This window comes from Ascaphus truei, chromosome 6 (assembly GCF_040206685.1).
Source record: "Ascaphus truei isolate aAscTru1 chromosome 6, aAscTru1.hap1, whole genome shotgun sequence".
Lineage (NCBI taxonomy): Eukaryota > Metazoa > Chordata > Amphibia > Anura > Ascaphidae > Ascaphus > Ascaphus truei.
In genome coordinates, this window is record NC_134488.1 from 61,338,912 (window position 1) to 61,411,000 (window position 72,089).

Consider the following 72,089-nt stretch of genomic DNA (forward strand, 5'->3'; position numbering starts at 1 on the left):
TGTGACGCCCCTAGGAATGCCCCCCACGGCCGTCGACCATGGCCAGGGAAAGCACCCGCTTTCCCACAGCCTCCGCACGCGAGAAGGCACCATGGCCCGGGCCTAACTGTGATTAGGCAAATTGCCCAGGTTCTGACTAAGAGCACATATGATTGCTAAGAAACGGTTACAGTCCCTGAGGCGGGTATACCCCGCAGTGTTAGCTGGCTCAAAAGCCCACAGTTGCTAGTATAGAGGATGATGATTTTAGCAGTTCTAATGTGGATGGGCTAAATAAATTGCTTACGAGATAACATGGATAAAGCTAATCTGAGCAGTGCTGTACAGTAACTGCCTAATGTGAGGCTACACCGATGGAGGAACCGGGGAGTGACAATGAGTAGCTCTTCTCCACAATGTTGCCTGATTTGTAACTGATACTGTAGTAGTTGGAGTAAGAATTACCGCCTATCAGCTAACTGATACTGATGAACTCAACGTAATATATAGAATTACCCCTATGTGTTTGTTACTGTGTGTTATTTAGGGCTTGATTCACTACATGTGCGAAATTTTATAGTTCAGGTGAGTCATTAGATTCCTCAATGCGTGCGTGCGTGCGTGCGTGCGTGCGTGTGTCTTTGGGGTAAATAAGTACTTAGGATGGTGAATGTTTTATGTTCCACAAAATCATCCTAGCAGATTCCGTACGGTAACAGATACATTTGTACAAATGAGGCTGTCCCCTCTGTTTTGGGGCGGGTAAGATATATAGTTACAGCAGATACGGAAATAATTGGATACTGATACAAGTTTTGTTATTTCGGCTGTGTACCAAAATTAATTCAAGTTACAGTTAAATAATGAATATTATCTTAAAGTGCAGTCTATCAGCTTTAATTTGAGGGTATTCACGTCCAAATTGGAGGAAGGGTTTAGGAATTACATCTCTTTAATATGTAGCCCTCTCTTTTTCAAGGGACCAAAAGAAAATAGACAATTGACTCAAAAGCTGTTTCATGGACAGGTGTGGGCTATTCCTTCATTATTTCATCATCAATTCAGCAGGTAAAAGGTCTGAAGTTGATTCCAGGTGTGGCATTCGCATTTGGAAGCTGGTGCTGTGAACCCACAACATGCGGTCAAATGAGCTCTCAATGCAAGTGAAACAGGGCATCCTTAGGCTGCAAAAAAAGAAAATCTATCAGAGAGAGAGCAGGAACATTAGGAGTGGCCAAATCAACAGTTTGGTACATTCTGAGGAAAAAAGAACGCACTGGTGAGCTCTGCAACACAAAAGGCCTGGACGTCCACGGAAGACAACAGTGGTGGATGATCGTAGGATCCTTTCCATGGTAAAGAAAAACCCCTTCACAACATCCAGCCAAGTGAAGAACACTCTCCAGGATGTAGGCATATCATTATCCAAGTCTACCTTAAAGAGAAGACTTCACGAGAGCAAATACAGAGGGTTCACCACAAGGTGCAAACCATTCATAAGCCTCAAGAATAGAAAGGCCAGATTAGACTTTGCCAAACAATATCTAAAAAAGCCAGCCCAGTTCTGGAACAGCATTACAGGCATACCCCGCATTAACGTACGCAATGGGACCGGAGCATGTATGTAAAGCGAAAATGTACTTAAAGTGAAGCACTACCTTTTCCCACTTATTGATGCATGTACTGTACTGCAATCGTTATATACGTGCATAACTGATGTAAATAACGCATTTGTAACAGGCTCTATAGTCTCTCCGCTTGCGCACAGCTTCGGTACAGGTAGGGAGCCGGTATTGCTGTTCAGGACTTGATGACAGGCGCATGCGTGAGCTGCCGTTTGCCTATTGGGTGATATGTACTTACTCGCGAGTGTACTTAAAGTGAGTGTACTTAAAGCGGGGTATGCCTGTATTTGAACAGATGAAACTAAGATCAACCTGTACCAGAATGATGGGAAGAAAAAAGTATGGAGAAGGCTTGGAACGACTCATGATCCGAAGCATACCACATCATCTGTAAAACACGGTGGAGGCACTGTGATGGCATGGGCATGCATGGCTTACAATGGTCACTAGTGTTTATTGATGATGTGACAGAAGACAGAAGCAGCCGGATGAATTCTGAAGTGTATAGGGATATATTGTCTGCTCAGATTCAACCAAATTCAGCAAAGTTGATTGGACGGCGCTTCACTTTACAGATGGACAATGACCCAAAACATACTGCGAAAGCAATCCAGGAGTTTTTTAAAGCAAAGAAGTGGAATATTCTGCAATGGCCGAGTCAATCACCTGATCTCAACCCCATCGAGCATGCATTTCACTTGCTGAAGACAAAACTTAAGGCGGAAAGACCCACGAACAAACAACAACTGAAGACAGCTGCAGTAAAGGCCTGGTAAAGCATCACAAAGGAGGAAACCCAGCGTTTGGGGATGTCCATGCGTTCCAGACTTCAAGCAGTCATTACCTGCAAAGGATTCTCGACAAAGTATTAAAAATTAACAGTTTATTTATGATTCTGTTAATTTGTCCATTTACATTTGAGCCCCTGAAATAAGGGGACTGTGTATGAAAATGGTTGCAATTCCTAAACGTTTCATATGATATTTTTGTTCAACCCCTTGAATTAAAGCTGAAAGTCTGCACTTCTATTGCATCTCGGTTGTTTCATTTCAAATCCATTGTGGTGGCGTACAGAGCCAAAATTATGAAAATTGTGTCCGTGTCCAATTATTTTCGGACCTAACTGTATTTAACATAGCTTGTGTTCTGCAGAGGGGAAATAAGGAACGTGACAGTAAACCTGTGCTAAGTACTTGTTCTTTAGCACAATAAATCAGAATACAGGCAGGTGTTCTTACATGGAGGCACAGCACCTGTACCTTTAGAAAATCACCATTGTCTATGGCACCTAATTCCTCTATCTCCTGCACTGATTGGTCAACTCTCAGAACCTTTAGCTAATTAGAGCAGCTGGAAACGCATGACAGAATGACTGCATTGTGTGTATATATACAAATTAATATTGCACACAAGTTATATTTTACATTGCCTCCATATGAGGGTTTTATTCTGCTGATAGAGGCATGAACATGTCAATATTTCCAGGTGCCTTATTGTCCTGGAACAGGATTACACATTTTCTGTCTCCCTTTGCAGTTTTGACTATTCCTGTCTCACTTGTTCAGCTGCCTGTTTTTCTCCTGTTGCAGCAGCTAGCTGCATGTGTAAAGGCAACATTATTGCTACATATGTCACTTACACAGCCTTAGTTGGTTGCCCTGGCAACCTTCCAATCCTCATATATAGAAGAATGGTTCAATCCAACTCCCCTGTCTTCCTAGCAGTTACTTTGGTCCTTAGACCCTTCCTGCTTGTCACAGGAACATGTGCTTTAGATCTAACTAGCTGGCTCAGTGAGTACATGCTTCCTCCATTACACCCCCTGCAAGGCCATCCTTTTTTACCGTCCCCCCATAACAGAGCACCTTCACATAGAGAAGCCCTCTCTCACCGCACATCACCATCTGCAAGTACCCTTTATATTTGTTTTTGACTCCCCCATTAAAGTTGAAGAACATAAAAGGACTCTGTGTGCTCTCAAAAGGGGACTCACATCCCACATGTGATCCTGGTTCCAGAAGACTTATTATCTTTTATTTGTTGGGTGCCCACATATGATGTAGAATTGTCCTTCCTTCGTTTCCCTGTGCGAGACTAGTAACAGTAAGAGTACCCGCAGCACTATCGTTTCCCTGTGCGAGACTAGTAACAGTAAGAGAATACCCGCAGCACTATCGTTTCCCTGTGCGAGAGTAGTAACAGTAAGAGAGTACCCGCAGCGCTATCGTTTCCCTGTGCGTGAGTAGTAACAGTAAGAGAGTACCCGCAGCGCTATCGTTTCCCTGTGCGAGAGTAGTAACAGTAAGAGAGTACCCGCAGCACTATCGTTTCCCTGTGCGAGAGTAGTAACAGTAAGAGAATACCCGCAGCACTATCGTTTCCCTGTGCGAGAGTAGTAACAGTAAGAGAGTACCCGCAGCGCTATCGTTTCCCTGTGCGTGAATAGTAACAGTAAGAGAGTACCCGCAGCGCTATCGTTTCCCTGTGCGAGAGTAGTAACAGTAAGAGAGTACCCGCAGCACTATCGTTTCCCTGTGCGAGAGTAGTAACAGTAAGAGAGTACCCGCAGCACTATCGTTTCCTTGTGCGAGAGTAGTAACAGTAAGAGAGTACCCGCAGCACTATCGTTTCCCTGTGCGAGACTAGTAACAGTAAGAGAGTACCCGCAGCACTATCGTTTCCCTGTGCGAGACTAGTAACAGTAAGAGAGTACCCGCAGCACTATCGTTTCCCTGTGCGAGAGTAGTAACAGTAAGAGAGTACCGCAGCACTATCGTTTCCTTGTGCGAGACTAGTAACAGTAAGAGAGTACCCGCAGCACTATCGTTTCCCTGTGCGAGAGTAGTAACAGTAAGAGAGTACCCGCAGCGCTATCGTTTCCCTGTGCGAGAGTAGTAACAGTAAGAGAGTACCCGCAGCACTATCGTTTCCCTGTGCGAGAGTAGTAACAGTAAGAGAGTACCCGCAGCACTATCGTTTCCCTGTGCGAGAGTAGTAACAGTAAGAGAGTACCCGCAGCACTATCGTTTCCCTGTGCGAGAGTTGTAACAGTAAGAGAGTACCCGCAGCACTATCGTTTCCCTGTGCGAGAGTAGTAACAGTAAGAGAGTACCCGCAGCACTATCGTTTCCCTGTGCGAGAGTAGTAACAGTAAGAGAGTACCCGCAGCACTATCGTTTCCCTGTGCGAGAGTAATAACAGTAAGAGAGTACCCGCAGCACTATCGTTTCCCTGTGCGAGAGTAGTAACAGTAAGAGAGTACCCGCAGCACTATCGTTTCCCTGTGCGAGAGTAGTAACAGTAAGAGAGTACCCGCAGCGCTATCGTTTCCCTGTGCGAGAGTAGTAACAGTAAGAGAGTACCCGCAGCGCTATCGTTTCCCTGTGCGAGAGTAGTAACAGTAAGAGAGTACCCGCAGCACTATCGTTTCCCTGTGCGAGAGTAGTAACAGTAAGAGAGTACCCGCAGCACTATCGTTTCCCTGTGCGAGACTAGTAACAGTAAGAGAGTACCCGCAGCACTATCGTTTCCCTGTGCGAGAGTAGTAACAGTAAGAGAGTACCGCAGCACTATCGTTTCCTTGTGCGAGACTAGTAACAGTAAGAGAGTACCCGCAGCACTATCGTTTCCCTGTGCGAGAGTAGTAACAGTAAGAGAGTACCCGCAGCGCTATCGTTTCCCTGTGCGAGAGTAGTAACAGTAAGAGAGTACCCGCAGCACTATCGTTTCCCTGTGCGAGAGTAGTAACAGTAAGAGAGTACCCGCAGCACTATCGTTTCCCTGTGCGAGAGTAGTAACAGTAAGAGAGTACCCGCAGCACTATCGTTTCCCTGTGCGAGAGTTGTAACAGTAAGAGAGTACCCGCAGCACTATCGTTTCCCTGTGCGAGAGTAGTAACAGTAAGAGAGTACCCGCAGCACTATCGTTTCCCTGTGCGAGAGTAGTAACAGTAAGAGAGTACCCGCAGCACTATCGTTTCCCTGTGCGAGAGTAATAACAGTAAGAGAGTACCCGCAGCACTATCGTTTCCCTGTGCGAGAGTAGTAACAGTAAGAGAGTACCCGCAGCACTATCGTTTCCCTGTGCGAGAGTAGTAACAGTAAGAGAGTACCCGCAGCGCTATCGTTTCCCTGTGCGAGAGTAGTAACAGTAAGAGAGTACCCGCAGCGCTATCGTTTCCCTGTGCGAGAGTAGTAACAGTAAGAGAGTACCCGCAGCATTATCGTTTCCCTGTGCGAGAGTAGTAACAGTAAGAGAGTACCCGCAGCACTATCGTTTCCCTGTGCGAGAGTAGTAACAGTAAGAGAGTACCCGCAGCACTATCGTTTCCCTGTGCGAGAGTAGTAACAGTAAGAGAGTACCCGCAGCACTATCGTTTCCCTGTGCGAGAGTTGTAACAGTAAGAGAGTACCCGCAGCACTATCGTTTCCCTGTGCGAGAGTAGTAACAGTAAGAGAGTACCCGCAGCACTATCGTTTCCCTGTGCGAGAGTAGTAACAGTAAGAGTACCCGCAGCGCTATCGTTTCCCTGTGCGAGAGTAGTAACAGTAAGAGAGTACCCGCAGCGCTATCGTTTCCCTGTGCGAGAGTAGTAACAGTAAGAGAGTACCCGCAGCACTATCGTTTCCCTGTGCGAGAGTAATAACAGTAAGAGAGTACCCGCAGCACTATCGTTTCCCTGTGCGAGAGTAGTAACAGTAAGAGAGTACCCGCAGCGCTATCGTTTCCCTGTGCGAGAGTAGTAACAGTAAGAGAGTACCCGCAGCACTATCGTTTCCCTGTGCGAGAGTAGTAACAGTAAGAGAGTACCCGCAGCGCTATCGTTTCCCTGTGCGAGAGTAGTAACAGTAAGAGTACCCGCAGCGCTATCGTTTCCCTGTGCGAGAGTAGTAACAGTAAGAGAGTACCCGCAGCGCTATCGTTTCCCTGTGCGAGAGTAGTAACAGTAAGAGAGTACCCGCAGCGCTATCGTTTCCCTGTGCGAGAGTAGTAACAGTAAGAGAGTACCCGCAGCACTATCGTTTCCCTGTGCGAGACTAGTAACAGTAAGAGAGTACCCGCAGCGCTATCGTTTCCCTGTGCGAGAGTAGTAACAGTAAGAGAGTACCCGCAGCACTATCGTTTCCCTGTGCGAGACTAGTAACAGTAAGAGAGTACCCGCAGCACTATCGTTTCCCTGTGCGAGACTAGTAACAGTAAGAGAGTACCCGCAGCACTATCGTTTCCCTGTGCGAGACTAGTAACAGTAAGAGAGTACCCGCAGCGCTATCGTTTCCCTGTGCGAGAGTAGTAACAGTAAGAGAGTACCCGCAGCGCTATCGTTTCCCTGTGCGAGAGTAGTAACAGTAAGAGAGTACCCGCAGCACTATCGTTTCCCTGTGCGAGACTAGTAACAGTAAGAGAGTACCCGCAGCGCTATCGTTTCCCTGTGCGAGAGTAGTAACAGTAAGAGAGTACCCGCAGCACTATCGTTTCCCTGTGCGAGAGTAGTAACAGTAAGAGAGTACCCGCAGCACTATCGTTTCCCTGTGCGAGAGTAGTAACAGTAAGAGAGTACCCGCAGCGCTATCGTTTCCCTGTGCGAGAGTAGTAACAGTAAGAGAGTACCCGCAGCGCTATCGTTTCCCTGTGCGAGACTAGTAACAGTAAGAGAGTACCCGCAGCGCTATCGTTTCCCTGTGCGAGAGTAATAACAGTAAGAGAGTACCCGCAGCACTATCGTTTCCCTGTGCGAGAGTAGTAACAGTAAGAGAGTACCCGCAGCACTATCGTTTCCCTGTGCGAGACTAGTAACAGTAAGAGAGTACCCGCAGCGCTATCGTTTCCCTGTGCGAGAGTAATAACAGTAAGAGAGTACCCGCAGCACTATCGTTTCCCTGTGCGAGAGTAGTAACAGTAAGAGAGTACCCGCAGCACTATCGTTTCCCTGTGCGAGAGTAGTAACAGTAAGAGTACCCGCAGCACTATCGTTTCCCTGTGCGAGAGTAGTAACAGTAAGAGAGTACCCGCAGCACTATCGTTTCCCTGTGCGAGAGTAGTAACAGTAAGAGAGTACCCGCAGCACTATCGTTTCCCTGTGCGAGAGTAGTAACAGTAAGAGAGTACCCGCAGCGCTATCGTTTCCTTGTGCGAGAGTAGTAACAGTAAGAGAGTACCCGCAGCACTATCGTTTCCCTGTGCGAGAGTAGTAACAGTAAGAGAGTACCCGCAGCGCTATCGTTTCCCTGTGCGAGAGTAGTAACAGTAAGAGAGTACCCGCAGCACTATCGTTTCCCTGTGCGAGAGTAGTAACAGTAAGAGAGTACCCGCAGCGCTATCGTTTCCCTGTGCGTGAATAGTAACAGTAAGAGAGTACCCGCAGCACTATCGTTTCCCTGTGCGAGAGTAGTAACAGTAAGAGAGTACCCGCAGCACTATCGTTTCCCTGTGCGAGAGTAGTAACAGTAAGAGAGTACCCGCAGCGCTATCGTTTCCCTGTGCGAGAGTAGTAACAGTAAGAGAGTACCCGCAGCACTATCGTTTCCCTGTGCGAGAGTAGTAACAGTAAGAGAGTACCCGCAGCGCTATCGTTTCCCTGTGCGAGAGTAGTAACAGTAAGAGAGTACCCGCAGCGCTATTGTTTCCTTGTGCGAGAGTAGTAACAGTAAGAGAGTACCCGCAGCGCTATCGTTTCCCTGTGCGAGACTAGTAACAGTAAGAGAGTACCCGCAGCACTATCGTTTCCCTGTGCGAGAGTAGTAACAGTAAGAGAGTACCCGCAGCACTATCGTTTTCCTGTGCGAGAGTAGTAACAGTAAGAGAGTACCAGCAGCACTATCGTTTCCCTGTGCGAGACTAGTAACAGTAAGAGAGTACCCGCAGCACTATCGTTTTCCTGTGCGAGAGTAGTAACAGTAAGAGAGTACCCGCAGCGCTATCGTTTCCCTGTGCGAGAGTAGTAACAGTAAGAGAGTACCCGCAGCACTATCGTTTCCTTGTGCGAGAGTAGTAACAGTAAGAGAGTACCCGCAGCACTATCGTTTCCCTGTGCGAGAGTAGTAACAGTAAGAGAGTACCCGCAGCACTATCGTTTCCCTGTGCGAGACTAGTAACAGTAAGAGAGTACCCGCAGCGCTATCGTTTCCCTGTGCGAGAGTAGTAACAGTAAGAGAGTACCCGCAGCACTATCGTTTCCCTGTGCGAGAGTAGTAACAGTAAGAGAGTACCCGCAGCACTATCGTTTCCCTGTGCGAGAGTAGTAACAGTAAGAGAGTACCCGCAGCACTATCGTTTCCCTGTGCGAGAGTAGTAACAGTAAGAGAGTACCCGCAGCGCTATCGTTTCCCTGTGCGAGAGTAGTAACAGTAAGAGAGTACCCGCAGCGCTATCGTTTCCCTGTGCGAGAGTAGTAACAGTAAGAGAGTACCAGCAGCGCTATCGTTTCCCTGTGCGAGAGTAATAACAGTAAGAGAGTACCCGCAGCACTATCGTTTCCCTGTGCGAGAGTAGTAACAGTAAGAGAGTACCCGCAGCGCTATCGTTTCCCTGTGCGAGAGTAGTAACAGTAAGAGAGTACCCGCAGCGCTATCGTTTCCCTGTGCGAGAGTAGTAACAGTAAGAGAGTACCCGCAGCACTATCGTTTCCCTGTGCGAGAGTAGTAACAGTAAGAGAGTACCCGCAGCGCTATCGTTTCCCTGTGCGAGAGTAGTAACAGTAAGAGAGTACCCGCAGCACTATCGTTTCCCTGTGCGAGAGTAGTAACAGTAAGAGAGTACCCGCAGCGCTATCGTTTCCCTGTGCGAGAGTAGTAACAGTAAGAGAGTACCAGCAGCACTATCGTTTCCCTGTGCGAGAGTTGTAACAGTAAGAGAGTACCCGCAGCACTATCGTTTCCCTGTGCGAGAGTAGTAACAGTAAGAGAGTACCCGCAGCACTATCGTTTCCCTGTGCGAGAGTAGTAACAGTAAGAGAGTACCCGCAGCGCTATCGTTTCCCTGTGCGAGAGTAGTAACAGTAAGAGAGTACCCGCAGCACTATCGTTTCCCTGTGCGAGAGTAGTAACAGTAAGAGAGTACCCGCAGCACTATCGTTTCCCTGTGCGAGAGTAGTAACAGTAAGAGAGTACCCGCAGCACTATCGTTTCCCTGTGCGAGAGTAGTAACAGTAAGAGAGTACCCGCAGCACTATCGTTTCCCTGTGCGAGAGTAGTAACAGTAAGAGAGTACCCGCAGCACTATCGTTTCCCTGTGCGAGAGTAGTAACAGTAAGAGAGTACCCGCAGCACTATCGTTTCCCTGTGCGAGAGTAGTAACAGTAAGAGAGTACCCGCAGCGCTATCGTTTCCCTGTGCGAGAGTAGTAACAGTAAGAGAGTACCCGCAGCACTATCGTTTCCCTGTGCGAGAGTAGTAACAGTAAGAGAGTACCCGCAGCGCTATCGTTTCCCTGTGCGAGAGTAGTAACAGTAAGAGAGTACCCGCAGCACTATCGTTTCCCTGTGCGAGAGTAGTAACAGTAAGAGAGTACCCGCAGCACTATCGTTTCCCTGTGCGAGAGTAGTAACAGTAAGAGAGTACCCGCAGCGCTATCGTTTCCCTGTGCGAGAGTAGTAACAGTAAGAGAGTACCCGCAGCGCTATCGTTTCCTTGTGCGAGAGTAGTAACAGTAAGAGAGTACCCGCAGCGCTATCGTTTCCCTGTGCGAGAGTAGTAACAGTAAGAGAGTACCCGCAGCACTATCGTTTCCCTGTGCGAGAGTAGTAACAGTAAGAGAGTACCCGCAGCGCTATCGTTTCCCTGTGCGTGAATAGTAACAGTAAGAGAGTACCCGCAGCACTATCGTTTCCCTGTGCGAGAGTAGTAACAGTAAGAGAGTACCCGCAGCACTATCGTTTCCCTGTGCGAGAGTAGTAACAGTAAGAGAGTACCCGCAGCGCTATCGTTTCCCTGTGCGAGAGTAGTAACAGTAAGAGAGTACCCGCAGCGCTATCGTTTCCCTGTGCGAGAGTAGTAACAGTAAGAGAGTACCAGCAGCACTATCGTTTCCCTGTGCGAGAGTAGTAACAGTAAGAGAGTACCCGCAGCACTATCGTTTCCCTGTGCGAGAGTAGTAACAGTAAGAGAGTACCCGCAGCGCTATCGTTTCCCTGTGCGAGAGTAGTAACAGTAAGAGAGTACCAGCAGCGCTATCGTTTCCCTGTGCGAGAGTAGTAACAGTAAGAGAGTACCCGCAGCACTATCGTTTCCCTGTGCGAGAGTAGTAACAGTAAGAGAGTACCCGCAGCGCTATCGTTTCCCTGTGCGAGAGTAGTAACAGTAAGAGAGTACCCGCAGCACTATCGTTTCCCTGTGCGAGAGTAGTAACAGTAAGAGAGTACCCGCAGCACTATCGTTTCCCTGTGCGAGACTAGTAACAGTAAGAGAGTACCCGCAGCTCTATCGTTTCCCTGTGCGAGAGTAGTAACAGTAAGAGAGTACCCGCAGCACTATCGTTTCCCTGTGCGAGAGTAGTAACAGTAAGAGAGTACCCGCAGCGCTATCGTTTCCCTGTGCGAGAGTAGTAACAGTAAGAGAGTACCCGCAGCACTATCGTTTCCCTGTGCGAGAGTAGTAACAGTAAGAGAGTACCCGCAGCACTATCGTTTCCCTGTGCGAGAGTAGTAACAGTAAGAGAGTACCCGCAGCGCTATCGTTTCCCTGTGCGTGAATAGTAACAGTAAGAGAGTACCCGCAGCACTATCGTTTCCCTGTGCGAGAGTAGTAACAGTAAGAGAGTACCCGCAGCACTATCGTTTCCCTGTGCGAGAGTAGTAACAGTAAGAGAGTACCCGCAGCGCTATCGTTTCCCTGTGCGAGAGTAGTAACAGTAAGAGAGTACCCGCAGCACTATCGTTTCCCTGTGCGAGAGTAGTAACAGTAAGAGAGTACCCGCAGCACTATCGTTTCCCTGTGCGAGAGTAGTAACAGTAAGAGAGTACCCGCAGCACTATCGTTTCCCTGTGCGAGAGTAGTAACAGTAAGAGAGTACCCGCAGCGCTATCGTTTCCCTGTGCGAGAGTAGTAACAGTAAGAGAGTACCAGCAGCACTATCGTTTCCCTGTGCGAGAGTAGTAACAGTAAGAGAGTACCCGCAGCACTATCGTTTCCCTGTGCGAGAGTAGTAACAGTAAGAGAGTACCCGCAGCGCTATCGTTTCCCTGTGCGAGAGTAGTAACAGTAAGAGAGTACCAGCAGCGCTATCGTTTCCCTGTGCGAGAGTAGTAACAGTAAGAGAGTACCCGCAGCACTATCGTTTCCCTGTGCGAGAGTAGTAACAGTAAGAGAGTACCCGCAGCGCTATCGTTTCCCTGTGCGAGAGTAGTAACAGTAAGAGAGTACCCGCAGCACTATCGTTTCCCTGTGCGAGAGTAGTAACAGTAAGAGAGTACCCGCAGCACTATCGTTTCCCTGTGCGAGACTAGTAACAGTAAGAGAGTACCCGCAGCACTATCGTTTCCCTGTGCGAGAGTAGTAACAGTAAGAGAGTACCCGCAGCACTATCGTTTCCCTGTGCGAGAGTAGTAACAGTAAGAGAGTACCCGCAGCACTATCGTTTCCCTGTGCGAGAGTAGTAACAGTAAGAGAGTACCCGCAGCGCTATCGTTTCCCTGTGCGAGAGTAGTAACAGTAAGAGAGTACCCGCAGCACTATCGTTTCCCTGTGCGAGAGTAGTAACAGTAAGAGAGTACCCGCAGCACTATCGTTTCCCTGTGCGAGAGTAGTAACAGTAAGAGAGTACCCGCAGCGCTATCGTTTCCCTGTGCGAGAGTAGTAACAGTAAGAGAGTACCCGCAGCACTATCGTTTCCCTGTGCGAGACTAGTAACAGTAAGAGAGTACCGCAGCACTATCGTTTCCCTGTGCGAGACTAGTAACAGTAAGAGAGTACCCGCAGCGCTATCGTTTCCCTGTGCGAGAGTAGTAACAGTAAGAGAGTACCCGCAGCACTATCGTTTCCCTGTGCGAGAGTAGTAACAGTAAGAGAGTACCCGCAGCGCTATCGTTTCCCTGTGCGAGAGTAGTAACAGTAAGAGAGTACCCGCAGCGCTATCGTTTCCCTGTGCGAGAGTAGTAACAGTAAGAGAGTACCCGCAGCACTATCGTTTCCTTGTGCGAGAGTAGTAACAGTAAGAGAGTACCCGCAGCGCTATCGTTTCCCTGTGCGAGAGTAGTAACAGTAAGAGAGTACCCGCAGCACTATCGTTTCCCTGTGCGAGAGTAGTAACAGTAAGAGAGTACCCGCAGCATTATCGTTTCCCTGTGCGAGAGTAGTAACAGTAAGAGAGTACCCGCAGCACTATCGTTTCCCTGTGCGAGAGTAGTAACAGTAAGAGAGTACCCGCAGCGCTATCGTTTCCCTGTGCGAGAGTAGTAACAGTAAGAGAGTACCCGCAGCATTATCGTTTCCCTGTGCGAGAGTAGTAACAGTAAGAGAGTACCCGCAGCGCTATCGTTTCCCTGTGCGAGAGTAGTAACAGTAAGAGAGTACCCGCAGCGCTATCGTTTCCCTGTGCGAGAGTAGTAACAGTAAGAGTACCCGCAGCGCTATCGTTTCCCTGTGCGAGAGTAGTAACAGTAAGAGAGTACCCGCAGCGCTATCGTTTCCCTGTGCGAGAGTAGTAACAGTAAGAGAGTACCCGCAGCACTATCGTTTCCCTGTGCGAGAGTAGTAACAGTAAGAGAGTACCCGCAGCACTATCGTTTCCCTGTGCGAGAGTAGTAACAGTAAGAGAGTACCCGCAGCACTATCGTTTCCCTGTGCGAGAGTAGTAACAGTAAGAGAGTACCCGCAGCACTATCGTTTCCCTGTGCGAGAGTAGTAACAGTAAGAGAGTACCCGCAGCACTATCGTTTCCCTGTGCGAGAGTAGTAACAGTAAGAGAATACCCGCAGCACTATCGTTTCCCTGTGCGAGAGTAGTAACAGTAAGAGAGTACCCGCAGCACTATCGTTTCCCTGTGCGAGAGTAGTAACAGTAAGAGAGTACCCGCAGCACTATCGTTTCCCTGTGCGAGAGTAGTAACAGTAAGAGAGTACCCGCAGCACTATCGTTTCCCTGTGCGAGAGTAGTAACAGTAAGAGAGTACCCGCAGCGCTATCGTTTCCCTGTGCGAGAGTAGTAACAGTAAGAGAGTACCCGCAGCACTATCGTTTCCCTGTGCGAGAGTAGTAACAGTAAGAGAGTACCCGCAGCACTATCGTTTCCCTGTGCGAGAGTAGTAACAGTAAGAGAGTACCCGCAGCACTATCGTTTCCCTGTGCGAGAGTAGTAACAGTAAGAGAGTACCCGCAGCACTATCGTTTCCTTGTGCGAGAGTAGTAACAGTAAGAGAGTACCCGCAGCGCTATCGTTTCCCTGTGCGAGAGTAGTAACAGTAAGAGAGTACCAGCAGCACTATCGTTTCCCTGTGCGAGAGTTGTAACAGTAAGAGAGTACCCGCAGCACTATCGTTTCCCTGTGCGAGAGTAGTAACAGTAAGAGAGTACCCGCAGCACTATCGTTTCCCTGTGCGAGAGTAGTAACAGTAAGAGAGTACCCGCAGCACTATCGTTTCCTTGTGCGAGAGTAGTAACAGTAAGAGAGTACCCGCAGCACTATCGTTTCCCTGTGCGAGACTAGTAACAGTAAGAGAGTACCCGCAGCACTATCGTTTCCCTGTGCGAGAGTAGTAACAGTAAGAGAGTACCCGCAGCGCTATCGTTTCCCTGTGCGAGAGTAGTAACAGTAAGAGAGTACCCGCAGCGCTATCGTTTCACTGTGCGAGAGTAGTAACAGTAAGAGAGTACCCGCAGCGCTATCGTTTCACTGTGCGAGAGTAGTAACAGTAAGAGAGTACCCGCAGCACTATCGTTTCCCTGTGCGAGAGTAATAACAGTAAGAGAGTACCCGCAGCGCTATCGTTTCCCTGTGCGAGAGTAGTAACAGTAAGAGAGTACCCGCAGCGCTATCGTTTCCCTGTGCGAGAGTAGTAACAGTAAGAGAGTACCCGCAGCACTATCGTTTCCCTGTGCGAGAGTAGTAACAGTAAGAGAGTACCCGCAGCGCTATCGTTTCCCTGTGCGAGAGTAATAACAGTAAGAGAGTACCCGCAGCACTATCGTTTCCCTGTGCGAGAGTAGTAACAGTAAGAGAGTACCCGCAGCGCTATCGTTTCCCTGTGCGAGAGTAGTAACAGTAAGAGAGTACCCGCAGCGCTATCGTTTCCCTGTGCGAGAGTAGTAACAGTAAGAGAGTACCCGCAGCACTATCGTTTCCCTGTGCGAGAGTAGTAACAGTAAGAGAGTACCCGCAGCACTATCGTTTCCCTGTGCGAGAGTAGTAACAGTAAGAGAGTACCCGCAGCACTATCGTTTCCCTGTGCGAGAGTAGTAACAGTAAGAGAGTACCCGCAGCACTATCGTTTCCCTGTGCGAGAGTAGTAACAGTAAGAGAGTACCCGCAGCGCTATCGTTTCCCTGTGCGAGAGTAGTAACAGTAAGAGAGTACCCGCAGCGCTATCGTTTCCCTGTGCGAGAGTAGTAACAGTAAGAGAGTACCCGCAGCGCTATCGTTTCCCTGTGCGAGAGTAGTAACAGTAAGAGAGTACCCGCAGCATTATCGTTTCCCTGTGCGAGAGTAGTAACAGTAAGAGAGTACCCGCAGCACTATCGTTTCCCTGTGCGAGAGTAGTAACAGTAAGAGAGTACCCGCAGAACTACCGTTTCCCTGTGCGAGAGTAGTAACAGTAAGAGAGTACCCGCAGCGCTATCGTTTCCCTGTGCGAGAGTAGTAACAGTAAGAGAGTACCCGCAGCACTATCGTTTCCCTGTGCGAGAGTAGTAACAGTAAGAGAGTACCCGCAGCACTATCGTTTCCCTGTGCGAGAGTAGTAACAGTAAGAGAGTACCCGCAGCACTATCGTTTCCCTGTGCGAGAGTAGTAACAGTAAGAGAGTACCCGCAGCACTATCGTTTCCCTGTGCGAGAGTAGTAACAGTAAGAGAGTACCCGCAGCACTATCGTTTCCCTGTGCGAGAATAGTAACAGTAAGAGAGTACCCGCAGCACTATCGTTTCCCTGTGCGAGAGTAGTAACAGTAAGAGAGTACCCGCAGCGCTATCGTTTCCCTGTGCGAGAGTAGTAACAGTAAGAGAGTACCCGCAGCACTATCGTTTCCCTGTGCGAGAGTAGTAACAGTAAGAGAGTACCCGCAGCATTATCGTTTCCCTGTGCGAGACTAGTAACAGTAAGAGAGTACCCGCAGCACTATCGTTTCCCTGTGCGAGAGTAGTATAAGTAAGAGAGTACCCGCAGCGCTATCGTTTCTCTGTGCGAGACTAGTAACAGTAAGAGAGTACCAGCAGCGCTATCGTTTCCCTGTGCGAGAGTAGTAACAGTAAGAGAGTACCCGCAGCGCTATCGTTTCCCTGTGCGAGAGTAGTAACAGTAAGAGAGTACCCGCAGCGCTATCGTTTCCCTGTGCGAGAGTAGTAACAGTAAGAGAGTACCCGCAGCACTATCGTTTCCCTGTGCGAGAGTAGTAACAGTAAGAGAGTATCCGCAGCACTATCGTTTCCCTGTGCGAGAGTAGTAACAGTAAGAGAGTACCCGCAGCACTATCGTTTCCCTGTGCGAGAGTAGTAACAGTAAGAGAGTACCCGCAGCACTATCGTTTCCCTGTGCGAGAGTAGTAACAGTAAGAGAGTACCCGCAGCATTATCGTTTCCCTGTGCGAGAGTAGTAACAGTAAGAGAGTACCCGCAGCGCTATCGTTTCCCTGTGCGAGAGTAGTAACAGTAAGAGAGTACCCGCAGCACTATCGTTTCCCTGTGCGAGACTAGTAACAGTAAGAGAGTACCCGCAGCACTATCGTTTCCCTGTGCGAGAGTAGTAACAGTAAGAGAGTACCCGCAGCGCTATCGTTTCCCTGTGCGAGAGTAGTAACAGTAAGAGAGTACCCGCAGCGCTATCGTTTCCCTGTGCGAGAGTAGTAACAGTAAGAGAGTACCCGCAGCGCTATCGTTTCCCTGTGCGAGAGTAGTAACAGTAAGAGAGTACCCGCAGCGCTATCGTTTCCCTGTGCGAGAGTAGTAACAGTAAGAGAGTACCCGCAGCGCTATCGTTTCCCTGTGCGAGACTAGTAACAGTAAGAGAGTACCCGCAGCGCTATCGTTTCCCTGTGCGAGAGTAGTAACAGTAAGAGAGTACCCGCAGCACTATCGTTTCCCTGTGCGAGAGTAGTAACAGTAAGAGAGTACCCGCAGCACTATCGTTTCCCTGTGCGAGAGTAGTAACAGTAAGAGAGTACCCGCAGCACTATCGTTTCCCTGTGCGAGAGTAGTAACAGTAAGAGAGTACCCGCAGCACTATCGTTTCCCTGTGCGAGAGTAGTAACAGTAAGAGAGTACCCGCAGCGCTATCGTTTCCCTGTGCGAGAGTAGTATAAGTAAGAGAGTACCCGCAGCGCTATCGTTTCCCTGTGCGAGAGTAGTAACAGTAAGAGAGTACCCGCAGCATTATCGTTTCCCTGTGCGAGAGTAGTAACAGTAAGAGAGTACCCGCAGCGCTATCGTTTCCCTGTGCGAGAGTAGTAACAGTAAGAGAGTACCCGCAGCACTATCGTTTCCCTGTGCGAGAGTAGTAACAGTAAGAGAGTACCCGCAGCACTATCGTTTCCCTGTGCGAGAGTAGTAACAGTAAGAGAGTACCCGCAGGGCTATCGTTTCCCTGTGCGAGAGTAGTAACAGTAAGAGAGTACCCGCAGCGCTATCGTTTCCCTGTGCGAGAGTAGTAACAGTAAGAGAGTACCCGCAGCGCTATCGTTTCCCTGTGCGAGAGTAGTAACAGTAAGAGAGTACCCGCAGCGCTATCGTTTCCCTGTGCGAGACTAGTAACAGTAAGAGAGTACCCGCAGCGCTATCGTTTCCCTGTGCGAGAGTAGTAACAGTAAGAGAGTACCCGCAGCACTATCGTTTCCCTGTGCGAGAGTAGTAACAGTAAGAGAGTACCCGCAGCGCTATCGTTTCCCTGTGCGAGAGTAGTAACAGTAAGAGAGTACCCGCAGCGCTATCGTTTCCCTGTGCGAGACTAGTAACAGTAAGAGAGTACCCGCAGCGCTATCGTTTCCCTGTGCGAGAGTAGTAACAGTAAGAGAGTACCCGCAGCGCTATCGTTTCCCTGTGCGAGAGTAGTAACAGTAAGAGAGTACCCGCAGCACTATCGTTTCCCTGTGCGAGAGTAGTAACAGTAAGAGAGTACCCGCAGCACTATCGTTTCCCTGTGCGAGAGTAGTAACAGTAAGAGAGTACCCGCAGCGCTATCGTTTCCCTGTGCGAGAGTAGTAACAGTAAGAGAGTACCCGCAGCACTATCGTTTCCCTGTGCGAGAGTTGTAACAGTAAGAGAGTACCCGCAGCACTATCGTTTCCCTGTGCGAGAGTAGTAACAGTAAGAGAGTACCCGCAGCACTATCGTTTTCCTGTGCGAGAGTAGTAACAGTAAGAGAGTACCAGCAGCACTATCGTTTCCCTGTGCGAGACTAGTAACAGTAAGAGAGTACCCGCAGCGCTATCGTTTCCCTGTGCGAGAGTAGTAACAGTAAGAGAGTACCCGCAGCGCTATCGTTTCCCTGTGCGAGAGTAGTAACAGTAAGAGAGTACCCGCAGCACTATCGTTTTCCTGTGCGAGAGTAGTAACAGTAAGAGAGTACCCGCAGCACTATCGTTTCCCTGTGCGAGAGTAGTAACAGTAAGAGAGTACCCGCAGCACTATCGTTTCCCTGTGCGAGAGTAGTAACAGTAAGAGAGTACCCGCAGCACTATCGTTTCCCTGTGCGAGAGTAGTAACAGTAAGAGAGTACCCGCAGCACTATCGTTTCCCTGTGCGAGAGTAGTAACAGTAAGAGAGTATCCGCAGCACTATCGTTTCCCTGTGCGAGAGTAGTAACAGTAAGAGAGTACCCGCAGCACTATCATTTCCTTTTGTACCTGGTTCGGGTTTAGGGAGACCCTCATACCTGCATGCACCACGTTTTCTCCTCTATATACAGTTAGGTCCGGAAATAATTGGACACTGATACAAGTTTTGTTATTTCGGCTTTGTACCAAAATAAATTCAAATTACAGTTAAATAATGAATATGGGCTTAAAGTGCAGTCTATCAGCTTTAATTTGAGGGTATTCACATCCAAATTGGAGAAAGGGTATAGGAATTACATCTAGATATCTAGATGTAATATTTGTTGCAACCAATCTTTAATTCCACCCCAGAGATTTGCTATCCTTGGGCATAACCACCACATGTGCAGGAAAGAGGCCCTTTCCCCACAACCTTTTGGGCACAGCGGTGAATATCCCAGCACAAATTTGGACAACTTCACGGGGGTGAGGTACCGCCTCATTAAGACTTTATAAGCATTCTCTTTGATTGTTGTGGAAATTGAGCTCTTGGCTGTAGCTTCAAAAATGTCCTCCCAGTCTTTCCCATCCAACTCCTCACCGAGGTCCGTTTCCCATTGGGTCATATATTTACATTTATTATTACCCCTTTCGTCAGGGCTACCAGAGAAATAACCATACAATTGGGAGGTTAATTTCTGTTGTTCAGACCTTCTTATACATAAACTTTCAAATCTAGTTAGGGGAGCGGCCGGAGCGAGTCTCGAGTTAAAGACGCTTAGCTGTAGGAATCTAAAAAAAACTCCTTATTAAAACCCGAGCCAATATTGCTGGCTAGATATAGAATCGCAATACGCGGGCACGCTTTCACTGCCAGCATGCCTTGGGTCCCTGAGCAGGGAAGATATGCAGACCAGCAAATTCAAATTGGGTCCAATGAAACACACATGGGAGATATGGACGAAATGCAAACTTAAATTTAAGCTCACGACCTCTAAATCTCAACTCATCCCAATTATTCGAAATCCCAAATTCCCACCTGGTTGTGAGCCTAGACAATTTGACCAATTTACAGTTAAAAATATCAGAGCAGTTGCCGACCTCCTGAGCTTTGGGCAGTTCCTGAGTTACCAAAGATTGCAAAACAAATATGAAATGGCAGGATTGAACGTCTTCAAATACCTGCAAATTAGACACTTTATCCAAACACTATCCCCAACGTTGGAATTTCCCCCTCTCACTTATTTCGAACGGCTGTGCAAGGAAACAGCCCACCAAAAAGGTCTCATAACACAAATTTACGCGGAACTGGAAAGGGCAACAGATGCCCCCACCCATGACTACATGCTGCATTGGGCAGCAGAATTGAACATAGTTATAGACCGAGAGGACTGGGAAAGTATTTGGGAAGCAGCCTCAGGAACTTCCATATGTACCACAATCAAGGAAAATATTTCTAAAATACTGTTCCGCTGGTATCTTACCCCAGTTAGAATAAATCAAATCTACCCCCTGGCCTCCGATCTATGCTGGAGAGGCTGTGGACAAAAGGGAGACATGGCACACATTTGGTGGACATGTCCGGAAATTCAGAAATACTGGGAAACCATACAGTCTATAATTAAAGAGGTCATAGGCCTCACCATACCTATTGATCCGCTGACCTACTTGTTGGCCAGGCCAATAGAGAATATTGACCGCCCAACAAGGAAATTAATCTCCTTCATACTCACGGCAGCTAGATGTGCGGTGGCCGCCTCATGAAAGAAGGTGTCTCCCCCCCCCCCCCCCCAAGCAAACAGTCAAGAAAAGAATCCAAGAGGTAATGCTCATGGAGCAACTATCAGCCTTCTTGAAAAGGACTACGGTCTCTTTCTACAAAGTATGGTAACCGTGGCTGATTCGTTGAGCAAACTAACCTTTTCCCAACCCTCCCCCCCCCCCCCACAATTAAGGATAATCAGGTCAAAGGAGAGACTCCATACAGGACACTGAGGAGGATGGGACATCCCCCACCCCCCCCTCCTTAACCCCTCCCCCTACTACCCTCTATATTTCTGTTTCCTTCCCCCCCACCCCCCTCGCTTGCCCCTACGGCCCGTGAAGAAGGGCCGGGGGCATGTTGAGACTGTGTCAATGAAAAATAAAAAATCCTGTATTAGGCTAAGATGTCACACTGTATGCTGTATCAATGCCTAATAAAAAAATTTGAAACAAAAAAAACTCCTTATTAGAGATGCCTCTCTCCCTGTGGGAAAAAATCAAACTGTAGTGGATTGTTGTCCTTATTCAAGTCCATTATTCTCTCGGCTCCAACCCCAATCCAACCCGTGGAAGCTTTGGTTTGGAGGCCAGGTAAAAAATCTATATATATAAATCAGTTCTGTACTATGAGAAAATACATTTCCAAAGTGACAGCCCCCTTCCCCTTCTGATAGGCTCTGGCTCTTGAGCCCCGCCCTCTCTCTAGCAGTGCACCAATTGTATCTAGTAACAGCCCAGTCAATCATTTTCCAGGACTACATTGCCCACAATGCTGTGCAAGAACTGAATTAAATAACCCTGAGCAAGCGATTGATTACAGGAAAACTGATCGATCTGTAGCTTAGCTAATCACTTGTCAGTGTGCAGATTGTATTGATGCACATATTCAATGGGAAAAATATATATATTTTTTAAAAACGGCAGCTTGAACTGCAGCTTTAACTATTATAACCCTGCATCTCCGAGGATCCGCACATTTTTGAACCAGGGCTCAGTGTGCTCTGTCCATATGAAGCTCACTTGATAGAAGCGATTAATCTATTTGGGTAAACAAGTTTGTCAGATAGGGTTGTAACTCACCCAGTTCAACTGTTTCAGGGATGTTTCTTACTCTGAGGTTTTGCCTCCTTTCCCGGTTCTCCAGATCATCTACGGTATCATTCAGGTTCCTGATCTCGTCGTTAAGTCGGAACAATTCTTCATCCATTGAGCCCTGGCTCTGCAGAGATTGTTCAGGTTTGTTTTCCAGCTGTATTGTTCGTTCTGTCAGAGACGTCAAACCGGCTTTAAATTCAGCCACAGCCTTGTCCAGAGCCACTGGAAACACCCCTTGAATCTCTTTATATAAGTCTTTTAAGGCTTTTGGGGTGATTTGGGTATTTTCCTGTTTCTTGTTCATCTTCTTTGTCTTTAAAGTTCCCTACTTGTTGATTATCGTTGCTCCTGTGCCTGTGGGCGCGGGCCTCCACGGCCACCATCTTGGATCTCGGGACCCGGGGAGGCAGCTTTCTGGAGGTAACAGGAGACAGAGGGGGTCGCTGGCTTGTGGTCTTTCCTGGACAGAAGCATCCTTGAGGGAAGTTATTTTTGTGTCTTTTCCGGCGGTTTAGAGGGCTAATTAGTCTGCGATCACAGTGGAGTCCCTGGAGCTGTTTAGAGAGCTCCCATCCTCCTCGACGCTGCGTGCGCGCCCCCGCGTTTAGCTGCTTTAACAGCACTATCTGCATCTAAGTTTTGCCCCAGCCCTGTTGCTAAAATGACCATCCTAATGCAGAGTTGTCCACACAGGGTTGCGCTGCTTAGACTCTCGGACATGGAACTAAGTTGTTAAACTGCGCCATTTTATCACGTTTCCGGTGCCGGATTTTCCATTAGGCCCAATAGGCCCAGGCGGTACATTTTCATTTTTTTCCCCTTTTTCCCCCCATATACAGGGCCCCGCTCTCTTCCCCACTGATAGCCGGGGGCGAGCGTGTAAAGGGCTCTTACCTTCTCCTTCGCGCCGCTCTCCTCCTCCTGCAGCATCGCTCGTCCAATGACGCTGTAACATCATGACAACGTGACATCACACGTGACATGGCGTCACGTTGTCATGGAAACACATCGTCACGTGGCGTTGCAGTGTAATTTGACGCTGCAAAAGGAGGAGGGTGACGCTGCAGGAGGAGGCGGCGGCGGCGGCGGCGGCAGCACGGTCGACAAATGGGTAAGTGCCTATGGGCGACAACATTTGAATCCGCCACTGCTCCCGGTAGATGGCGGTTACCACGGCTCTTCCATTACCGCTTTGGTAAAGCAAAATGGACATGTTCTTGTTGCTGCCGGTGGAAGCAGAGGGAGGTAAGTCAAAGTTCACATTTTTAAAGACTTTGCGCATAAAACACATGCCCTTTTATAGATGTAATCCATGTAGAACATAATATTTCATTGTCAGTTGTGCAAACGGAGCGTTGGAAGTGTTATATTTTGAGCACAGTAAACGAGTGTTTATCCTCTCTGCGTTGGTTCTTTTTGTTACTGTTTTCTTGGCTAGCAAGCTGTTCTATATCAGTTTCCTCCTCCTGTCTGCATTTAAACTAATGTACAACATACAGCTCCATGTCTGCCTGTTTATTCAGTGACTGCATGAATGGATGTTCTCAGTGACTGCACAGGTTGGACCAGTGAACTAAGTGTTTCTAAATGAAAGCATACAGAAACAGGTAAAAAACACAAAAAAAACAAGGCGTTTGAATTTCCACTTGGCATGGCTTAAAGGGCATGCCTTATTATTCTACCCCACTTAAACTGCACGCTTTTATGGACTGAGATCACAAACAAGCAGAAACACTGGCTCAGGTTCTTGAGAACGCTAAAATGGGCTGACGGCTGAGAAGAGACGACCAAATGAGAAGTGGAAACGTGAAACCTTAAATAAATCAAATGATCCAGATTGTATTGATAAATATTGAGATAAATAGGGTTGTGTGTATTGTATTTCACGTCCTCACTTCTAAACAATATTGATGGAACAACAGTCTTGTTTATAGTTTAAAATCAGCATGGTTCCTATACACTTTGGTAATGTGAATACTTTGGGGCCATTTACTGTATTATTATTTTTACTCAAGCATTGAGAGGTAGCACAGATACGTTATAATATCTGTTCTGTTAAGTCCAGCTGGGACGGCAAGGCTCCCTTGAGAGAAACAAGTTTATTTTCATGTGTTTGATGGTAAATCTCTAGCTTGCTCTTTGATTTTAAGAGCGTGCATTTTTCAAATCAGGATCTTCAGGATGGTTTGTTTACTCACTTAGTAATCTCTGGACTGTATGTTGCACAATTTGTCCTTGTTATTTCAGGGAAATATTAGGGCACCATTTTTTTATACAAGGCCTCATCAATACGATGCCTCTTGGTCTGGTATTGACAGGGCGCAGGTTTTTGTTGGGGGGCCGAGTCTGTTTTAGGTTATACAATGGCCTTGCTGTGGTGGGATTCCTTGTCAGCTGGAGAGAAAGGAATGGGCATGTTGTTAGGGCCCCTGGGGAATAGGAACACAATCGCTTACGGGTTGTGCGGCTGTAACCGTTGTTTTTAAAGGCGTGCGTGCCCACTTGGCAGTAATGTCTGTAGCTGGCATATGGTTGATGTTCTGTTAAATATGTTAATTGCTGACAACGAATGTGTGTTTAAATGTTAAGAAATGCTGTGGCCATTCTCATCCAAATTGGTGTCAGTCAGTGTATTATTTGGTTTGAGTGGCACGGCCATTTGGGGCGGGGTTATGAAGAATGCGATAGTCAAGGCGTGAGGCTATAGAAGTAAGTGGCCTTGTGGTTAGAGGGGAGCACCCTGAAGTGAGTAGATATGGAGTCCCAGTACCAGTTCTGGATGAGTGAAGACAAGTTATCTGATCTCCCTGTGCCGTGGGTACTAAAAAATAGATATGAACTCTTTAGGACAGTGATTAATTATTTTGTCATACTCTACACCTTATATGACTATACAAGTTCATTAAAACAAAATGATTTATTATGGCAGCATGTAGAATTCTTAATGACTACATTGGGAAATACAGAAAGTCAGCAGCAATCCCTCCCAATAAAATAATACTTAGTCCTTCGGTCAGAGAGTCCCTTTGAGCAGACTGTTTTACCGTTCATGCGTCTCTCTGCCACCCCCGCCCCTTACTTTGATATTCTGGAAATGCCCATAGGGAACAGAAAGGCAATTCTGCTAGACCAAGGGACCTTACCAGTAAGCCTAGTGCAGAAGAGGATCACTGGCTCAGCTAAATGGGGGTTGGACCAAGAGTAGGGCTGCTTGTTTAGGTGTGGTGGGGAATCATAGTGTTTTTTTAACAATAATAAATAATGTTATAATAATGTTTTTAATGGCAATAAACATTTATGGTAAATAATATTTTGTTGAATTAATTTTTATTTATTTATTTACATCTGTTTTATTAAATATTTGCCCCTGTGCAAGTCCCATTTGCGTCTCGTTCAGTGACAGCCACAAGACTTGACGACCATGTTTCGATGTTTTTTTAATATCACGTTGTTGTTGTTGTCGTAATACAGGACTGACGTCGCAGTGAGCTTTGTGGGGGCACAGCAGGCTTTGGGAACACTTTCTGGCTTCATAAGATGAACCTGAAGAGACAAAAACACCGGTTACTTTTGAATATACTTTTGTCGTTCATACTGTAGGTTGCAGAAAGCTTGTGGGAGAAGGTATTTAGCTGTTCTAACATAAACACAGAGAGACAAATTCTGTTGAAAGAAAACTCCTATAAGAGCAGCTCTTACCTGTAAGAAGGGTATGATTCAGTAGTTAGATTATTTTCAGTTTATGTGAAAATATTTGTTTTAATATTTTCTTTGGCAGAAAAAGGTGCCGTTTACATTGGATTTCTTGTGACTGCTCATTTTAGGGTTGGCCTTGAGCTTTACTGAATAACTTGCCTGGTAGATGGGTGAATGTATTTGGATTTGTTACAGGTATAAATCTGTTTTTCTGGTTATCATTTTGTCAGTGTATAATAAACTCCATCGCTAATCTATTTACTAGATATTGTTAATATAATCATTTTTCCTTACTTGAGATTGCAAACCCTTTAAAATAAATTGAAATCCTACAACTCTGGCTTGTGTAACCACTTAACGGCTAAAAATATTGTACCTCTTTCTGCACTAAAAATAAACCTGCAACAATATATGCAAAGTCCATCCCTACACTGTTCTCTTTCTCCGTTTCCAGTCTTTTCAGGGTTTGATCTGTCATGCTGCTACTCTGTTGTGTTGTATTTATCCTCCATGGGTAGTATTTTCTTACAATGGGTAAAACATACCATTTTTTTTCCTCGTGAGTTAAATACTTTGTTTTAAGTAACAATACTAGTTATATGATGGCTCTTATGATATAAAAGACCAATTCACCACAATCATTGCCCGTTTTCAATGAGACGATCCCTTGTCTTGACCTATAAGAACAGTCCGGATTCTGCGTCTTGTATGTAAGTGTCTAATGGGCTTTATTATACGTGTTGTTATTGCAGTGAATGTTTTTTTTATTAGTCACTTATATGTATTATTATTTTGCTGCATGCGGTATTCTATCTTCTTGGCCACTGTGACTTTCCTCTTTGTAAAAGGAAAAAAGAGATGTGATTAAAGCAACGTTTCCAGGTTTCATCCAATATGTACATTCCATTTTCCAGCATATGCTAACTAAACCCGCAGCTCAGTTTAAGTTGTATCAGTGGATTTACAATGGAAATGTTAATTAAAATGTAGCTAACTTCAGCTTCTCATAATGGTCACTACATAATATACTGTACCAATGGCAATATATATATTGGATTGACTTTGCAGACTGCAGGGAATGGGCACAATATTGTTTAATATTATCCATCAGTTCTTACCAGGGACTGCAGAATGGCGTGATTGGTGGCGTTCATACAGGAGTCAAGTGGGAAGGAACATTCTCCTTCACAGTAAAAGGCTGAGTATCCCTGAGGAGCTATCACCCAATCCTGAAGAAATGAAAAACATTTTATTGACTGAATAACCATGTTGTGTTGTTTTTTTTTTTTTTTTTTAAATATCTGTGAATAGATTTTATTCCTACAAAAAGATTTACCTGCCATCCCAAGTCCCGAAAGCTGACGTACAACTCATGCCTTTTGCACACCGGTTTGCCTTCAGCAATATGTAGGTGATCTACAACGAGAAATGAAATGTTTCTACAGGAGTTAATAAAGAATACACTTGTTATATAACATGTAGGGTTTTAATCATAGCTTCCAGCTGTGGTTGATGTTGGAAAAGGATAAGCAATGGAATATGGCTAAATAGCTTGTTTATATATTCCTCCCAGTCCTTACCAAAATTGCCAGGAAGTCGGTTGGGGTGCGGTAGATCGTTATGTTTCTTCTGTTGCCTTTTTTTGAGCTGTTTGACTGCCCGTGTTGATCGGATTTGGTTACGGCTTGCCCGGAAAAATGTGACCATAAAGGGTTGTTTGGAACGTGGTCCACGGCGCCCTAACAGGCCGGCCAAACTTGGATCAGTACTTTGCCCTGTAATATTAAAACAAATTGCATAAGGTTTGATATGTGTTATATATAATGATATAATTATTATAATAACTTTCTTTCATATAGCGCTTTTCTCCCAATGGGACACAAAGCGCGTCACAATTACAGTAGAGTGCGCGTCACAATTACAGTAGAGTGCGCGGTAAACACACGTAGGATTGTTACACACACAGTCCCTGCCCAAGTGCGCTTACAATCCTATATCTTTTGGTGCCTGAGGAACCGGGAGATAAAGTGACTTGCCAAAGCTGACACTGGGTATTGAACAATGTATGCACATGATTTGTATTATTTCAAGATGGTTTAAGAATAGTACTGCACTTACGCCTTTCCACCTTACATAATTGAATGTTCTTGCGTTTTACCTTGAATCTTATAGTTACATAGTAGATCAGGTTGAAAAAAAGACATGTCCATCAAGTTCAACCTATGATAAATTAAGACGACAGATACGTTGTCCTTGTATCGGTACTTACAGTATATTGATACAGATGAAGGCAAACAAAAAACCCCATTGACATAAGATCCAATCATATCTCATAAGTGGGAAAATAAGTTCTTTCCTGACTCCAAGAATTGGCAATAAGATTACTCCCTGGATCAACATCCTTCCCATGTTTACTTATCTGGTACAGTATATCCCTGTATTAGTTTCTAAAAGGGTGTCCAACCTTGTATATTTTATGAAGTGCTATACAGCTATATGGATACTCTTCTGCACACACATTCATTTCCAGCTTGAAGTTCAAGAAAGCATATATTTTTTGCATGTGACTATGACAAAAAAGTTCCACGTTTCTGGGGAGAAGACCCCCTTCATCAGGTGAGTGTGTATTGTCCAAGCTGGAAATGAGTGTTTGTGTGGTGGAGTATCCCTATAGCTGTATAATACTTTGGGCAGACGTGAGGCTGCACCTCCTTGTTCTCCTGAACCACCATCAGAAATCTTCAACAGACAGTAACAGCGCAAGTGCACTGGCTTCTAACTTCTTCAGACTTGATTTTGTGAAGTGTGCATGCTCTATCTAGCTTTTTATCAACCCGGTGGCACGCAAACTCATACTTGGGTAAGGTGTGTATCAATAACTAAGGTTACTTTTAGTTATACAGAAAAAGGGAGAAGGGGAAACACAAAATGGATGTGCCCCCTAAAAGAATTCACTTAAATGCACACCAACAAAGTGTAAAAATTAACTTTTAATAAATTTACATAAAACATATATTACCAAAGTAATGTGTAATGTGAATTTAAAAATGTATTAAATCAACATAATCAAGCATCCGTTGCCTCAATCATAGAGTCATACTATCCCTGAAGAAGCTCCTTTGCTGGAGGAAAACGCGCGTTGGACGTGCAATGTTGTCAGTCTCCTACTTGGAGCTGTTTTAATGTAGTGTCTGCAGTCTCCTGGTCCTAACTGTGTAGACCTTTGTAGTCAATCATTTATTCATTTATTTTCAGTCAGTGTGCCTGCATTCTTTGCTCCTCATGTGAGGCGTTTTCACAGTTCAGTACTGTGAATTCACCCCAGTACTGCTGTGTTTGGCAGTTTCGTGATACAGTGTATTCACCATCATTATTAATGTATCTGCCAGCTCTACCACTTTAGCACTCTTATTCAAATATACTGCCAATTTTTCATTGAAGTGCGTAGTGATGTGAATTTAGCAGGGAAGCTGGATATTGAATCCGTCGGCCACTCACTTGTGAATATTTATATATACTTTTTACCATCTGGTCTCACCGTTGCTCCAGAGGGGTTAACACCCTGACTCACAGCATCCTCTGTCCTCTATATCCCAATAATATTGAGTGGTCAACTGGGATAGTATGACTCTATGATTGAGGCAACGGATGCTTGATTATGTTGATTTAATAAATTTTTAAATTCACATTACACATTACTTTGGTAATATACGTTTTATGTAAATTTATTAAAAGTTAATTTTTACACTTTGTTGGTGTGCATTTAAGTGAATTCTTTTAGGGGGCACATCCATTTTGTGTTTCCCCTTCTCCCTTTTTCTGAATCACTTTTTAGTTCACAGTTTGCACCCATCATTTGATTACCTATTTATATACCCAATCACTTCATTCAATTAGTATGGTCCTGTGATCACTCCCTATCTCCCTTGCTGTTTCTTTAAGGTACTTTTAGTTATAGTATTTTTCTCTCATGTATGCATTTATTTTGTGGAAGCTACTAGTTAATTTACGTTCAAATAAATAATACATGTGGAAATTGTTGCCGTATTCGGTATACATGCCTCACTAACGTCCTTTACATTACCTACGAGTCACCTTACTGTGACCTTGGGGCTGCTTTTGTGGTTTATGCCGGATATGTCCTTTTCATTCTAAAAATGTATTTGCTTTATTCATAAAAATGAATAGATGGGAATCTCTTTTATTTGACCAGAATCTAAATCATACGCACATGGTGTCGTACATGAGCTGATATGACAAGGAGTAAATGCTGCACACCATAATATAATAAAGAGATTGATCCAGTTACCGGTGCTCCCATCAATGTACGATCGGCTGCGTCCAATCCACGGCGTACAAGAAGGATAGGAGAGGGGGCACACGGATTTCAAAAAAAGAAATAATTTATTAAAGCATACACAACGTTTCGACCTAATAGGTCTTTGTCAAGTGCAAAAAAGTGGCTTCCACCTATTAGGTCGAAACGTTGTATATGCTTTAATAAATTATTTCTTTTTTTTGAAATCCGTGTGCCCCATCTCCTATCCTTCCTGTCGTACATGAGCTGCCAGGGCCAAATTGGTCCACTCTTTATAAGCAGAGGCTCACTGAAAGAGAACCAACAAGAGGAACATAGAATAGCCACTTAAGGTTTGTTGATTTTACCGTCATCGGTCTCCACATAGAGACGAAGTCCCAAATTATTTCTGGAGTGTAGTAACCAGTGATTACTGGCAGCTGTGACATCAAACACCAGCCACCCCTCATCCCCAGCCAGAATGCGTTCATGGTCTAATAGGGTTAAATCAGAATCCCTATCAAAAAGAAAAGAACAGATGTTACAATGAAGCAGAGACTGATATAAGGCACAATCTTGAATTCAGTATAAAAGGGATAACAGACAAGCGGAAAAACAATGAAACCTGTTCTGCACCTATGGCCATGTTCTCTGTTTATCTCATAGATACTGATGTGAAGCGTCTTGTTGACGTGCCGTATGAAGCTGCGTGTCTTAAAAAGTCGGAACTCGGCGGCTGTCACAGATTCCCCTGTTGGGATTTGAGTCATGTCAAACTTGAACTCCTTCCAGTATGGCTTCTGTTGAAAGATGTCTCTGTCGTTTTCAACTGCAAAAGAAATGTTAGTGTTGAGATGTGTGTTTAACTTTCTACTTCAGCATTATAGCTTTTAATGCCATGTTTATATGTCTTAGAAAGAGTAGAAATTGATATACGTAATTATCTTTTTTTCACCCTGCTGAGAATTTGCATCATAAAATCCATCTGTAGTTTTTATGTGAAGAATTTTACACCTATTACATCCCTCCTGCCTGATAACTGCTGCTTCGGAATCACTGCAATATTATTTCATAAGCAAGTTATGAGTTTCTGTTTATTCCCTAAGAGAAGCAATTTCCTGTTTGCTGTAGTCACTAGATGCTAATTATGGGCCACTAGACACTTTTCATTCTACATATCCATTTTGAGATGCAAATCAAGTTTGAGCCATGCTGAAACGTTTGCCTAGAGTCAGGATCTAAATATCTTTTAAAGTTTGGTGTAAATTGGTGAAGTACAGCAGGGCCCCAGTCATGCGGCGGGTTCCGTTCCAAGGACCCGCTGCAAAGCGAAAATCGCCAGAAAGCGGATCTGGCGATTTTCATTATGTGCGCATGCGCAGACCGGCAATGCGTAGTTATACGCATGTGCAACTTCAGCAAAGCCCCTCATTCTGCGCATGCACGACCCCGGACCGGCCCGGTCTGCGCATGCGCGACATGGGACCGGCCCGGGCTGCGCATGCGCGACATCGGACCGGCCCGTTCTGCGCATGCGCAACACTGGCAGCCTACTCGGTACCGCCGTATCGGCGACAAGCGGGGCCTTCCTGTATATTTCTGGCATAATATTAGCCAACTTTGGTGCCCAAGGGTCCCACAATGAAATGTTTTGTGACGCGTCTCAGGATACACTGGCTGCAGAGTGGGAAAAGTATTAAACGTTAATGGTAAAAAATTGCAATTTTCATGCTCTCGTACCTTTTAAATTAAATAATAAAAAAAAACACACAAGTAGGATTAGACAAAAGTCTGAGTACCATGTCTCATACAAATCTAAGTGGTGGATTTGTGCACCAAACTGTGAAGCATGTTTGTGACACTTGTACCACAGCGCGGTACAATGGAGTACAGAGTTATGTATATTAGATAAACAGTTACATACAGGTGAGGACAAACAGATACAAAGAGGGCCCTGCTCGTGAGAGTTTACAATCTAGAGGTAATCAGGGACAATGTTGAAACAAGAAGGCAAGGTGGCTGCTTATTGTAGTGTAACAGGGTATGTCTTTTCTGCCTATCTTTTCACACCATGTTATGTAAGTCCAGCTAGCTGCAGGCAGTAAGGGGTTAATCTGTGGTCTTGTTGACCCCCCTCATACCCCTCTTATGAGTGACAGAAGTAAGGTGGTGATTCACGGCCTGTGTAAGCTTATCTGATATAGGTATAGACCATGAGCTTGTCCCTTCTTATTCCTCCTAGGAGGGAGTGGCAAATTTAGTTAGTCCTGTTCCTGCTCTGGAGGAGAGAGGAAGCAGAGAGCTGTGAGTCTCTCCCATAGCGGAATGAGCCACAGAGGCCCTGTAAGACCATGGGCCATCACCATCCAGAGGTCTGGGACCTCTGAGACTCTGCATCGCTGTAAGGAAGATCTGCAGTGGATGCATGCCATACAATAAAAAAATGACCCTTGTTAGCATACTCCTGTCTAAGTATCAGTCCTTGGGCAGGAGGGAGACGTATGCAATATTGGAGGCTGATTTCTGGACACCCTGGAACCCACTAGGGCTGTAGGTGCTAACACCATGAGAAGAACTACAGAAAGAACCTAAGCCTGTCCTGATCTCCATTCCATCGCAGATCCAACTCAGCTCTCCTGATACTAAGGTATCCGCACCATACACAGGTAGCAGAAGCTGTGCAACTCCCACTGGGGAGGGGGGAAATAGTGCTACATTTGGAGGCGCTGCTGAAATCAGGGCAGGCCTTACAGTAAGAGCAAAGAAAGTACGCATCAGACAGAATGCTAAGGGAGAGGGAGATTAGATATAGTGTTCAGGGGACCCCGGCCTACAAAAACAAGGGACCACATTCCCCGCCAGGGAGCTATAGTCTGTCTGCCCCAATTGAGCAAACTATGCTGACATAGTATACTTTCATATCGAGTGTCATGGAGGAGAGGGGGGTCTAGATATGGTGTCCAGGGGACCCCAGCATACCATAACCAGAGACCACATACCCCGCTAGCGAGCTATAGTCTAGTCTGCCCCAATAATCAGGTCTTGTGTGCTGAAGCAAGGGCTATTGCTGGTTCTGAGTCACCCTGGATATTGATAGCTGTGGAGTCTGGAAGGGATAGATGGTTAACTTGGTCCAAAAATCTCTGAAGAGATCCATAGTATCAGTGCTAGATCAGGGTGGTGTAAGGTGCTGCCAAGGGTGTCGTAGGAGGGGTGCCTGGACCTACTCAGGTGCCTGAACCTCTGTATAGAGACCCACCGCAGTGCTACTAGCAGTGGATGCACAGGGAGATACAGACACTCTGTATGCAAATTATCATGTGCAACATGCTGGAAGGGTTTTGCTTAAACTAGAAGGTAACTACTTGCTCAGAATATGCAACCTGAGAAAAGTGGTTCCCTGACCAGAATGGGAGGGAACGTGTGCAAGGAAGGTCTTTAAATTGGCGGCCACCGCGTCGTGGTCCTATGCAAGTGTCATAAAATGGAGCTCCCGTCAAGAACACGGGTCCGCACGGGATGCTGTGTACCACTTTGCAAAAGATCTGCAAATAGTTGCATCCTTTCGGCGCCAAACGCTGGCACCGCCCACCAGAGTGACTGGCTCGTCCTGAGTCAGGTCCGTCTAAAGCAAACAGCCCCACCTCTGAATTCACCCAGGGGAGGAGCTAAATATCCTTTAGCCAATCAGGGACTGTCTCAAGAAAAGTAGGAGCCTTCACTGTTTCTCCATGAGTGTTATTTCCAGCAGAATTGTGACCGAAAGAGGAGTAACGAGTAAATTCTACCTCAATATGGGTGCTTCTACTGAGTCGCTTGATTTGGAAGTCTCCAATTATTCCCTCCCAGGTGGCTACCTGATAGTGAGGATCGGAGGCCAAGTTCATCTACGATGAATTTGCTCCCACTGTCGCTTGCCTGGCGGCCCTGTCAGCCTAGAAGTGCGGTGTCAACACTGTGGCACCTACTATCTGCGGCCTGCGAGCCCAGTGCTACCGGAGGTATGTGTGCCTCTTTCAAGAGCCGTTACCCCAACTGGTGCGTTCTCGTTTGTCTTCCCTAAAATGGAAGCTGTGGACCCGTGCGCCCTTATCAACGCAGCCGGATGCCCCAGTGGTCCGGTGCCACCTACTATTACATCTACTGCCGTGGACCCTGCTGTGGGCCCGTGGGCCCTACAACTACCGGTCCCAGGCCTGGGATCCGTACCTACCAATGTCCTAGAGGGTGGGTTGGCTGCCCCAGGAGTGTCGGGGGGAGGAAACAGTGCTACAGTAGGATAAGGTGTGGTCAGGTTAGAATATGGTCCAGTCTGCCAGCGAAAGCTATTAAGGTTTGTTTTGGGGGGGGGATGGGGGTGGGAGAATGTTACATAGGGTGGACATTGGTCCAGCCACACAGCTGGTCCCAATGGGGTTGCAGGTGGAGGGAGTTGGATGTTAGAGCTATGGCGAGTAGGCTTCCTTGAAAAGCTAAGTTTTTAAACATCTGAAAGCTAGGGGAGAGTCTGGAGCATGGTAGGGAATTCCATGGAGATTTATGATAGATAAGGATACTATAACACTTGTTCTCCTCTCCTCCTTTTCAGATGCTCTACTCGGGTGGGGGCTTTCTACTCTAAACCCACATCTACTAAACTTTTAAGGCATGTTGACATGAAAAAGAGATACTAGATACTATGTTAGTGAGTAAATTAAGCATGAACTCACCAGAATGCCTTCGGTAATCATCACTTTAATATTCAAATGGCAATTTTCTTTTCCGTTGTACTTACACTATTAAAACAATATTCGTTTTTTATTGTATCTGTTTCTATATGTAGCCCCATTTGGGGACTACGAGTTAGTTTAAGGGGTTAATATCCTTAATGGGCATGTGATGCGGGACAACTATGCCGAAGGTGTTGCCACTCCTTTGTATATATGGTGACTAGTGATGTCACAATAGGGAGATAGAAGGGTATATGTAGCTCCGCCTGATGTTCTAAAAACAGGTTCCTTGGAAATCAGACTGAAGCCTCAACGTGAGTCCTGTAAATAGGTTTGTGTGTATAGTTATGTGTATTAAGGTCCTGTCACCATTTATTGTTTTCAGTTAAGGAGCGTGCTCTACATAGTTAGCGCGTAGGAGTAAGGCTACGGCCCCGCTGTCTGCACTGCACACGCGCCTACCAGGCTGGCGGCGCGCGCAGCTGCGTTCCCCGGTCTGCAGTGAGCTGCAGGGGGAAAGACGGGGCGTGGCGTGACAGGGGTGCGGCCATGATGTCACCCGGCAGGTTCGCCCTCATTGGCTGACCCACCAGGGGCGTGGCCTAATGCTCCATCGCTAGTATTGAGCACAATTTTCGTGTCTGCAGGAAAAACTGTTCGCGCAGCGCGGTGGCCACCCCTTGGAGAGGGTCCGGCCCCATGGAGGGGCGGCTCTTGTCCCCGCAGCACCCGCAGCAGGCAGCGGGGACCTGCCCTAAGCATGTGCTCAGCAGGGAGGGTAGTAGCTCTGTAGCATAATTGCATCGACCCCACTGGAAGGTCCGGAGTAAACTCCTGATCCAATATGCATTGACGAGGTAGGCAGTATGCAGAGTAATGGGATACTGATCCTCGAGAACACAGTGTATTTCCACCTTAGGCCCACTTGAGATGGGACATTATTGACGCTATGCAGGACATTGACAATCTAACAATTACTAAAGGAAACCAGCATCAGTACCTCCCCAGCGTAGGAGTGAGCGCTACCAGGGGAAGAAGCACAGAGTAACCATATTACTTGCCAACCGTTAATGTCTGAAGTGAAGTCTGTTTTGTATGGCGAGCCTTATCAACGACTGTCAATAAAGCTCTTCTTTGTACTACAAAAGTTCCTGGCCCCCATCATTATTCTATCTGCACATCCACGCCCGGCCTGCACGGACCCAGCACCCTGTACAGGTGTGAGAGATTGAGCAGCCATGTGTATATATGTGTGTATATCTATCCAGCTCGGTGTCAGCTGCTTTAGAGCTGGACATGGAGGGTTACATTTATAAAGGGGGGAAAAAAACCATCAGCAGCTGAAGGGCTGGCCATTGTGTATCTTAAAATAAACAGCAGCAGGCAGGAGGCCGTCCTGCGAGGACGGATGTGGAGAACACTTGTGGCTGTGGCCTGGCAGCCTCATGTGGACAGCTATATAGTGGCAGGATGTAAATTATTGTGTTAAAAAACATTAACCCTCAAACTGCTGCAGAAACCTTCCAGACTGAAATTGCTACATTTTATTAGAGTCAATTTGCTAAACCACGGAGCCTTGAATTATGTATTATTATTTTTTACATTGTGTGCCCAATTGTATAAAGATTTCCAATATGTGCAATACAAAAGAGCAATGTCCTTATACACAACCATGCCGGGTGAATATAACCGATTCTACTACAAATTATGTTAATTTGTAGAACTTAAACAGGAGTACCTAATGTTCAAAAGCCTGGAAACTATTTCCTCCCCGGGGAATAAAGTAATGAGTTTACTTTTCTAGATCCTTTTATGTGGTTTAAAAAAAAAAAATAAAATCTTTGCCAAACATTCACATGTGTTGAAGCGGACTGTAAATACATAGAGGATGTGTCCTGTACTTACAAAAAAAACAAACACTTTAATTAACCGGTACTTTTCTATTCAATTTTAATACAGGGATTTTGCAAATTAGAAGGGCTTTTATCCCCCCCCTACCCCCCCCAAAAAAATCTTGCTGTCTTCATTAAGATAAATGCAGAGAAAAAACTATTTCTTAAAACAATGGATCACATTACTTTGAAGTGCTTTAGCATCACAGACTAGGATTAGGTCCATGACATTTCCTTAACATAGATTTTCATAATGAATACATTGTAAAATGTCTATTTAGTAGGGTAACTAGGCATCTCTAAAACTAAACAAGCAAAGTCATAATCGTAATATTCAGGGGAAGCAGTTTTCCGAAGTCAGAAAAAATATATTAAAAAAAACACAGATGAATGGTATTGCTGGAGCATTGAAAATGCTCTCTCCTGCAGCCAAAAAGTGTGCATGAGGTATACACCATGAAAGGGATATTCATTCATTGGTTCAATGGGTCCTTGTGTTATTAGGGTTACACATAGTGCTTTCCATAAGTGCTATAAAGATTTTCAGATTAAAATACTTCCTTACCAATATTAAATTCTTTTCATCCTATTACAATGCATGACTTTTTCTCAGGATAGTTATTTGGTAGCAATAAGACTATGATCTTACATTTTAGTATTTTTTCTGGTACGATGTTTCCCCAATACGAAAAAAAAAAAACACTTCTAAAATGTTTGCACTGTTTGTATTTTGTAAACTTTTTTGGGGGTGGGGTGGGGGGGGGGTGCGTAAACATGACTGGGTGTTTCTCTCTTATAGGAAGTAATGGTTGAGCTGTCTCTTGATTCTAATGTGTACTAAAGAGCATTTACGCAGCATTCGTTTTCAGATGCATATTATGGTTACATACAGTAGGTTTGGTTTTGCAAGAAGATTTAGAAACCAGGATTGGTAATGAATCTCAATTCGCTTTACTATATCTGACAATAACACAATCATTGTATAGATAGGCTGTCTCCAGACTATTATGAACAGTGTGGCCTGCTTTTACTTTGTAAAAACTGTTACATATTAGAAACTAATAACGAAAATGAACTCCGTGTGTGATGTCCTTTAAAGTGGCAATGCATGGTTTTATTTATTTATAGCCATGGCTGGTCCAGCTATCTCTCTACCTTCCCTGTCACGTAAGTTCTAATAAGATGTAGGCAGTGACAGGCTATCCTATGGGGTATTCCTCCTCCTCATGCTGACTTCCTGAGTGACAGGACTGGAGATAACACAGGGATCTGTGATAGCCAATAGTGGTACAGATACTGGGCCCTCCCACTTTGAGGTTCAGGAAGGAAGTGCCTAAATTAAAGCTTGAAGTTCAACCCCTTAGGGGTGAGACCTTCAGTTGGTTTCCAGCCTGCCCCTGCATGGGGTAGGAGAGTGTTAGAGACGTCTCCTCCCGGCTGGGAGTGAGACGTGTTCAGCCTCATGGGCTGAGGGCAACAAGCTACTCTAGCCAGGCCTCAATATAACCCGCAGGCCAGTACCACCCAGAAGCCAGGGATCTATCCTATCAACTGAAGCATACGCTGTAATGACACCGGCAGTGGCTGCTACAATAAAGATCATCCTCATTTATACTTCTGGCTCGGCGGCAGTCTGTTGCACAGAGGAATTGGGGGTAAAGGTTGTCATGGTGGGACTGCCTTCAGCTTTGCTGAACACACTATGTCTGGAGGCGCTGACACCAAGAGGAGAAGAACCAGCGGATCCCCAAAAAGACTGTTCTGTTCCCCCACACCATCGCGGGCAACTCATCTCTCCTGTTCCCTCGCAGGTAACCAGCACTACATCAGCAGTAGCCTACCCAAGTTCTCCCAGAGGGGAGGCATGTGCTACAATTGGAGGCACTGCTGAGATGGGTGTAAGCAGGACAGGCTTTGGACTTTGCACTGGCAGCTGGCGGTAGTACAAAGAGGCAGGGGTCAGGCCCCTGATGCTACCCCAGGGACCCCGAGCACCAATCTGAGTCAAGGAAGGGGGGAGTCTCTCCCTGATGGGGCCCCCGGGGAGGAGGCTGCCTAAGTCTTTACCAGAAAGACTTTGTTGGGGTGCACCCGAGGGTATGGTACCGGGGAGCGTGGGTACCCTTCATCGTAGTCCAAGACGGGGACAGGACAACCCTTACCACGCACCATGAGGACCCCTGTGCACCTGTGTACAATGAACTGTGCTAGTTGGGACACCCCCCCAAGGGTACAATACCCGGGAGTGTGTTACCCTTCATCATTTTCCTGAACATGAGCCAGGGCCCTTACAGTGTATCGTGAGGCTCCTTGGGTACCAACACACAACCAATTGTGTTTCTGGGACGGGACCTTTCAGGCTCTGGGGATCCCGTGCACCATCCACGACGTACTGTGCTCCTAGGGGCATACCAAGTGGGAAAATTATCCAGGGAGCTTGAACCCCATCTTTGTTCTACAAGAGACGAGCTTCTCACAATGTATCGTGGGGGACCTTGTGCATGTTCAAGGCTCTGGACTTTGTACAAGTCGTCGAGAGTAAAGAACGGGCCCCTGATGCATATCCGGGGACCCCGCATAATTGTATTTTAGCTCTGTTGCAGTGCTCTCAAAATGGAATACTGGGCAAAGTCAAGATGGCATTCTCCCCGAAAATTATGGGACCACGTGGGTTGTGAAGAAGTAAGCAACGCTTTTCTGCAAAAAGTTTGCAACAAGTTGCAACCCTGTTCGGCGGCAAAGTGTAGACACACCTCTCCTTGTGACTGGCTCATCCGGAGCCTGGTCACTACTTGATCCGTCCTACTCCCACTTTGAGTTCCACCTAGAGGAGAGTAAATGCCTGGTATCCAATCCTAGACTTTGTTTCAGCCATGGGAGGGGCTTGCCACACCCTGTGGAGTTTCAGTTCTGCTGAGCTGTGGACAAGTGAGGTGCTGCTGCTAAATCCTCTGCTTTTCTACTGTGTCTGCCTCATCTACTTTGACCCAATATCATGTCAGAGTTGGACCTCACAAACTATTCCCAGCCAGGAGGCTTCCTGGTGGCAACCGTTTATGGACAGCAATTTCTACGGTGTGTGTGCCCTCACTGCAGACTGCCTGGGGGAGATGTCAGCACAACGGCACGATGCCAAAGCTGTGGGACCCAATACATGTGGCCTGCCAACCCTGTGCCACCTGCAGCGGTAACTCAACCGAGCGATCGGGCCTCTACGCCACCTGGTGCGGCCCCTGCGTTCAAGACACCACCTCTGTTCCTGACGGCCTCCGATCAGGCCCTGCTATCCTGGGAAGTGGCCCACGGCAACGTATACCTTGCTGGGCCTCCTGTGGGTCCGTGTACCCAAGTACTTGGACACCAAGGTCCCAACGTTCCTGTAGCTGAGATGACCTCAGCGGTACCGATCCCAACGGTTCTAGAACTGGAACCCCAGTCAGCTTGTCTGGTGGGAGAGTCGACTGCCCCGGGGGTGTTGGGTGCGTCTCCTCTGGTGGTGCTGGAGCAGGCCTGCTTCATGCCGATTGCTACCAGAGGGAGCCGGACACCCCGACATCGCGACCCGGAGGATATGTCCTCATCAACGTCTTCGTCCGATGGAGAAGCTGGTCCAGAGAAGCGGTGGAATCACGAGGTTGCGATGTCCGTCTTAAAGGCCGTGGTGCTGCCGGAGGTCTGAAGGAGCCTAGCGCCAGAGGAGGATGTCGGCGCTGTTCAATACACCACCACTGCGGAAAAGACCAATCCCGATGACATCTCCTATCTGCACTTGGGTGAGACAACATCCCTTTCAACCCGACAGGAGTCCGCTGCGGCCTTGCTGGAGGAGGAACCTGTCGGAGCCCTGTTTTTCATGCCGGGGATGAAGTACTTCCGGTGCAACCGGAAGCGACATCACTGTCATCACTGTCATCGCCGAGCATGGGTCTGCCTAAGGCCTCGTCCAGACTCTTCGCTTGCGTACTGAGGCGCAGGGAAAGCGAGTGCTTTCCCTGGCCTTGCGGTTGCTTGCCCTGCGCTCCGTCAGGGGGCGGGCCAGTGGCATCACGGAGCTGGTTCGCTCTCATTGGGCGAACCGCTCACATGACCGGCCTGTCGCGCCGGCAAGTGGGGGAATTTTAAAATCTGCTAAGACCTACGCTTCCGCGCGCTTGAGGAAGCGTAGATGAGACCCTACTAAAGCCGCTCTAATTGCGGCTGTAGGGGCTCAGTGCTGAGCGGGAGCACGCGTCAGCAAGCAAGCAGTTAACATGGCCGAGGCCTAAGGCTCTCGCGAGCTTGGCTCTTACCGATGACATCGTAAAGATGGCCGCTGTGTCGGATGCAGAACCTCCCTTGTTGCCCACCGGAGAGAGTACTGGACGGTGCTCGTCTACACCTGCTCTACTACAGACCCCAACACAAGATCCCTCTACTGTCCCCTAGAGGTCGTGGCCGACCTACCGATACAAACCCTGGACTGGTCATGGACACTACTAGGCCCAGTTCACCAGCTCCAGTTGTCCCTGCCCGTCACCAACCCCCATACCATCTGCTAAGAGCAAAGGGAAGGCCAATCCTGTGCGATACCTACGGGATTTTCCTGGACCCATAGCCTTGTCTCCTAACCCCAGTGTCTCTGCCCCTAATACTGTCACCTTTTGTACTTACTAAGTTCCATTGCGAGAAATTATCTCCGGGTGTGTCCATGGAATTGAGAGACTGGGACTTTGTTGGGAAGGATGGGGGGGTCATCCGATTCTGAGGGTAAAATACCTTATGTTAGCCGCATTCCTGTGAATAGGTCTCCCAGGACCTTTAAATCATTTAGGGACTCGTCCCTATCCCAGAGATCTGCTACCTCTGGTGTGTCCTACTCCGGTAGTTCAAGGTCTAGTAGTTCACATGAGCCCAGGGAATACCTTAAGTGGTGGGACCCCATGTTTGAGGGTTATGCCCCTAGTCTAAATAGTCTTGTTCTATTGCTTGTAAATGGTTCTATTGTGGATCACAGGTGGGAGGAAGGCCAACTATCCCAGGAAGAGATAGCAGAAGCCCTCCGCAAGCGGATGGGTGAGATAAATTTGGGAGTAAGAGTCCCCAAGGGTCCCTCCATCTTCTACCAGGAGGTTGAGTTAAGTGAACCTCTGTTCTGGGTATTACCTGGTCAGGGACATGGCCATAAGATTCATAGGTTAAGTAGAGCTGACCGTGCTATTCTCCATAGGTACCGTCAATCTCACGGGTATACTTCCCCGTATATGCCTGAACCCATAATGAACTAAATAGATTAACACCGACACGAGTGGTTGAGGTTAGCGGTCATTGAGAATCTTAAGACCAAAACATGTGAACAGGTTCATTAAGGATGACAAGGTTCGTTCTGTAATGGAGGAATGGCTTGTGGGGACATGTATTTTTAAAGACAGAGCAGAGGTTAGACAGTGCCCTGGTCATCCTAAGGTATATTATTTCTGGACATGGTTATTCGATGGGAGGGTGGTCAAGTAGCTAGACCCAGAACATTATAAGTGACGGTTTTCTTGTATCTTCCCGTTGGAAGAATAAGTTATCTAATTATCATCGCTGTCATCAGTAGATGATAAGGATTGGTAGTCTGTGTACGGTATAAGGTTATTTGTACATCAGCTGTAACCTGTATTTGTTTGCGGAAACCAGGTGGATGGATGGTACCCACATTGGATCCAAGTGAGGACGTTGGATGTTTCACCTAGGGGAGAGTATAGCCAAAGGTGGTCCAGCAATCTCTCTACCTTCCCTGTCACGTAAGTTCTAATAAGATGTAGACAGTGACAGGCTATCCTATGGGGGTTTCCCCCTCCTCATGCTGACTTCCTGAGTGACAGGAGTAGAGATGACACAGGGATCTGTGATAGCCAATGGTGGTACAGATACTGGGCCCTCCCTCTTTGAGCTTCAGGAAGGAAGTGCCTAAATTATAGATTGAAGTTCAACCCCTTAGGGGTGAGACCTTCAGTTGGTTTCCAGCCTGCCCCTGCATGGGGTAGGAGAGTGTGGAAGACGTCTCCCCCCGGCTGGGAGGGAGACATGTGCTCAGCCTCATGGGCTGAGGGCAACAAGCTACTCTAGCCAGGTCTCAATATAACCCGCAGGCCAGAACCACACAGAAGCCAGGGATCTATCCTATCAACTGACGCATACGCTGTAATGACAACGGCAGTGGCTGCTACAATAAAGATCATCCTCATTTATACTTCTGGCTCGGCGGCAGTCTGTTGAACAGAGGAATTGGGGGTAAAGGTTGTCATGGTGGGACTGCCTCCAGCTCTGCTGCACCCACTATGTCTGGAGGCGCTGACACCAACAGAAGAACCAGCGGATCCCCAAAAAGACTGTTCTCGTCCCCCACACCATCGCGGGCAACTCATCTCTCCCGTTTCCTCGCAGGTAATCAGCAGTAGCCTACACAAGTTCTCCCGGAGGGGGGGGGGGGAGTTGGGGGAAAGTGCTACATATTTATTTTTTTAACATAGGATTGGAGCAGGGGGTCTCTGGAGCTGAACCCCTTTCATTTAAGTTTTGTGGACCCCCTGCTTCTGGCGATACCTCTGTAGGGAGTGCTGGTAGCCGCTCGACTAGCAGCGTTCACATAATAGCCGCTTTTCAAAGCGGGAGCTTTAAGCTTTGCAGATATACCGGCACCCCCTTTGGAAGTCTGTATGTCGGAAAGCAGGGTGTCACCCGAACTGAAATGACTGGGATTCAGCTCCATAGTCCCTCTGCTTCAATAGTGTGTTAAAAAAAAACATGGATTGCTCTTTTAAAGCTGCCGTTCAAGCAATATCCTACATGTGTGTTCTGTACTATGAGAAAATACTTGTAGCATTTATTTTTTTTAAACCATTTTTAAAGACATTTTAATGTATTCTAAAGTAACAAGCATTTTTGTTTCTATAGAAACCATTTACAAAGTCACATCCCCTTCCATTTCTGAAACAGGATCTGCCTCTTGAGACATGCCCTCTCTCTAGCTGTGAACCAATTGTATCTAATGCCAGCCTGGTCACATGATTTTCCCCACAGAACTTTGCATCTTGGATACTCTTTTGCAGCACCAACACAGATTTAATGAACCCCTGAACCGAATCTTTTCCGATCGATCACAGGAGAACCTGGCAACTTAGCTAATCACTTGTCAGTGTGCAGATTATATTGATGCACATATTGAATGGAATTTTTTTTTTGTTAAATGGCAGCTTCAGATCACCACTCTTATTTTTATGTATCCCCCATTTATAATTTGCAAAACCAATAAAATACAAGTTAAACAGAAAAGCCTGCAGTAGTGTCTACATGGAAATCTCTGCTGGTTTTGCTCACTTTATTCACCCCTGCGGGAAGCACAGGGCTGTTTTCCATGTTTTCCATGGCTCAGCCATATGAGAGGAGCCATTTTATTTTCAGTGTTTGGTTCATTTGTTTAGGAATAAAGTCAAATTTAACCATTAATGAGCCTCATCACCGCTTTTTCAAACCTGTATATTTACAAAATATGTTTTTTCTGTAAAATGTGAGAAATGCAGCCCAGATATTCTCATTCTGTTTACATTACTGCATGTACCTTAAGGTAAAGGAGCGCCTCAGTGAGTAAAGACACTGACTCTGAAAACATAACACTGAGTCTGAAGCAGGGAACCTGGTCCATATCCAAGTGTCTGCTCCTTGTGACCTTGGGCAAGTCACCTCTATCTCCCTGTGCCTCAGGCAAGAAAAATAGATTGTAAGCTCCATGGGGCAGGGACCCGTGCCTGTAATAATTCTATTTACATCGCTGCATACACTGGCAGCTCTATACAAGAAACCGAATCGTATTATTATGATACAATATGTAATACTCTAATCCGTAAACAATATATAGCATTATTATATGTAATAACTGTCCGTACACGAAGATTGGACTTGACTCAGTTCTCTGCTCAATGTATCTTGTTATTGCCTTGTTTTTACTTGTATAATAACATTTGAAAATGGGATACAGATGTGGTTTAGGTCTTCTCAAAAAAAGCAATAGAATTGTAAATAAATAAATCAATGAGTAGGGGAAAAACCGTGAGAGGGGACAACTAGACAACTGTGTGGTACGGGGAGGAAACCTATCCACAAAACAGGCTGGGGGCACCTACACCGACCAATTATACTGTATAATGCACAATTCAGAAGACATTACGGGCCCATTTACTTCTGTACTACAGTAGTTAAAGGAGCATGCATTTTTCTTTTTAATTATTTTTCATGTAAGCCCTGGTTTTCCTAATGCTTGATGGGCAATGCGGTTGATAAAAGACGTAACTTGGGCAATTAGTGGGAATGCAAAACAGAACATAAAAAGAAGATAAATTCTCTGTCCCATTATTTGTAAGAACGTTTGGTACAGAAACACCATAAATTAGTAAGGTTATTAGGAGGCATTATTAAAATGTGTTGGAACATTGGTAATGTCACAATGTAAGATGTTTTTGCCAAACCACCTCTTTGTACGGAAGGATAAAACGTTGCAGATACATTAGCACACAGTGGCCTTGCCTCAAGTGATGGGGAGGAAATGATTCATCATTTAGAAGAATCATATTCATGGCAGCGATGTCACCATGTACCACTTGCACATAGGCAATGAGTAAAGGATCATGATTATTCTGCCCGCATCATGTCATCTACTTAACTGAAAATATAGCTTTTGGGGTTTCATCAAAAAAAATCAAACGATGGGTAATGTGCAAGTTGCGGTAATAAGCTGTGCCAGGGCATCGCTCATTACCATATTAGGTAGGCTGTATGGTGTCCAATGATAAGGTTATGTATTATTATATGGGCAGGACTGGACAACCTACATTGTACCTGCAGGTGGACACGCAGTAGATAAAAACATAGCTCAGTGCACAGCACAGGGAGCATGCAATAAAAGCATTTCCTTAACACAGATGTTCTCGGCTCCAGCCCTCAAGACTCCCCAGCAGGTCAGGTTTTAAGGATGTCCCACCTGAGCCACTGATTGAACCACCAGTGCTGAAGCAGGGAGACACTGATTAAGCCACCTGTGCTGAAGTCTTGAGGACTGGAGTTGAGAACCCTTTCCCCTGCTGAGAATAAAGGCAGCTACAAAAATGACACTATACTATGGAAATAATCTGCCTCCACGAAAAGTAAGAGAAAATCTCACTGGTGTTGCATCCCTCCATGTGCTTGGTGCTACAACAGGCACTTTCTGGGGGGGAGGGGGAATAATGTCTGTCTGTGGTATGTTACACATCCGAGGATGACCCCAGCTACGTTTCTTCCCTTGTTTTATTTATGAAGATTATTCCTTTATTAAAGGTGAACATACAGTACAAGATAAAACTCACTGTAATGGGAAAAGTCCTGTAATGCTACTCTGGAAACCCAGGCACTGAAAGCACATGTACTGTATTCAATAACAATATTTGAGCGTGCTGGTCACTGTGCCTCTGTGGTAAAAAAACAAACTTCTTTTCGAACAAGGATTTAGATTGGATCTCAGTAAGTGGTGATGGCTGGATATGCAGCTTTAATCGTTATACTTCTACCCTTAACAATGGCCTGTATCTGGGATTGATTCTCTTTGAGATTAAACTATTAGTATCTGATTTTTAAAAAATGTTATCTTTTAAATCTACCGATTAAGATAACCGTCGACACTGGTGTAGAATGCTTTTGATAACAATTCCTCAGTTTCCCATATCAAATATCAAACATAGGGAATACTTTTCACAAATCTAATACCCTATCGTTACATCATGTTTATTAAAGGAAGCCTGCTGAGACCTCGCATTTGAAGCTGGGAGTGTGTGTTTGTACTTTACATTTTTCACAATATTTGTATGCCCTGCTATAGGAACTTGACTTCCTTGTTACACACGCTTATAATGAGAATTTGCTAGCTTTGCTACTTTTACCCTTGAAAGCTATGAAAGCATTTTGTCCACCTATTCTTATTATTGAGCTCATGTGTTTGTCTTTTCCATAAGCATTATGTTCCCAACAATATACGCATACATGTGGGTTGAGCAGCTGTATTAATTGTTGTGGGTAAGTTTCAGTGTCACGTCTCATAGACTCCTGTTTGGATGCTCAGTCCCTAGATGTTCCTGTACTAGACTTGTGAAGATGAGAGGCCTTTATAGGGAAGGTTTCTACCAACACTTTGGGAAATGGGAAAGGAAGCGTTCTGGAGTCCTACTGTGTTCTGACTTTAGGACTAGCTATTTGATTATTTTAGTACACGAAAGATATGCCTCCCACACACAATCTCAGCAGTCCTTCAAGTCAAAATGTATTTTCATAAAAATGTGGTCCAGTTCTTATTGTAAGCTCACTTTGTAGTTTTTTCCCCTTCTATAAATGACACATCAGCTATAATTACTAGTCCTAGCTATCTTTGTACAGGGCATTCAGACACTAAATTAAAAGGCACTCTGGAATGATGAACCACATCACATATGCAGAGTCCAAAAATAAATGCAAGAAATGCACTGCATGTCGTGCCAGGAAACAAACCACAAATATCAATGCAGACTGCAATGCAGACGTGCAGCTTTCAAGATAACGCAGCATGCACAACAGCAAACCGCATTGATACCTTTTGCTGGTGGTTAGCATTTAAATAACTCTGAATCTGTTTTTACGTTTTTATCATCTATTGTCCCCAATTTTCTAAGCACAAAAGAGAAACATTTAATATTACAAACCTACCATTGAAAAAAATCAAAGATGCAAACATCATTCATAGAATTTAAAAGAATGAATATCCCAGGATAGTAGTATGACTGATTTAACAGTTCCAGTACTTAGGGACGTAAGAACTGTGAATATTGGGGTAGAATAAATGGTCCATCAAGCCCAGTATCAGTACCTACAGTATTGCTATTTGCTGTCACAACCTGCAGATAGTGAGTACAAGAGGTTGATTGTATTTATATAGGAATGCATTAGCCCTACAAACATGCTGCAGTTTTATAACTGTGCAAGATGGAATAGGAGTACAGGCAGTCCTCGGTTATCCAACGTAGTACGTTCTGGAAGTAGCGTTGGATAGTGAGACCGTTGTAAAGTGAGTCCCATGTTAATCAGTGGCGGTGAGCGTTGGATAACGCATTCAGGCGTCGGATAACGGCCCATAGGGTTGCGTTGTAAAGCATTGGATATCCCATTCGTTGTAAAGTGAAACGTTGGATAACGAGGACTACCTGTACTGTTTTTCATTTGTATTCTCTTCTTTGAACCAGTAGGAAGATAATGATATGTGCAGGAGTAATATACCCATTTTTACAACGGGTTCCCGCCCTGCGAGATGCGCCGCGTGCAAACAGTGGACCAAAGTACTACACCCGGCAATTTATTTTTCTCGTGCAAAAATGTGTGAATAATTCAGTAGTAAGTGATACCTTTTAAATTTTTACTAACAAAATGTATTTTTAAGGACCAGCCTTTTTATCATTACTCCACATTGATGTGGTGTTCTGGTTTTGACCCTTCAGGAGCATTTTCTAAAAACTATTTTCCTGGTAGCTTATATTGTCATATTGATTTGCTAAAATATAGCAGATTTTACCGCAGGCACTGATGCCGAGGTGGTGCTGTCACAAGCATGGACGTAGCGATCACGGGCACACAATCAGAGGCAGGTTCATGCCAGAAAAGCAATACTGGCACTTTTTTAGGCTAACAGCGAGCTTCGCAATGCTACCTGCCTGTGACTGAGAGCCACATGTCTGCAATGTTACTGCTTCCAGGAGCAAGGAGGGCAGAGCTAGGGGACATGGGGCAGAACCATAGGTGGTCTAGCCAGTTCAGGGCACCGGGGTCTGTTCCAGGAATTTTGAGGCCCATTTCCTCTTCCTACATTGGGCCCCTGACTGGACTTGCACAGGTGCCATAGGGCCTTTGTCCTATCCCATTCCACCAGCTGGATCCCAATAATGGCAAAGCTACAATGCATACAATTGCGTACTAGGCAATGAGCTGCAGTTGTATGCAACATCCTGTCTGCCCCTGCCTTAACCCCTTCAGTCAGGGCCCCCAGAGTGCATGGCTGGGTTACCTCTCCATTTCTTGGAGTTACTGGTGGTGGCAGCGATTCCCAGAACAGAGAGTCCTTTTCTATATGCACCATTACAAGGCTCAGATGCCACCTGATCACAGCCTCTCACCCCAACAATAGGCCAACACCTGCCAACTCCCCCCCTGTGTCCGAGAATCAAACACACATCCCCTGCCAGTGAGCAGCCCCACTACCTGGCGTGGCACAGCTACATGAGGCCTGGCACAAACCTCTCTTCTACCAATAAGACAATGCAGAGACCAAACAGCATCTCCTGCTGCAGTAAACAGGCAAAGTAGGCCTCAATGCCTTAACCCTTTGAGTGCCAGAAGGCCCGCGGTCACGTGATCACTCGGTCACTGATGTCGGAAAGGAGAGAGGCATCCCCCTTCTGTTCCTCTTCAGCGTAGAGCGCAATCTCCCCTAGCAAAAGAGGGTCACGGCACCCCTGGAGTGCCAGACCCCATCGCTACATTTTGCGGCATTCAAAGGGTTAAAAGAGCAATCCTGACCTAAATTAGAATTTATGTTTTTGAATCTTCACCCGAGTTGTTCCGTGGTTCCCTGATCTCCAGAGACCCACTGGTGGCTGGAGAAAAATAGACTTGTTTCTTTGAAGGAAAAAAAAGTAAAATATGGTCAAGGGGTCGCCACGTCCTCTGCTGATGGGAAGGTCGGTGGGAACAAGGCGCTAATTAGGGAGGGGCAACAAGGAGTGGGGGGGGGGGGTGTGGGCAATAAGGAGCCAAGTCAGGAGGGGGGTATTTATGCCGTCATAAATTGGAGTGTGCCATGCCCAGAAAGGGTCAGATCACTAGATTAGCAGAGCGTAACTAGACAATTATTGAATCTACATGGCAGTGAACCCAACTCAATAGTGTTCCCGTCCATGATTCATTTAGTAAAAACATTGAAAAGGGAACTACACTTACTTCCTGCTTTTGTTTAAGGCTAGTCCTAGTGAAAGGCCAAACTACACAAGCAACAGCAGGGCAATTGTTTGAAAGTTGCTGTGATTAGGGATCAGTAATGGGAACATTCCCAATGGTGTACATTCTTAAAGAGCTTGTAAAACATACTAAACAAATACATATCTATCCCGAAAACAGAAAACTAATGGGTGATTTCACAATGAAATATGTGGTCAGGGTGAAATTGCCAACATGTCATATCTTACCTATTTGTTTACATTCGTCTTTTTCTTTTTTTTTTTTCACTTGTCAAAACCCATAGCAATATGTTTTTAAATTCCCCTTTGCCAAATTATTTCTGCGGTATTCTTCCAGAAATAGAGAAAATTATGCTTATTAAATCCCCTTCACGATATTTTTTTTGTTGTTCAGGAAACATTCACATGTAACCTTATATTATGTAATATTTGTGTCGCTTTGTTTTATTACTGGACATATGTGGGTGGGTGGGAGAGGGGAGGCAGGTTTATTTGCACGTTTCCATTATAACATTGGAAGTGGATATTCTTTGAAGAAGTAGTTGATTGAGAATAGTCAATTTCTAAAGCTGCTGTTTGAAATACAGGCATACCCCGGTTTAAGGACACTCACTTTAAGTACACTCGCGAGTAAGTACATATCGCTCAATAGGCAAACGGCAGCTCATGGATGCGCCTGTCAGCACGTCCTGAACAGCAATACCGGCACCCTACCTGCACCGAAACTGTGCGCAAGCGGGGAGACTATAGAGCCTGTTACAAATGCCTTATTTACATCAGTTATGCACGTATATGATGATTGCAGTACAGTACATGCATCGATAAGTGGGGAAAAGGTAGTGCTTCACTTTAAGTACATTTTCGCTTTACATACATGCTCCGGTCCCATTGCGTACGTTAATGCGGGGTATGCCTGTATGTGTAGTTTTGGCGACGTTCAGTACTAGTTCAGGAAGAGCGTGGGCGGTAACCTTCAGAATGTGCTAACCTGCTTTTTGTAGTAGCCATGATTAGCGCACAGAAATGATAGGTTGTGGATTGCTAATGTATACAGCCTGTGCTTCTTTTTGCATTATAAAAACTCTAGGTAAATATGACACATTCACTCTTGCTAATCAGGACTTGCTCTTCACAGTTGTAAACGGTCAAGCCCCACAATATATGTTCTTCTGACATGTGCATTTAACACGGCGTTCAGTGTAGAATACAAGTAAACGTGTTCTTTCAATTAAGTTTTAACACAATCATTACAGCCTTTGAAGCAGATTTTAATTTGGCATTTCAAAGCGTATGTATGCTGACAAGTTCTAATGTTCAGATTTGTTTATTAACAACAAAAGCACTTCAAAGCTAAATTAACAGTTTTTTTTTTATTTTAACAAGGTCTTGCATTAAAAGAATGATTTACTGTATGAAATGTTCCCAACACGTCTTGGCTTAAAAACTTATAGAACTGCTTTGGGTGTTTTATGCAAGTTACACCACTTTTGTAGAATTTAATTTAAAAGGAGAAATGAGATACTGTACACTCTCTTTCTTTTTCTTTCTTTCTTTCCCACAATAATGTAGTTTGGTCCTAAGTAATGCTATTAAGTAGTGAGCCTTTGAGAACACCATCAATTGGACGGGATTGTGTCTTTTTTAAATTCTATTCCTTGACAATTGTTGACATAATATAATGTGTGCCTACAGTCTCATTTATAACTATGACGTTACACATTACATATACATTTTAAATGAGGCAGGATAATAAGATGGCATATTTATGATGTTCTAAAAAGAGAAACAGAATATGATTGTATTTTTAAAAAAACCACCTTCCAGTTGCTGACATCCCAGGGATTTCCTGTATGGTCCTGTGTGTTTGTACATATCAATAATTATTGCAACACTGCAAACAACTAAATGAGTGAACAGTATAATATAATGAAGGCAAAGTGAAACCACGTTTTGTTAGAACTAAAGAAGTGTGTGAGTGTGTGTGAGTGTGAGTGTGAGTGTGTGAGTGTGTGTGTGTGTGTGTGTGTGTGTGTGTGTGTGTGTGTGTGTGTGTGTGTGTGTGTGTGTGTACAGCACATTGTGTCACCACTGCTTTGTTTTTTTTAATAATGACATGCTAAATGTAGTACTTACCCATGTTAACAAAACTCATCACCGTGTCAGCCTCGCTGATGACTGCTCCCAGAGGTGGGCTCTGCGTGCTTAAGGTTGTATACAGTGCACGGGATACCCCCTGCGCAACATCCTCCTCCTCTTCACTAGACATAGCATGATACAGATCCAGCATAAAGAGGGGCGCTGACGAGGAGAACTTTGCCCCACTGGCAGGTCTGGGTCTCCCGGGCAGCCCGAGGATGGAAAGGATCTCCCGCTGCATCTCACGCTTTTCTCTGCCACTTAGTTTCCGCTGAATAAAACTCGAGTGGAGATGATTTTTCACGAAGCTTCCACTTGTTAAATCCCAAAGAAACCCAAGGATGCAGATCATGGTCACATTTTTTTTCATCGAATAAGACATTTCCCCCAGGAATTAGAAAGTCACTTTTTTTTGTATTCCTTCTGCAAGCTTTTATATCTTTCACCAGCCAGCCAGTCAGTCAAGGAAGAATCATCCAAATCAGAACAAATCAAAGAATAAGCCCAAATCCTAGCCAAGTAAACCGGTTTCTGAAATATGTGAAGACGTCTCCTATTTTTTTTGTTGTTGTTGTTCTTCTTCTTCAAAGCATTTTTTGTTTTAAAAGGCAGGGATTTAGAGAAAAAACACAAGTGTGTATTCTCATCGTAGATTTCCCAAAGCAACTTGCAATGTTCTTCTCCTTGTCTAGCTGATTTTTTGTTTAATTACAAAGCAATGTGCTGTTTTTAATTACCTGAAGAAACAAAGCGAAGATCTGGTACAGATGGAACCGTTTTATTTTTTTTTCACCCAACAAGTGCTCTGCTCATACTTCAAAATATTGCAGCTCTCTCAGTGTACTCCGTTCCCCATTGTTACTGCTGCATGTCCATAAAAAGGTCCCAGATACCTCACCAACAGTGGCACATGAAATCATACAGTACATTGACTATGAAAATGCCTGTTATCTTGTTCACCGCAAGAGAAAGTGTCTTTCATGGGAAAGAGATTGTATCCTTGGCTGCTCTGTGAACAGAGTGCAAGTCCCCAAAGTGATTGCCAGTTCTTAAGTCTTTATTTCCCCCCTCTCTTGTGTAGGCTGGAGAGCAAGCACTTCCTCCAATGCAGTTCTCCAGAGCTTTCCTACCCTCCCTTTCTGCTGCTCTAACTTGGCAAATTAGATTATAGGTGTTAACTTGTGATCTAACCACTGTGCAGGGAAGAATTTGATCTGCCTTTCCCTGGGAAAATCATGCATACATTTCCTTAGTCATAATTACAGCAGCTGGACTCATAGTTGCAGCAAATTAGGATGACAACATTTAAAAAAAAAAAAAAATGAAAATAAAACAGAAGAGGAGTGATCAGCAGGATTGTACAGTTGATACATGTTTATTTTATGTTTTGTGTATTTGTAAGGGGCAAAGTGGATTTATGTTTATTTGCAGAGGGTAGGTTTGTTTCTTTAGGCATCCTGAAACTTTTCTCACAGCTTTGGTGGCAAAAAGAAAAAGAACTGGGGGTAATGGAGTTGGTTTGCTGTGGCAGCAGAACACTTATCCATAGGGTGTTCCTTGTAGGTTTCAGGAATCAATTACATTTAACCTAAAGATAAATAAGCGTGTCAATAGTACAATAAGTAAATCATAATGACATGGTAAATCTGCAGCCAAAGACTCAGAAAATTAGCATTCAATGGGCTGCTAAATGAAGATAATTTGTCTGTTGATAATGAAGCATAACAATGATTTGAAATAGTCATATTGGGTATCAATCTATAGAGGAAACATTGAGAACTACAATAAATATCGTAGTGTCCCCGGTTACATTCCACCGAACTAAAACATTTTGGACAACCCTCAGTTTTGATTTAAGAGATTGAATTCCATTAAAGCCATACAGGAGGCGTGTGGACCAGCAGAAATAATGAATGAGTTCACAGAAGCCAGAGCTAAGCAAGTGTGGCCCAATACATGCGTTTATATATTATATACCATGACAAATGCTGCCAATCATGTGAATGCATTTCCTGGTACAAACGGCCATATCCATGAGACGTCTTGGCTTTAAGGAAAATAGGTCACACCACACCAATCGTATGCGTTCCTTGGAGAAATTGGGGGAATTAAATATTATTAATTAATATTGCAGGCGCGCTTACCAGAACGCCCTCCTACTGTCTCTGTACGTCCTTCCTACCAACCAATTAGATTGTTAGCTCTTCGGAACAGGGACTCCTTTTCCTAAATGTTCATTTTTTTTCAACTTAATTTTAATTGCAGCTTTTAATGGATACAGAAAATAAAAAGGGAACATTCAGGACCACAACTAGCAGTTTTCGCATACATTTAAATTTGAACAGTGATGATGGGGTCAAATGAACAACTACTAATAACAACACGTTTAAATAATAAATAGACCAGACAAATATATAGGAAAGGAGGGGGGTGGGGGGGGGGCACCTACTTTATCAGCTTTTTAGGTTTTTAACTTGTCTATTTTCCTGTACCTGTGATCTATAAGAAATATTCCTTGTTCCAGGCCTAGCCCGAACAACCTCGCGGGGAATGATTGAATCCCTCCTATCTAAAGACCAGTTCTCTGTTGTCTCTCTGCCCCCCTTCTCCGGCGAAGCAAGGATCCCAGATCTGGGAAACCCTAAGGCAGTTCTCTCTCAGGAATGCAGTGAGTTTCTCCATAACAGAGATATGCCATATCCTATGTTTAACCATGGCTAGAGAGGGAGCTTCCTGTTTTTTCCAGGACGCCGCGACGCAGCACCTTGTGGCCGACATGATATGGGCGACCAGCTTGGCTGAAGCTCGTGGCATATCTTGAATAGGTCTTCCCAGGACGGCAACCCATGGCTCGGGTCTGAATTTAACAGCCTATTAATAAGTTGGAAGAGGACTTCGGGTAGGCGGGCCTTGGTAATGGCCGCATGTTAGAAGCTCTACCCAAAGCCCCCTCTATAATACCCCCAAAAAAGACTAAATCCACCCCAAAACACCAAGCAGGCAATCAAAAAGAACAGAGCGGTTCACCGGGAGTCAGACAAGGCAGGCTGCCAGAAGAACAGAGGGTTGGAGGCGGGCTGCGCCGGCACAGAGGTGAGGAGTCAGCTGCAGGAGGGATCGGGCTACCGGTGGCTGAGGACAACCCGACTCGACAGCGGAGCCTCTGAGGTCAGGGAACGGAGTGAGACACAGGAGGCAGCACACACACACGAGCAGGCTCACAGCCAACGGGACACGCTGCACCAGGAGGCACCGGGAGTGAGAGCTGGGAAACCACGAGGCCCCCCTCCCCAAGAGAGACCGGGGAGTGTGTACACCAGTAGGCAGCGGTGCGAAGGAGGCCGGGGACTGCGGCTGATAAGCAGAGGAGGTAAGGAGGAAGTCCTGTGGGGTATACCCCCCCCCCGGCGCCAAACAGACGCCGCAAGCAAATCTGCGGGGCAGCCCAGGGGCAAGGAAATTTCAAACGGAGCGAGAGGAAAGACGCAGAATGCGAGGAAAACACATGAAGAAAATGCAAAAGGCTACACTTGGCAGCCACTGTTCTGTATACCCCTGAGCTCAAGGAGGTCACAGATACAGGCGCCAGACACTCTACGCCCCCCCCCCCCTCCCCACCATAGCCCCCTGGTCTGCCACCATCTCAGATTGGGCTGCAGTGGGCTTCTCTCCCCCCCCCCCCTCTCCTCCAAAACAAAGATACTCACTCACAAAGTACAAGCACAACAAGGCACCCGGCTAAGTGTAGGATATACATGTGTGCAGGAAAAGTTAAAGGCAACCCAAACATCTTAAAATGGACAAATTTACAGATAAAGCAAGCACCAGCAGCAAAAAGATCAATAAGCAAAAAGACAAAGAAACAAAACAAAAAAAGAAAAAAACAACGGTGGCCCCAGAGCCACAATCGCCAGATAAGTCTGAGGGACAAAATACACCACCGATAGCCCAAGAACAGGAAATGACTTCGGCGGAGGCCATAGCCAGAGAAGTGCTGAAGCCGATCTCCCCTTTCTGAGGAAAAAATATACGAGCTTAAAAATGTTATACAGGAGACACTGGCACAGCTGGGCTCACACGGGCAAAGATTGGAAGAGTTGGAGAGCAGAACCATGGTTTGTGAGACAAGTACAGAACCTGCAAAGCAAGCTAGAGGCACAATCTAAAACCATAGTATCTATACAGGAAAAACTGGATGACCTAGAAAATAGAAGCCGTAGAAACAACTTACGCACACTGTAATAGGGATTCCAGAAACTGTGAGAGGGACAGAAGGGAAGCGCCGTTGCGAGCCCGCGCCCGCCTATTGAGCTTCCCCCATGTGCCCGCCAACCTAGCTTCCCCTGCCAACTCAGCTTCCCCCGTGCCCGCCTCCTGCCCCGAGCAGCAGCCGCAGAGTTAGTTAGCCAATCTCGCTGCCCACGCCCCCGTGCCCCCTGAGCCTACCTCATGTCTGGCGGGCAAGGAAGCAGGAAGCAGCACCCACCTGGTCAAGGTCAGTCACCCACCCAGGCACCCACACAGTCACTCACACACCCAGTCACTCACCCACCCAGTCACTCACCCACCCAGTGACTCACTCACCCACCCAGTGACTCACTCACCCACCCAGTGACTCACTCATCCACCCAGTGACTCACTCACCCACCCACTCACTCACCCAACCAGTCACTCACTCACCCAGTCACTCACTCACCCACCCAGTCACTCACCCAACCAGTCAGTCAGTCACCCAGTCAGTCAGTCACTCACCCACCCAGTCAGTCACCCGCCCATCCAGTCAGTCATCCACCCAGTCACCCACCCAGGCAGGCAGGCAGGCAGTCACCTGTCTTTTGTTGAAAATATAAAAATAAACAGATAGCATTGTAATGTTTTTTTCCATATTACAATAAGAAGAAAACAGTTAAGTAAAAGTTGCGCACTAAAAAATATTTTTTCGTGGTAGGTGCGCTATGGGTCGGGGGGGGGGAGGGGGTACCCTGCTCCTTTCATTTGTCCTGGGTCCCATGATTTCTGTTGGTGGCCCTGGCCGCAGGACAGTCCAAAGGTAACAACATAATAGTAAATCTCGACGCCGAAAAGGCATTCGACAAATTTACATGGGCACATATTACCAGGACTCTCCAGGCACAAAACTTTGGGGAAAACTTTACAACATTAATCCAAACTATATACAACTCCCCCAAAGCCTATATCACAGCCAATGCACTGAACTCTGAACTTTTCATGTTAAAACGGGGAACAAGGCAGGGCTGTCCCCTATCCCCAATGCTATTTGATATAGCTCTAGACCCCCTAATTCGACACCTAAAAAAGTTGGAGGAATTTAAGGGTATTAAAATAGGTGACAAGGTACTAAAAATCGCAGCATTTGCGGATGATATGCTCCTTTTCATTTCAAACCCTCAAAAGGCAAGACCCGCTATTATAGAGGTGTAACGGTGTTCCCCCCCCCCCCCCCCCCAATTTCATATTGGCCAGTTACGTGAGGAAACTGCCCCATGTTACATGTACTATAGTGTGGTGCACCTGCTGGCATACAGAACTCCTGAGTCTTCCGCGGTGATATGGGGAAATACATCAAGAGTGGCTCATGAGGTAATGCTGAGAACTACTCACTTCTGGTACAGCGCCTCCATCTCTTCCAGGTCCCCACGATAGCAGGGAGGAGTCTCTGGAACAGAACCTCTTGGTGCAGCTTCTCCCTGAATGACTCCACTCTCAGGCAAGAAGGTTCTTTCAAATTGGACATTCTTTATTGTCATCTTTAGTGGCAGACTGCCCATCATTGCGGCCGGTCTCTAGCCGCTCATCATAAAGGTTGCCCACCTCAAGGAAGTCCCTTGACACCACTCCTAGTCAGGGCCCTAGAAGCTGTCCTTGCTCTTCCCTTACTCTCTAATAGAGTAAGGGGAATAGTCTGCCCACCTCTCCCCTAGGGGAGGGCCACAATCCTTGCCAGAGCCCTGGCACTGTGTTGGGTCAGACAGTCTCATTCAAGTGGGATGAGACACACACACCTAAATTCAGGAAGTGTTGCATACTATATAGCTCCAGTAGGCGCCACCACTGTGTCACTGTAATTGGACACAGAGCATGATGTCACTTCCTTCACTACACAAAACACATCACAGGGGATGAGGGCAAACCTCATGATTACTCCTGGCAAACCTGCCCTTTTAACAGGGATTATTGCACAGGAGGAGAGAGGCATGTAACCCCAAAATGACACAGGGCTACAGAGGCAATACAAATATACGGTAAAATCTCAGGTGTAACCATCAACTAGAAAAAATCAGAGGCACTAGCTCTAGAGTGCAATCAAAAGAGTGGAAGGGACCCCTTCCCATTTAAATGAGCAAAAAAACACATCATATTCCTGGGGGGTACTCATCCCGAGTGATATCCATCAATTATATCATATTAATGTTAGACCATTGATAGATAACATCACACAAACGCTTCCAAAATGGCAGAACTTAAGCGTAACATTTCTGGAGAGATGCCACCTGGTACAAAGTATTCCAAATTGTTATATGGAAAAACCAAGAGCCTAGAATTAGTATGGCAAAACCACAGCAACATAAAAGAAACGGAGGTGTAAACCTACCCTCACTTAAAATGTACAACTGTGCCGCTCTCGAGATATGCGGGAAACTGGATAAACCATACAAACTATTTCACAAAATATGAAATGGACCAACAACTGTGCCCAGATATAAACTTGGCATATTTGTTACACATGCCTTCTCAGGAGGTCCCAAGAGCTATAAAAGAGAACCCATTATTATTCAGCACATATAAAGCATGGTATAGAGCCAGGAAAACTCTCCAAAGAAACAAGTCGCTATTTCTACCGTTCACTAAGAACCTGCGGTTTCAGGAAGGGAAGGCGAATTACCCTTTTGTAGCCTGGGAGAAGGGAATCCTTGGTATAGGGCAGCTCCTGCATAAACTAAATCACACAATTTACTCATTCCAGGAACTGAAAACTAAATATGCGCTACCTTACAATTCTCCACATATTTACAGGCGAGGCATTACGCATCGACAGCACTAAACTATTTACCAACCGCAGATAGAGACCAGACTCGACACTCCTACACATGGCAAAATATGGGAGAATCTCAATATGACATTTCTATCAGTGTCTGAAGAAACATTGCATTTTGATGACAAACACCTGGAATTGGAGCTTGGTTAACAGACTGCCCAAATCTAAATATGGAGACTATCATGAGACAGTTTGGGAAATCGTTGAAAATCATCCCATCCACAATATACCAGGAAATGCACTATAACAGCTTACATAGGACACATACTACGCCCAAATTCAGATACAAAGCAAAATGATCTCTGGACAGTAAATGCACGAAGTGCGCAGCCCCAGAGGCAGATCTTATACACGCCCTATGGAACTGCCCAGGGGTCCAAGAGTTCTGGTCACAAATAGACGAGTACTGCAAAGACGCTCTGAATATAACAATCCATATAAATCCCGAATATGCCATTTTTAATATTCTAAACCTAAGCTCTGTAGGGGAAATAAGGGACCAAACCGATAACAGCAAACTCAAACTATGGCCGCAAGGGAAACGATCTCACAACAATGGATACATAACACTCCCCCATCTCTGCAGCTGTGGAAAGAAGAAATGCTTGGTATATTCACATTAGACTGGGTGGAAGCCACGGCGGACAAAGAAAAAAAAGCGGAACGATGTCTCCTTCGTCAAGTAGGCTTAATTGTTTTTGTGATTACAAGGAGATTAAATACCTTCACCACTAAACCTAGCCCACTTCAATTTTGCTCCTCTTGCAGCTTAATTGTCACATATACTCATTAACATAATGTATTATTTTCTCTCTAGAGTGCGTCATTCACGTGATATAGATCATGCAAGACATTATATAATGTTAGGAAAGTCTTAAACATATTAGAAATATTTTAACAATAGTAAGCTTTAGTGACCTATATAATCTCATTAATAAAATGCGTTTTTTATTTTCTGGGTTACATTATACATGTTATAAAAAAAATAAAGATATTACATCAAGTAGGTAAAAGCCTGAAAGTATTTTAAATATATTCATAATAGTAAGCCATTATAATTATTCTAGCTGAATATGTATTTTTTAGTGTTCATGTTATACGTTGAGTATTGTCCATACGGAGTACAATCTATGTATATCTTTATTTATATAGCGACCACAGCTGTACTTAGTGCTGTACAAGAGAGACAATACAGTACAGGTACGATTATAATTCCATAAAGATCAGACAATAAGAAAGGAAATCTCTGCCCCGGAGAGCTTGCAATCTAAATGCTATGATGGGAAATGCACAGAGACAGCAGGTGAGGGAATAAGTGCAGTAGATGGCAGTCATTGGTAGGAGTGACTGTGGGTGTGTTACAGTAGCCGTGAGTATAGGCTAATCAAATGCTTCATTTAGGAGGTGAGTTTTAAGGTTAGTCTTAAAAGGTGGGGAGAGAAGGTGCTTGGCGTATACTGAGTGTGAGGGAGTTCCACATAAGGGGCAGTGAGGAAAAAAAGTTTAAGGCGAGAGAGCACTAGAGGTGAAAGGGGTGGAAATGAGACAGTTTTGGGCAGAACGCAGGAGACGAGCAGGGGCATAGCGATAGATCAAAGTTAATATGTAGGGAGGAGCAGATGAGTGGAGAGCCTTGGAGGTAGAGGTAAGTAGGAGAACTTTGTGGGTGATCCAAAACTTGATGGAAATCCAGCAGAGGAGTTTAAGGAGATGAGCAGAGACTGTTTTGGGAGACAGTGAAATTATTCCAGCAGCAGAATTTTGGATGGATTGCAAATGAGAAAGTTGTAAGACAGGGAGGCCTGTTAGCAGCATGTTACAATAATCCAGATGGGAGAGGATAAGGGTATGCATTAGAATTTTAGCAGTAGTGTGACAGAGGAAAGAGTGGATCTTAGCAATATTACAGGGGAAGAAGTGACAAGTTTTAGCTATGCCGTGAATGTGAATGGAGAAGGGAAGGGAAGAGTCAAATGTCACTCCTAGGCAATGTGCTTTGGTGACAGGATACATGGTAGAACCATTTAGGGTGATGGAAAAAGGGATTATTGGGCCAGATTTAGGGGAAATATGAAGAGCTTGGTTTTAGCCATATTAAGTTTAGGCAGCAGAGTGCTATACACAAGGACGTAGCCAGGAAGCAATCACAGAGACTTGGGACTGTATTGCAGGAGTCAGGGTAGGGGTGGAAAAATATCTGCGTAGCATCTGCATAGAGATGATATCTAAGATCAAAAGAGTTGATGAGGTGATAGTGTGTAGAGAGAGAAAAGGAAAGGATCCAGAACAGAGCCCTGAGGTACACCAACAGACAGATCAACAGGAGACAAAGACATGTTAGCAACAGAGACCAAAAATGTGCGATGGGAGAGGTATGATGAGAACCAGGAGAGGGCTTTGTTGCGGATACCAAGAGTGTTTAGAATATGAAGAGAAGAGCGTGATCAAAAGTATCAAAGGCAGCAGAGAGATCAAGTAGGTTTAATAGGGAAAATGACCATGGGATTTTGCTTCATGTAAATCATTGGCTACTTTAGTGAGCACGGTCTTGTAGAGTGAACTGTACGAAACCCAGATTGTACAGGGGCCAGGAGGGCATGGGAATTAAGAAAGCGGATCATACGGGAGAACATGAGACGTTCTAGCAGTGTGGAGGCAAAAGACCGGAAGGATACATGTCTGTAGTTAGTAAGGCGCATAGGTTCTAGGTTGTTTTTGATAATAGGTGTGACCACTGCATGCTTAAATGAGGGGAAAGTGCCAGAGGACAGGGAGAAATAGAAGATGTGGGTGAGAGTGAGGACTAATACAGGAGTAAGAGATCTGATAAGGTGTGAGGGGACAGGATCGAGACGGCCTGTGGTAGAGGGAGAAGAGAAGATCAGCTTAGAAACTTCCAACTCTGTAACTGGAGAAAATGCATCAAAAGTGGAAGAAGGAGGTTTAGGTAGAAGCAGAGAGGAGGGGGAAGGGACAGAAGGAATTATTTTGTGGATAGCATCCACCTTGCATTTAAAGTGGCCAGCAAAAGTCGGAGGAGGAAGTCAAATAAAGAGAAAAGACAGCGTGGATTCGATTTGTGAGTGTTGATGAGTGAGGAGAAATAGTGTTGGCCTTAGAGAGAGCGGAGTTTAAACAGGAGGAAATATTTATAGTGCAGGAAATCAGCCCGAGTGTGAGATTTCTTCAGGGTTCAGAGGAGCGAGTGTACTGTAGGTGCAAAGGGAATGTGTTTGTGTGAGGACGAGCTCACCACAAACGAGGCGGGACCGCGGTGCTGAGGTGGGATAGGATAAAACGCCACCCACAGCCACGAGGGCGCGTCTTGAGTGTAGAGTGGTCTGGGAGTCCGAGTCGGGGCAGGAGAGGTTCGGATGGTCGAGGATACTGTACGCCAAGTCCGGGGTTAGAGAGAGGAACGTAATCGTTTACCGTTTGCCGGGTTCGGGGTGCCAGAGGTGCGTAGAGTCGTATAGCCATATGCCAAGTTCGGGATGCCAGAGGTGCGGGTCGTCGTAGAGGAAGCCAGTTCGGTACACGAGGAAGACTGCAAAACAAGACAGGACAAGACAGGACTAGGGAGGCAGAGAGTGATGAGAACAACTGGTTCTATGCTCAGCCGACGAGTCAATGAAGCTGCAGGGTATATATAGGCAAGAGGGTCCAATGGCCGAGTAGCAAGGTGGGGGGGGTGTGAATGGGCCAGACTGAGGCAGGGATAGGTCCAGGGGAACTCCTGGAGGAGGGACTAGACGAACGGGTACATTTGATTGAAGCATTATGAAGGGGAGATATGCCTTTAAGAGGCTGGCGCTCCTCCATGTGGGCGCGCCCCCGTGTGGCCGTACTTGCGGGCGCGTGACCGGGCACACGCCCAGGCCTGACACTAGAAGGAGAGCGCTGGCATGCGCGCGCGTCTAGGCAAGATGGTGATCGGCGTCCTGGAGGAAGGATCGCTGCGAGGCGCGGGAGAGCCCGGTGGAACCGCGGGTAAGTGGGGAGCACGCCGAGGGCGGCGTGACTCCCAGGTCGTTACAGTACCCCCCCCTTCAGGGGCGACCTCCGGGCGTCCATGACATGGCTTGGAGGGATTCTTACGATGGAAAGCCTGGACGAGTCGAGGTGCGTGGAGATCCCGGTGGGGAATCCATGAACGTTCCTCTGGTCCGAACCCCCTCCAGTGGACCAGGTATTGTACTCCTCCTCTGGAAATCCTAGAATCCAGGATAGACTGCACCTCGTACTCCTGTTGACCTTGGATCAGAAGAGGAAGTGGAGGAGAAGTAGTCTTAGAAAAGCGAGGACTCTGAAATGCTGGTTTAAGCAAAGATACATGGAAGACTGAAGGTATCTTCATCGAGGGTGGAAGGCGCAGGCGATAAGCCACAGGATTAATCCTCCTGACCACGGGAAAGGGACCAAGGAACTTGGGAGCTAGCTTCATGGTAGGAACCTTTAGTCAGATATTCCTGGAAGAAAGCCAAACCCTGTCTCCTGGGGCGAACTCCGGAACCTGGCGTCGAAGGCGATCTGCCTGGAGTTTCTGTCTCCCTGTGGCCACCTTTAAGTTCTCCTGAATCCTCGTCCATAAGTCTTTCAGCCAGGAGATGCGCTTGTCAACCGCTGGTACTCCTGAGGATAGAGGGGAGAAGGGTAAATGGGAAGGATGAAAGCCACAATTTATGAAGAAGGGAGATTCTTGAGTGGAGTCATTGCGGAGGGAGTTAAGAGCAAACTCGGCCCAAGGAAGCAGATCCACCCAGTCATCCTGTGTATCGGTTATAAAACATCGAAGGTATTGTTCCAGGTTTTGGCTGGCCCTCTCCGTCTGCCCATTGGTCTGTGGGTGGTATCCCGAGGAGAATTGTAGTGAAATACCCAATTTTCGGGAAAAAGCTCGCCAAAATCTTAACACAAATTGGGACCCTCGATCAGAGACGATGGTTGAAGGCACTCCGTGAAGACGAAAAATCTCCTGGATGAAAACATCCGCAAGCCTGGAGGAATTCGGAAGACCCCTCAAGGGAACAAGGTGCGTCTGTTTGGAAAAACGATCAATTACCACAAGAATCGTATTCATCCTTTTGGAGTTTCGGAGCTCTACGATGAAGTCCATAGAAATATGGTTCCAAGGCCGGTCTGGAATGGGTAAAGGAAGGAGAAGGCCTGCTGGTCTGACCCGGGGTACTTTGTTGCGAGCGCATGTGCCACACGATTTAACAAACTCCTCCACATCCTTAGCCCTCTCTGGCCACCAGAAGGTACGTTGAACAAGGTCGTTGGTTTTCCGTATCCCTGGATGTCCTGCCGATTTAGAGGAATGGCACCACTCGAGAACCCTCTTGCGGTGTTGGGGTGCCGTGTAGAGTCTTCCCTATGGAACTTTGAACCCCATCGGAGCCTGTGATTGCTCGGATTGAATCTTGTCCATGATATCAAATGAGTTGGCGGACAGAATACATCTAGAGGGAATTATCGTCTCTAGCTGCTCTTCAGACTTGTCCTCTGCAAGGAACTGTCGAGACAGGGCGTCCGCCTTCAGATTTTTGGAGCCAGGAATGAAGGAGATGAGGAAATTGAACCGTGAAAAGAATAGTGCCCAGCGGGCTTGTCAAGATCTCAAACGATGTGCCCCTTCTAAGTAGAGAAGGTTCTTATGGTCTGTGAGTATGGTTATGGGTGTCTCCGTGCCTTCTAAGAAGTGTCTCCACTCTTCTAATGCCAATTTGATAGCCAAAAGCTCCCGGTTCCCGACATCGTAATTCCGTTCTGTGGACGAGAATTTCTTTGAAAAGAAGGCACATGGGTGTAGTCTGGCTAAGGGAGAAGTCCTTTGGGACAGGACAGCCCCAGCCCCGATGTCAGAGGCATCTACCTCCAGGGTAAATGGAAGTTTAGGATCTGGGTGGGTGAGGATAGGGGCAGACACAAAAGCCTTTTTTAGAAGATTGAATGCCCGTATGGCGGTTTCAGACCATGATGAAGGATCTGCACCCTTCTTGGTGAGAGCAGTTATAGGAGATACCGTAGAAGAAAAATTGCGAATAAAGCGCCGGTAATAGTTTGCAAAACCTAGAAAGCGTTGCACGGCTTTGAGGGTGGTCGGACGGGGCCAGTCCAAAATAGCCTTAAGTTTTTCTGGATCCATATTGAAGCCGGAGTCAGAGATAACGTATCCCAGAAATGCCACGGACGTGAGATGGAATTGGCATTTCTCCAATTTCGCAAAGAGATAGTTCTCCTGGAGGCGTAACAGCACCTGTTGAATGTGTTTGATGTGTTCTTGAGTGGATTTAGAAAAAATTAGGATGTCATCTAGGTACACGATAAGGAATTTGTTAAGAATGTCCCGAAAAATCTCATTGACGAAATCCTGAAAGACTGCGGGTGCGTTGCACAGACCGAACGGCATGACCAGGTATTCATAGTGGCCGTCATGGGTGTTAAAAGCAGTCTTCCACTCGTCCCCCTCACGTATCCTTACTAAATTGTAGGCACCTCTTAAATCCAGTTTAAAAAAGATAGTAGCTCCCTGAAGACGGTCGAAGAGTTCCGGTATCAAGGGCAGCGGGTAGCGGTTCTTGCGCGTGATGTTATTCAAACCCCGGTAATCGATGCATGGACGAAGAGAACCGTCCTTTTTTACGAAAAAGAAGCCTGCTCCGACTGGGGAGGAAGACTTTCGGATGAAACCCCTCTCTAAATTCTCTGCAATGTAAGTGTTCATGGCTTCAGTCTCTGGGAGAGAGAGAGGATAGGATCGTCCTCTGGGAAGAGGTGCCCCGGGTAGTAGGTCAATCAGGCAGTCGAAAGGACGGTGCGGAGGTAGAACCTCGGAATGTGCTTTGTCGAACACATCGCGGAATTCCAAATACACAGAAGGTAGGGAGTCAACCTTCTCTGGCAGGGTAGACAACCCACCAATCTTCTGGAAAATCCTGGTACATGTCTTGGCACATGGAGCACCCCACTGGATGGGTTCCCGATCCGTCCAGTCGATGCGAGGATTATGGACTTGGAGCCAAGGAAGACCCAAAATCAGCTCAACAGAGGGAGTGTGGATAACATCGAGGGTAATGATCTCCGCATGAACGTCGACGACCTGTAGTAGGAGAGGCACCGTCTGTAGCGTGATGAATGCCGGCTGTAGGGGTCGACCGTCAATGGCCTCCAAACCTACTGGCGTCCTTTTACTGATAAGTCGAATATTGTTCCGTTTAGCAAAGCTTTGATCGATGAAATTGCCTGCGGAACCGGAGTCTATGAACGCCCGTGCTTGAGTCTGAAACCCCTCTCCAGACAGTGTTACTGGCAACAGTATCCGGGTGGGAAGGACGTCTTTGATGATGGGAGAAAGGGTCAGTATTCCCAACGAGACTCTCCGGGATCTCATTGGGGTTTGGCGTTTCCCGGCTTGTGGGGACACTGGAGTACTACGTGACCGGAATTGCCACAATACATGCAGAGACCGGCATTGCACCGACGTTGTTTCTCGGCAGAAGACAGCTTGTTACCTCCCAACTGCATTGGTTCCGGGGCGTCCCCGGATGGGGGTGTTGGAAACACGAACGATGGAGCAAGAGGCCTTGAAACCCGTTGACGGTAACGAGAACGTTCAGTCCTCTGCTCCTGCAGACGCTGATCCACCCGAACGCACAGATCGTTCAAATCCTCTAGGTCAGTGGGATGTTCCCGCGCCGCGAGCTCATCCTTTAGGGATTCGGACAGGCCTTGCCAAAACGCTGAAGATAGTGCTTCATTGTTCCATCCTGTCTCAGCAGCAAGTGTGCGGAACTCCACAGCGTACCGGGCGATGGAATGATCTGCCTGGGTTATGTGATGAAGAGAGGATGCTGCCGTTAATTGCCGTGCAGGGGTGTCGAAGACTCTTCGGAACTCATGGACGAAGAGGTCGATGTCCTGTGTGATGGGTCCTTGTTGTTCCCAGATGGGAGAAGCCCATGCCAGCGCCTCGTCGGTGAGAAGAGCCACGATATAGCCGACCCTAGAGACGGAAGAGACAAACGAGAGGGCGAGAGTCGGAATTGGATGAGGCATTGATTAAGGAAACCCCTACATCCTTGGGGATCCCCACCATAGTGTTTGGGAGCAGGAATACGGGGTTCCAAAGCAAACGGAGGTGCTGGAAAGGCTGTTGCGGAGGCTGTGGAAGCCGTGGGTGAAGGTACCCGACTGGAAGCTCGGGCTTGGATGGTAAGGGAATGAAGGCTCTGCTGAAACATCTCCATCCGCCTATCATTTTGTTCCAGATAAGTCTCTAGCCTGGTGAAGAGATTCGTGTGGGTATTTAAAGTACGCTCCACCTCAGCGGGGTCCATGTTTGTAGGGCTAAGCATAATGTCAGGACGAGCTCACCACAAACGAGGCGGGACCGCGGTGCTGAGGTGGGATAGGATAAAACGCCACCCACAGCCACGAGGGCGCGTCTTGTGTAGAGTGGTCTGGGAGTCCGAGTCGGGGCAGGAGAGGTTCGGATGGTCGAGGATACTGTTTGCCAAGTCCGGGGTTAGAGAGAGGAACGTAATCGTTTACCGTTTGCCGAGTTCGGGGTGCCAGAGGTGCGGAGAGTCGTATTGCCGTATGCCAAGTTCGGGATGCCAGAGGTGCGGGTCGTCGTAGAGGAAGCTGGTTCGGTACACGAGGAAGACTGCAAAACAAGACAGGACAAGACAGGACTAGGGAGGCAGAGAGTGATGAGAACAACTGGTTCCATGCTCAGCCGACGAGTCAATGAAGCTGCAGGGTATATATAGGCAAGAGGGTCCAATGGCCGAGTAGCAAGGTGGGGGGGGGGGTGAATGGGCCAGACTGAGGCAGGGATAGGTCCAGGGGAACTCCTGGAGGAGGGACTAGACGAACGGGTACATTTGATTGAAGCATTATAAAGGGGAGATATGCCTTTAAGAGGCTGGCGCTCCTCCATGTGGGCGCGCCCCCGTGTGGCCGTACTTGCGGGCGCGTGACCGGGCACACGCCCAGGCCCGACACTAGATCGCTGGCGTGCGCGCGCGTCGAGGCAAGATGGCGATCGGCATCCTGGAGGAAGGATCGCTGCGAGGCGCGGGAGAGCCCGGTGGAACCGCGGGTAAGTGGGGAGCACGCCGAGGGCGGCGTGACTCCCAGGTCGTTACAGTTTGTGAATTTAGCCAAGCCCATGGGTCAATAGGACGGTGTGCCAAAGCTGAGAATGGGCATATATATCAAGCGAGGAGGAGAGGATAGAGTTATAAGAGTTGACAAGATTGTCAGGTTCAGAGGAAGGCGAGAGAGAAGAGAGGTTAGCGTTTAGGGTAGATGCCAACGCAGAGAGGTCAATGGAGCAAAGGTCTTGAGAGTAGCGAGTAGAGGAGGCAGGAGGGGGGTGAGAGGAATGAGTGGGGGTGAATGACAGGAGGTATGGGTAGTTAGTGTGCAACATATCATTTTTTGTTTCCAGTACTTATTAGATCCAATTCCATGCAGCATTGTATTAATAATATATTTATTTACATTCTTGCTAGTATATATATATATATATATATATATTGTGACAAACGCCCCTCTTTTGTAGTGCTGACGTCTGTCTGGGTTCTTCCCGACACAGTCTTCTAGGGTTATTTAATACAAAAACAGGATCATGCAAAGTATTAAGCTGCTTAACTCAGGCTTCTGCCTGCTTTATTTTCATCCAAGTAAGGTACTGCAGCTTTAACATGTGTAGGTTAGAGGTACTCAGATACTTTCATTCAGCAGTTCACTCATTTCATTGTTACAGTATTTCCCACACTGTTATTTCAAGTAAAAAGAAACCAAATTATATAAACAAAATCCTATCCCTTTCAGGGATCTAACTACACATAGAATCAGTCTCTCTAACAGCTGCTGGCCAACTAACCTGGTTCCCCAGCTTAAAACAATGCTCTCTCATTTAGGGTCACTTAGATACAGCACAGTCTTTTAGCAACAGCAGTAAACATTTGTTTGGTCTTATCTGTTCGTGGTGGGAACTCGGTCCCGTGTCCAGGCAAATCCTCTGGTACTGTGATACGTGGAGGGGCCGTCAACCCCGATACTGGATGCAGGGGAGCAGCGATACCCCCAGCCTCCAGGCTCCAAGGAGAGAGAGAGAGAAATGCAAAACCTCTCTGCTCTAAATACCTGTGCATGTGATTAGAAGAGCAGGTGAGGGAGAACTAGAGCCATGGTAATCTGTGGTCTGGATTTTCCATCCAGCTGCCTGAGTTAATGGGAAGCTGTGGAACGGATCATTTGTAACTATTCCTGCACTTTCTGCTCTAAAATGGGGCAGAAAGTTGCCTAACATCTTTGGACTATGTCACATATCCCCCTCCCCAGCTCACACCTACTGGGGTGAGCGGCCATGGACCTCACTGGGGTGAGCGTCCTACCTGAAATACTTGAGCTAACTCCTCAGTACAACATTAAGTATTCACATGACACGAATATGAACTTTTTCCACGGCAATTATGGACAATAGGTTTCGTCATAAGAGACTATACTTGGCAAACATATTTTTTTGTTGCTCTCTATTAGGGAACTATTTTGAAAAATAAATGTCTAGCACACATTCTTGCAACCCAGGATCTGCTAAATATATTCACAAAACCAGACAATTTCTATTACCTCCCTGGGTTTTTCTACTCTAGAATATGAACCTCATTATAAATTTACCAACCGAAAAGGGCATTTTTTTTTTATTTTTTTTTTTTCCATATTGTAAGCAACCAATATTTTTTTTTTTTTTCTTATACTACAGCCTTGTAATCTTAAGGGCCATCAACCCTGTATATTAATTTGTAGTTTAGCTACATTTTCAACACAGAGAACCAATATAACATTGTAATATTGACAAAAATGCTTATTTGCAAAGTTAAGTGTCCGTGACATAGTCCACACGTGTAATAAAAAAAATAAATCGGTCAGTTCCCCCAAACATTTTTTTTTTTTTTTTTTTTTTTTTTGACTTCCAGTCTATTGCATCCTTTGACTTTATTTCATAGTCCGCTGCAACCTGCAAATGACTGGACTGTTTCTTTAGCTTCTGATGAGACCCTTGGACCGGATTCTCCTTGGCTCCACAGTGTGGTCCAGATTGGTGAGATATGGAACTATTCAGGCGCCGTGTTAACCTTCGTTGTTTTTTCTTTTCAATCTTTGATTTCCCTTTTGTGGCCATTATCAGGCCTTTGGGTTTTGGAGACCTAGTTGCCTCTGTACAAACGTAGTCCATATTAACCATGTCATCAGGATCTGTCAACAAGTTTGTGTTTTCAGGAACTGCCACCCACTTGGCTAAAACATCTTCTGTGGTGTCCTGGGTGTGTCCACTGGTTTGATAATCTTCTGGACAACGTAAATGAAATTGAGGATCTGGATTTTTGAATCCCAGATCAGGGAGAATATTCTCAGGAGGGTGCCTATCTGTTTCTGGAATAACAGCAGCACAATCAAAGTCAATTCTTTCTCCTTCCTCCTTGTCATCAGTGAGGGCATTGAGTTTACGTTCCCTGGTCTCCTTTTGTGACCGTGTCTCTTTTAGCCTTGGAATCTCTTTCTCTAACTTCATCTTTATAGCAAATCGTAATATTGCAACAGCATTGAAGATACACGTATAGGAACGTACAGCTTGCTTGGTTAGGAGGTAGGATTGATAGCCCGACTGAACCACTTTAGCCGCTTCTCCCATGTCCGTCATCTGTTTCAGAGCGAGGTTTAACTCTGTTTCATTTTCTCTATTCTTGACCTGCAGCTGCAGGTGCTCCTTCCGGGTCTTGTCCAGCTCCAGCTGCAGCCGGGCCCCCTCATTTGCCGTGTGGTCCAGCTGCTTGTAGATATCGGCCATCTCGCTTTTATAGCGCAGTGTCAGGCAAACCACCTGACGGACGGACACCTCCTCTCTCTTGGCGCACTGTATCTCGCGCTCAGCCATCTGCTTCTGCAGCTCTTCAACCTGATCGTGCCAGACCTCCCTCAGGGTCTTCACCTCTTTCTGGTGCTTGCTCTGGGTTTGCATCAGCGCCTCCATTTTTTGGAGCTCTGCAGTTTGTGTCGCCTGGATCGCCGCTGATTCTGTATTCTGCAGTGCTTCCTGCATTTCTAACTTTTCCTGGATCAATTGCTTCTCCACTTTTTCTGCTTGGTGAAGCTTCTCATCACCTTCACTGATCTGGTCAGTCAAGTCTGAATTTTTCTGTGTCAGACTTACATTCTCTCTTTTTACAGTCTCTAAATTACTCAGGGTATTCTCATAGGTTTTCTTCAATGTACACAGCTCTGTGCTGCGAGCGTAGACCTCATGACGTGAGAGTTCCAGCTCTACTTTAAGCGCGCTAGCCTCTTGCCGAGAAACCCCCAACTCTGTGATGAAGTTTTGCACATCTTTCTGGGACATCTCATAGCATAGTTTCCAGTCAGTTCTTGTTTTCTTTGATTCGCTTGGCTCTCTGCCTATGATGGTAGCAGTAGCCTTTGTCATCTCTAGGCGTGTCGTCATTCCTGGGACGATTGCGCCAGGCCCTATGGGCTGTTGCTCATCTCGGCGCCTTTCTGACGCATGTCCTGACAGTGCAGGTTCAAGTGGCTCGGTCACTTCCCCTGTGACTTGAGGAACAGTTTTCTTTCTTTTTGCTTTATTAGCTCCAGAGATATCAGTGGTCCTGGGCACACACTCACTGTTATCAGCTTCCACATCTTGCTTGCACTCACAGGGCGTTGCTTGCTTTTGCAGCTGTTTGTCTTTGAAAATTTTGGGGCACACATCTTCCATGTGACCTACTTCACGACAGGCCCAGCATACTAAATTCATCTGTGGGTACGGCTCTCCTCCAGGGTCGTGATCATAGTATGGCCTGAAGGGACACTGTTTTGTATGGTTACGTACATTACACAACAAACATTTCACGTCGGCCATTTTAGAAACCGGGCAGGGACAATTTGCTAGCTGCAATTTCACTTACTTCAGCAGCTTACATACAGCACTGGCTAGCTGCAAATTCACTCACTTCAGCAAAAGGCATAAGCTTTACAAACAGCACTTGCTAGATGCAAAAATTTTTTTTTTTTTTCTTCAGCAAAACATTTTGGTTTTCTGTTTGGGTTCAGGGTGCTATTGCATCCACACTTCGCACATTCTCTGTGTATGCTAGAAGCACAACTGATATACACAGCGGGACAGACTTCACTCATAGCATCTGTACTTTAGTTCAGCTGGGCGGCCATTTTAACCCCCCGCATTTATTTGCAAACCCACAGACTTTTTAGTGTCTGCCCGCATTCTCCACCATATGTGACAAACGCCCCTCTTTTGTAGTGCTGACGTCTGTCTGGGTTCTTCCCGACACAGTCTTCTAGGGTTATTTAATACAAAAACAGGATCATGCAAAGTATTAAGCTGCTTAACTCAGGCTTCTGCCTGCTTTATTTTCATCCAAGTAAGGTACTGCAGCTTTAACATGTGTAGGTTAGAGGTACTCAGATACTTTCATTCAGCAGTTCACTCATTTCATTGTTACAGTATTTCCCACACTGTTATTTCAAGTAAAAAGAAACCAAATTATATAAACAAAATCCTATCCCTTTCAGGGATCTAACTACACATAGAATCAGTCTCTCTAACAGCTGCTGGCCAACTAACCTGGTTCCCCAGCTTAAAACAATGCTCTCTCATTTAGGGTCACTTAGATACAGCACAGTCTTTTAGCAACAGCAGTAAACATTTGTTTGGTCTTATCTGTTCGTGGTGGGAACTCGGTCCCGTGTCCAGGCAAATCCTCTGGTACTGTGATACGTGGAGGGGCCGTCAACCCCGATACTGGATGCAGGGGAGCAGCGATACCCCCAGCCTCCAGGCTCCAAGGAGAGAGAGAGAGAAATGCAAAACCTCTCTGCTCTAAATACCTGTGCAT

At 46.1% G+C, this 72,089-nt stretch overlaps 1 protein-coding gene across 1 annotated transcript; it reads right to left on the reverse strand.

Annotated features, from left to right (window-relative positions):
- Positions 1–24,679: 24,679 nt before the first annotated feature.
- On the reverse strand, positions 24,680–52,899 carry LOC142497118 (bone morphogenetic protein 8B-like). Its single transcript, XM_075604491.1, has 7 exons — positions 51,105–52,899; positions 29,982–30,174; positions 29,714–29,862; positions 26,629–26,823; positions 26,385–26,464; positions 26,167–26,277; positions 24,680–24,895 (listed from the first exon to the last, which is right to left on the reverse strand). Exons 1-7 carry the CDS (start codon positions 51,487–51,489, stop codon positions 24,746–24,748), a joined length of 1,263 nt encoding a protein of 420 aa, XP_075460606.1. The 5' UTR covers positions 51,490–52,899; the 3' UTR covers positions 24,680–24,745.
- Positions 52,900–72,089: the final 19,190 nt, after the last annotated feature.

Bases quoted from the DNA above. Each gene is read 5' to 3' on its own strand.
- LOC142497118 (XM_075604491.1), bottom strand. From the start codon at position 51,489: ATGTCTTATTCGATGAAAAAAAATGTGACCATGATCTGCATCCTTGGG. The intron at 29,863-29,981 runs GTGCAGAACAGG...TCTTTTTGATAG, and splicing joins AACAGAGAACATGGCCATAG to GGATTCTGATTTAACCCTAT. The intron at 26,278-26,384 runs GTAAATCTTTTT...TCATTTCTTCAG, and splicing joins TTCGGGACTTGGGATGGCAG to GATTGGGTGATAGCTCCTCA.